This window comes from Solanum dulcamara, chromosome 8, assembly GCF_947179165.1.
Source record: "Solanum dulcamara chromosome 8, daSolDulc1.2, whole genome shotgun sequence".
NCBI classification, from domain to species: domain Eukaryota; kingdom Viridiplantae; phylum Streptophyta; class Magnoliopsida; order Solanales; family Solanaceae; genus Solanum; species Solanum dulcamara.
In genome coordinates this window covers 56,557,637-56,629,725 of record NC_077244.1, presented here as the reverse complement: position 1 = coordinate 56,629,725, position 72,089 = coordinate 56,557,637, and the positions used below count along the sequence as shown (strand labels likewise).

Genomic DNA, 72,089 nt, shown 5'->3' with positions numbered 1-72,089 from the left:
ATTTGTCGTTTGGTTGGTAAGTCCGGAATAACTTATTCCGGAATTAATAATTAATATCGGGATAAGTTATTCGTTCTTTTGGGTGGTATAGTAATCTCGGAATAACTTATCAATAGATAAAATAGAGAAAATGATAAAAAATATCCCTTTATACCCTTTTTATACATAACTTTTCATATTCATGTATATTCACACTATTTTTAATATCATATATAATAACATATACAATTTTCACTACTCCTTATTTTTATATGAATTCTATATAATTTTTTATTAAAAAATTAAACGATACAAATATAATTTTTACTTACTAATTTATTTAACACGATTCCGTTCTGGTGGGATACGTGGAAACAGTGAGCTTGAAGTTTCTGCTCCAAGAGCCCATTTCTCAACACACCCCTTCCAAAGACGCCTTAAAATTAAGCCCTTCACGCCAAATTAGATTTCGAGAGTTTTACTCGCCCAAATGCGATTTCGCGAAGTCGTAAATGTTCCGTATCGCCTTGGCTATCAGCCTGTCCCATTAAATTATAAATTTGACCTCCCATCATTCATGTGATCACCCTATACTTCACCTGACTCAGAATTAGTCCAAGTCTTGCCTATGCTCAAATTTTCTGAAGTTACTACCCGAAGTTTTCTGGCCCGATATTCTTTTCCATTGGCCTATCCCTAACGACGGAAATATTTTTTTACAATGGATACCAATTTACGCATCACTCATCCCCGAGTGACTAACGAGGGAAAACAAAGCTAAAGTAAAGATAGAGTAGTACCTGTTTTGTCGAACTGTTGAGGATACTTATCTTGCATGTCCTTCTCAGTCTCCCAAGTGGTTTTCTTTACCGAACAATGTTTTCATTGTACTTTGACCTTATTGATCTCCTTAGTCCTCAATTTTCGGACGTCACGATCACGAATTGCAACTAGCTCTTCCTCATACTGAAGCTCCTTGTCTAATAACACCGAGTACCATTTAATGATGTAGTACCAATTCTCATGGTACTTTTTTAGCATAGACACATGAAACACCAGGTGTACCCCTGACAAGCTAGGTGGTAAGGTCAAGCTGTACGCCACTGGCCCTACATAATTAAGAATTTCAAAAGGACCACTATAACGAGGGCTGAGCTTGCCCTTCCCTTTAATGGGTGATACTTTTAGAAGTGCTTGCTTACCAACCTTGAATGTTATGTCCCTCACCTTGCGATCAACATACTCCTTCTGCGACTTTGAGCCGCTAGAAGCTTAGCTTAGATGCTTCTTACCTTATCTTGAACATCCCTCACTAAGTCAACCCCTAATGGCTCCACTTCTGTAATGACCTTGAGAGTTATTTTTTAAAAATTTGTGTGAAATTACCATTTTACCCTTATCATTAGTTCCCCCGAGTATTATTTGATTGGTTTGTTTAGTTGAAAGTGTCAAAATCTTAATGGTTTGTAAATTGTGCAAATTCTTGAGTTTTATAAAGTTAAGAGGTGAAAAAATGATTTTTGAGACCAACCAGAGCTATGGGTATCGGAACTGAATTTTGTCAATTCTAGCAACTCCGAAATATGGAAATTGATCTAGGAGAGTTTACGAAATTAGTTTTGGAGTTGTAACGAAGATTTGAGGTCTTGAGTTGGGAATTTAAGGAATTTTAGGCCAAGATTTGACTTTGGTCAACTTTTGGAGTTTCGATACTCGGAATGGAATTCCGACGACTTTGTTAGATTCGGGGGATGGTTTTTGGTCTAAAAGAAGTATTGGCTGAATTTTTTGAGGTCTCGAGCCCATTTTGATATTTTGAAGGCCTAAGTTGGTTTAGTTGCGACTTTTTGAGTTTCGGGTCAAGGAGACCTTGAATTCATATTTTTATGATTCCATCAGCTCCGTAATATCCAAATTAGGCTAGTAGCATTTTTGGCATGACTATCGAGACAATCGATACGAGTTTGGGGTCATTTGGCGCTTTTGACTTTGAAAGTTAGCCTATGGTTGACTTTGGTCAACATTCTTGGAAAACGCACTCGGATGAAAATTCTGATAGCACGGTTAGTTTTGGAATATCTAGTTTGGTCTAGAACGGCCCTTCGTTTTCTTCCCGAAGTTTCCAGTCTAATCTCGAGGCCGATTGTGGAATTTGCCTTAAAATGATACCTTGATGTGAGATTCACTTTTTATTAAAATGATCTCATATGATAATTTTGAATGCGCCATTGAGTCCGTAATATCAAATTTAGTGGGGTAGCATAGCTGGTTTATTTTTATCGGGTTCCGAACAAATTTCGAGGGTCCGTTCGGAGACTTTAAATAATGCAAAACCAGAAAAAAATCTGGTGCAAAAGTGCAGATTTTGCACCAGATTTTTTAGACTTTTCTCTCAACTTTGAACCCTCATTTTTTGAGCATTTCAAGTCCAAATCTAGTGATTCAAGAGTCTATCTTCAAGAAATTTTCGTGAGGAATCCATTGGTGAGTTCGGAATCTTGATTAGAAGCTTCGTTTTAGGTAAGATTTAATGTTTTAGATGCTGCCTTGACCATTTTTGGATTCAGATTTTTGTAAACTTTGGAAGATGATTTCTTGGTCATCTTAGATCCGAATTCAGTGATTCAAAGCTCTAAATTGTGTAGTTTTTCCATAGGAATACAGTGGTGTAATCATAAAGTGATGGAGAAGCTTTTTTTAGGTAAGATTCGCGTTATAGCATCTGCCCTTTTTTATTTTTGGATTATATTTTTGATGAACTTTGAGATTTGATATCTTGAGCATTTTGGGTCCGTTTTCAGTGATTCTTGAGGCTAAATTACTGAGTTCTTCATAAGGATCGTTGTGGTGTGATCATTTTTAGCTGTAGAGGCTTCATTTCTAATAAATCATTGTTCAAAGTTGCTGTCTTTTGCCATTTTCGTAATGAAATTATGGTGGTTTTTAGAAAATTGTATTTTTATGATTTGGAACTCGATTCTTGCTCGATTTTAATGGTAATTTCAGCCACGAATCTTACTCGATGTGTAGAACATAATTTTCAAATAAAATTCCAGATTTGACCCTTTTCAAAAATAAATATTTTTTTGGACAATTTTACCCCCGATTTCGAAACCTATCAATATAGGTGTCATTGGACTCCTTGTGATGTGTATGTTTCATTGTTGATAGTGGATTGTCATTCCGGGCACTGAATTCGAGAGTTACTTATCCGGTGGAGGTATTTGGGTGCGGTTTCGGCAATTGAGGTAGATTTGGCTATCTTTCTTTGAGATTGAGATGGGGTAATTAGTCATTCATATGTTATAGACTTTGGGATGAGGTTGTAGTATGAGTTGTATATATTGTGATGTCCGTGTGGAGGATTATTTATTAATGTGTTGCCATGATGGGGTTTATTTGTATTACATAGCCCGTGTGGGGGTCTTATTTGTTATCTTATTTGCTTTGAGAGTATGTGAATTATGATTTGCCTAAGAGAGAGGCTTGAGTATATTATTTGACTTGTGATGCCGCCTGAGAGATTGAGTTGGGGGTTTTGAGCATACTTAAGTATTGAAATATTGTTGAGAAAGGGGTGAATATTTAAATGAAAGTGTGTTCTTCCCGTTACTATTTATTGAGGGTAAATATCATGTGTAAGTTAAGTTTTGAGAACTTTGAACCTTATACCACATGTGAGTTGATTATTACTTCCATGTATATGTGATTTGATGCATTCATCTTCATTCATCATATCATGAAACATGGGAAGTTAAGAAATATGAAAATTCTTTTTGAGAAAGAAAATAAAACACCTTTAAACCTTTGTATCTTAAGTCTCTGACCGAGGCAGTTTTCCGGTAGGGTAGTGGATGCATTGTGATCCCAACCTTTGTATCTTGAGTCCCTAACCGAGGCAGTTTTCCGACAGGGTAGTGGATGCATTGTGATCCTAACCTTTGTATCTTGAGTCCCTGACCGAGGCAGTTTTCCGGCAGGGTAGTGGATGCATTGTGATCCCTTGACCATGAGGAGGTGGCAAGGATAATGAGATATTGTGATTGAGGTATATGGTCTGCGAGACCCCCATGGGTCCTGCTTGGTAGCACAGCTCGCCAGGTGTATACGACAGGCTGTGCGATAGTCTTGATTCCACCATACCACCACATCATTGCATAATCATATTGCATTGCATTGCATTGATATCTGTGCTGCTTGAATTATCTGATTAATTGTAATTATGAGCTGTTATTATGGGTTTACTTTACTCGCGCCAATATATATATAAACTGGCGGTACCGATGCCGAAGTGGGACTTTTCTGTATGCAGGTGGAAGTGTTCCTTAGTTTATTTCATAGGTTTGATTAATTCCTTATACTCAGTCAGCTAAAACCTACTGAGTACATGTGAATTGTACTCACCCCTACTTTTGTGTCCCTTTTTGATGCAAATACTAGTCGGGGTACCTCATATGACAGTTAATATTCTAGCGGATTGTGTATTCTCAGATTAGTGGTGAGGTTCTAGAATTCGGATCGTCACTAGTCTGTCTTTATTTTTCAGTCTTTTGTATCATTCAGAGACTTATGTTGTATCTTCAGATTCGAACCTTGTATTAGATGCTCTTTATACTTATGACACCAGGTTTTGGGATATTTTCTTCATTGTTTTTCTTTTTACTTAAATCATGACATGATTTTCCCTTTAGGAGTCTCGTATGAGTTTTATTTTTAGGCTTACACATCAGGTTGGATTTTGGGATGTATGCCATCATGACTTTGATTTTTGGGTCGTGACAACTTCCCTATCTTTAAACCACCCAATGGGAGAACCGCATCCCCTACCATACAGGTCTTCGAATGGTGCCATATCAATACTAGCGTGGTAGCTATTGTTGTAGGAGAACTCACACAATGTCCCCCAAAGTCTATCACACATGCCCTCAACATATCTTCCAGCACTTGGATAATCCTTTCTGACTGCCCGTATGTCTGTGGATGGAAAGTTATGTTGAAAGTGAGTTGAGTACCCAACTCTTCATGCAAATTATCCCAAAATTTAGAAGTGAACAGCGTGCCACAGTCTGAAATGATAGAAAAGGGCACCCCATGCAATCTTACTATCTCATTCACATAAATTCTGGCCAATTGTTGTGCATTGTAATCCACTCTAACCGAAATAAAATGTGCTGACTTCGTTAACCTATCAACCAACGCCTAGATAGAGTCATGTTTTCCCAAAGTCTAAGAAAGTCACACTATGAAATCTATGATTATTCTCTTCCACTTTCATTCTATAGTGGGCATTCTTTGCAACAAACGTGCAGGTCTTTGGTGCTCATACTTCACCTATTGGCAGTTCTAACACTTGGCTACATATTCATCTATGTATTTCTTCATACCCAGCCACTAATATAGCCGTTTCAAGTCTTGATATATCTTAGTCACTCCAAGGTGAATAGAGTTTCGTGAGCTATGAGATTCAAACAGGATCTTTTGAATTAGTTTATCCACCCGAGGAACACAAATCTTTTCCCTAAAATGGAGCACCCCTTTTGCATCTAGTGTTGGGTCTGGAGCCTTGCCTACCAACACCTTTTCTCTAATTTCATTTAAGTATACATCCTCAAACTTCTTGGTCTTCATCTCTTCTATGAAAGTGGGCCTTAGATCAACTCCGACCATTATCCCACCTTTTTCTGAGATGCCTAGCCTTATGAATCTGGCCTCTAAGGCCTGAATTTCTCTAGCTAGGGTTTGCCTAAGGGTCCCCAAATAAGCTAAACTGCCCATGCTGATCGGCTTCCGGATCAATGTATCTACTACCATATTAGCCTTGCTTGGATGGTACTTGATAGTGACCTCATAGTCCTTAAGAAACTCCATCCACCTTTGCTGTCTTAAATTCATGTCCTTCTGGGTGAAAATGTGTTGTAAGCTGCAATGATCAGTAAAAACCTTAAACTTGACACCGTACAAATGATGTTTTCAGATTTTTAGTGCAAACACTACCGCTGCTAACTCCAAGTCATGAGTTGGGTAGTTTCTCTTATGCATCTTCAATTGTCACAAAGTATATGCTACAATATTCTTATCCCGCATCAACACAACACCCAAATCAGAATATGAAACATCATAATAAATAATGAAATCTTTACCTTCGACCGACAGAGTCAAAATTGGTGTTGTGTTCAGGAGAATTTTAAGGTTTTGGAAGTTCTCTACACACTTGTCAGTCTACTCGAATGGTACTTCCTTTTTAGTCAACCTGGTCAAGTGAGTAGTAATAGAAACAAAGTTTTTCATGAACCGGCGATAATAACTAGCCAGTCCCACAAAACTTCTAACCTCTACCACAGAACTAGGTGTAGCCCAATTCTTAACTGCCTCAATCTTTTGTGGGTCCACCATTACCCCTTCTTTTGAAACAACATGGCCTAAAAAGGCAACTGACGGCATCCAAAATTCATACTTAGACAAATTCACATACAACCTTTGTCTTCTTAAAACTCCCAACACAATTCGAAGATGATCTGCATGTTCTTATTCACTCTTTGAATACACCAATATATCATCTATAAACACTATCACGAACAAATCAGGAATGATTTAAACACCCCATTCATCAAACTCATAAAAGTTATAGGTGCATTGGTCAACCCAAAGGATATTACTAAAAATTCACAGTGCACATACCTGGTTTAAAAGCTATTTTGGGCACATCCTCAGGTCTAATTCTTAACTGATGATACCCAGAACTAAGATCAATCTTTGAAAAGACTGAAACACCTTATAGTTGGTCAAACAGGTTATGAATACGAGTTAAAAGGTATTTATTTTTAATGATAACCTTATTCAGCTGTCGGTAGTCAATGTACATTCTCATACTACCATCATTTTTCTTGACAAACAACACCGAAGCACCCCAATGGGAAGCACTAGGACAAATGAACCCCTTACCAAGAAGCTCTTGAATCTGAACCTTAAGCTCTCTCAACTCTCCGGAGCCATACAGTAGGGAGAAATGGAAATTGGGCGAGTACCTCACTCTAAATCAATACAGAAGTCTATGTCTCAGTCAGGAGGCATACTGGGCAAGTATGAAGAAGAGATCTATGAAAATTCATATACTACTGGAATGGACTCAATAGAAGGAGACACTATCTCCACGTTATAGATATGGGCCAAATAGGCCAAAAAACCCTGCCCCACCATTTTTCTAGCCTGGAGAAAAGATATGATCTTAGCTGGCTTAGGCTTGTATACCCCTTCCCACTTTAACCTTTTCCTCTTCGGGATCTCTAGAGCCATAGTCCTTGTATTGCAATTAAGTACAATAAATTAGGGGGACAACCAAGTCATGCCTAAGATCACATCAAAATTTATCATGTCTAGGATCATTAAGTCAGCCCAAGTTTGATATCCCATAAACACAATAGAACAAGAACGATACACATAGGTGACTATGACTGACTCTCCAACAGGGGTAGAAATATGAATAGGGGCATCCAATATATCACACAATGCATCAAAAACTAAGCCATATTTTACAGACACATAGGAATAAGTGGAACCCGAATCAAATAAAATAGTAAATATCTGGTCACAAATAAGAAAAGTACTTGTGATAATGACGTCAGATGCTTCTGCCTCAATTTTGCCCAGTAATGCATAAAATTGAGTCCAGTTATCCTGATGGGCCACCTCTCTGCCTGACTGGACTGCTCTTTGACCTGCCCTACTACTGCCTCATCCCCCAAAACCTCTTAGATTTCCTTCTTGCCCACTTTGTGGACGTCCTTTTCCACTGTTCCTTATCGCTGTTGGGACTACTGATCGGGCCTACTGAGGTACTAAAACTATCCCGTGGGGGTGAGGGCACTCCCTCCGTATATGGCCCGACTCTCCGTAGTTAAAAAAAATTATGATTAAAAGATGGGTGGCTACCTGGTAATGATGCTTCCTGATCCTCATGTGCCTGATGCTGTTGTGAAGTACCTGAAAAATTGCCGGTATCAGCAGAAAGTGCTGACTGAATTGGCCGAGCAGCAATCACCGGCCTTCCTGACTCTCTAGAATGGGATCCCTGCACTCTTGGGCCTTTTAGACAAAGGCTTGTCTTGCCCGCCCTTCCTCACACCTTCAACTTTCTTAAAAAAGTCTATGACTTTGTTGAAACTTCTGCCGGACGAAGTCATATAAACAAAAAGTATCTGCAACTCGGGGTCTAGCCCCTTCACAAACAACCTGATTCTCTCCCCCTCGATAGTGACCGATTGAGTAACATACCTGGACAGTGCATGAAATTTATCATCACAAGCAGCCACTGATAACCCTCTTTGCTCAAGGGCCATAAACTCATCCTTCTTCCTTTTCCTTAGGGTGTGGGGCACATACTTCTCTAAAAATAGAGCATGGAACTGAGCCAAAGTGAGTGGGGGCAACACAGGCGAACGACACTCTACATAGGCCCTCCACCACTGCTTGGCCTCTTCCTACAGCTTGAAAGTCACAAACTCTACTCCATGTTGATATACTGTTCCCAACTTATGTAGCCTCTTATAGCAATCAAGGATAAACTCATAGGCATCCTCATTTTCAATACCATAGAAAATTGGAGGTTTGAACTTGAAGAATTTGGTGTGCATGTTATGTTTAATACCAGTTATCACAAGACTCATTAGTGGTCTAAAGCATGCATCTGTGCCTACCACTTCATCTATTGGCTGAACTGCAGCAGCAAACAGACAGTCAACTAGAGCTGGTGCTGAGAGCATGGTGAGAATGACACTAGTGCTAGCTAGCCCACTCAAGAATGTCATGATCTGCTGGGACAAGATTAGATTTAGAAAAGGAATACCAGTAGCCTAAGTCTGGGTATCCTCCTCTTGTTCCGCCCGCTCTTGTTCCTCTCCAGCTTCTACCTCCCCCTCAAACTCATTCTGGGGAGCCAAAGGGGCCTCACCTGCCAGCACCTATTTAATAGGGATCTCTACTCTGGTAGGTGCTTCCCTCCCTATTCCCTTGCCTCTTCTACCTGATATACCCCTCACTTTTATACATTGAAATATGTTTTTTCTAAAAGATTGACATGTGATCCATGTTATCTATGAAGTTCTATGTGATTAGTGATGGCTGGAACTAAGTTTAAAGGGATTGAAAAAGAGTTGGAGGCCAAGTAATGAGTCATGGTAATCGACCTACTTATGCAAGCTACCGACTTGGATGCCTTACATACTTAAGCTATTTGAGTACATACCAAACTTACGTACCAAGGATTACATAGGTTCTTAAAGGAAGATGAGATTATGAACCTATAAAAAAGACAAAGGGATATGTGGCAGTAGGAGAAAAGGCCATGTGGCAGCAGGTGATGCACCTACTTGGACCAAGTAGGTGACGCACCTTCTTAGGATGGACCCCACCCTGCCACGTGGTAGGTAGGGGGAGGACATATGGGTGCGGTGGCCCAATAAGGGCTGGACACATGTCATCCTTAGGGGATAACATATGTCACCCTCTAAGAAAGGGTATATATGCCTATATTGATGACTAAGGATTTATTTCTTCATCAATTTAGACTTGAAATATTAGAGAGAAAACTAGAGAACAAGAGAGGGTAGCTACGGCAGCAACTAGGGTCAAGGTAAGCCCTTCATTTTTTCTCCATAAATTAATTATCTAAGGTTTTCTTCAATAAATAAAGGTTTTTAACAACGTAACTTACTTGTTAGGGTAGAAAAAAAGTGAAGCGAGCAGCCCACCAAAATTTCAGCCGCGTTAAGGAGCTCTCGAGGTCGATTTTCAGCAAGGTAAGGTTCTTCCTTTTGAATTAGAGTTAATGATGTTGTAATGGAAAGATTACGTGTGTTAAATGAAGTTGGAAGTAAGAAAATTACATAATTATTATTGACGTTGTAAACGAACGGAATTGAAGTCATTCTAGTTAAATTAAAGTTGAGTAGTGTTGTTATTAGCATGGTGTTGTATTTGAAGGTAGTTTGTGGTGTTAAAGGGGGATGGAAACATGATGAGAAATAGGTAAGGGTTCTTCTTGTTTTAGCCATATGATACTCCATTCCGTGTGGTTAAGATTTTGTGAAATAAAGATTTAAAACCCTATTTTTGTGTCATGGTTTTGGGTGAGCTTTGGGAGCTTGTATTGTATAATGTTGAAGTGATTTAATTATGCATAGTTGCTGGTTGTTTTTTTTGATATGGATGTACCAATCGAAGTTGTAATTGAAAATTTGTATAGGGCGAGTTATAGGGGAGATACTGCCCGATTTCCGTTAACTTCTTAACTAACTAATAGACTAGTCAAGAAAAGCGCATAAGGAAATGATTCCTATGGATCATTGATTGTAGATATGGAAGATGGAAAGTCAAGGGTTATTAACATTAGCATTACTTTCGTGTTAAATAGGTTCAGAGGGTGACGAAGCAAACGTGGTTACGATTAAGCCATAAGAGGTATGTAAAGCTATATTTCATTTCTCTTGGCATGTCTTAGACATAAGTGGTTCGTATATGAAATGTGGGGGGTAATTCCATTCATAAAACTCCAAGTATGATTCATAATTCTTATCCACTTCTTGATGTTAGAACTCCAGCAATAGTTGAGTTATTGCCTTTAAGGCTTCTATATGATGAAAAGTAGTATACGTAAAGCCTATCTCTTTTTCCTTTGGGATGTCTTAAATGTAAGTGATATGATATATGATATGAGTTTGAAGGTAATTCCATTTATAAGTTTTGGGTATAATTCGTGACTCGTATTCACTTTTGAATGTTAAAGGTCTTAAAGTAGTTGAACTACTACCCTCGAGCCTTCTATGTGTTGAGTAATGATTGGATGTGTAAGCTCCTATTCCTAAGAGCTCTATGATGATAAATGTCTCTGATTGCATAAGTTGTGTGGCATTATCTTGATGCACATCTATTATGCCTGAGGCTCCACTTTATATGATCCCTAGTGACCTTTAGAGGGTACTTAAGACAATTACTCCCCTGATCTTCAAGTGACGGTTCACTTGACTATTTCATGGAGTCTCAGATGATGATTTAGCTTGCATATGGTTACTCACTACTCTACTCATATATGCTATTAATATATCTTCCACCGAGTCTCATAATGGGCTGGGTATGGTAATCGTGCATAGCTTCACTACAATTTCATCGAGTCCCAGGATGGGTATGATATATGTATACGATGATATGAAGATATGATTATTCACTGAGTCCCTAACTAAAGATCCGGGTATGGTATATATATGGATTGGGCCGTACATTCCTCGACATTATTATATGATATATGGATTGAGTCATACATTCCTCGATATTATTTTACTATATAAGGATTGGGCCATACGTTCCTCGGTATTATTTTACTATATAAGGATCGGGCCGTATGTTCCTCGGCACTAACAGATATGATACCAGTATATGACAGATTCACCGAGTCCCATGATGGGCTAGGTACGATATAGATATACACTACTCTCTTCACCGAGTCCCTCACAAAAGAGATAGATATAATATATAGGTATGCATATGAAACTATAGTGATACATGTGCAACATCGAGTCCCACTATGGACCGGGTACGGTATGTGACAATGACGTACATAATTCTGTTTGATAAGATGCAGGTATGATGATTTGTTAATTGTTATACTTGTCCCCTACATCTCTATGTCAGCTGTAATCTCCTTATGATGTTTTATGCTCTACATACTCAGTACATATGTCGTACTGACCCCCTCTTTCTGGGGGAAGGGGGGGCTGCATTTCCACCAGCTTAGGATTTCCAATCAGCGATTGTGGGAAGAGCTCCATTGTATCGGAGCCTGGCTAGTTGGCACTAATATTTTGGTGTATATGTTTGGTTATTCAGGGGTATAGCGGGGGCCCTGTCCCACCATATGATACCGTTGATACTCTTAGAGGTTTGTAGACATATGTGTGTGGGTTGTATATGTAAGTTCTGTTCAGTTTTGTCTACATGATGTATTGTAAATGTTAATATGCTATGGCAACCTTATCGGCTTGCACGCCCTTTCATGATATGTTTAGTAGTAGCTCCTCAGGAAATAAATGAAAGAGGCTATATGTATATGAAGACATTATCACCTAGTGTGGTTCATATGTATAGTTCTTATATCTATTGTTACATTTGATAGTCATGTATACGGGGGTCCAAGTTGGACCCTAGTCACGGCCTACGGAGTTGGATCGTGACACTACCTCTCCTGCCTTTTCCTCTGTCATGCCCTCGAACGGTTGGCTCCTCCCTAGGCTCAACTAGAGCTACTGGCCTGACAACATTATAACGCATGTTAACCATCTGCGAACAAGAGAGTAAAAATGATTATATACCAATTTGGATCACTAGATACCAATTGGAATCAAGTTATAGCATGAAAAAAGAAAGAAAATAAAACTTTTCCTAAAGTCCTATAGCCTTTCGAAGAAAAGTACAGACGTCTTCATACCGTTTCGCAAGACTCTACTAGACTCATTTTTGTATGAAGAGATCAACGAACCTAGGCTCTAATTCCAACTTTATCATGACCCCAACTCGCGTGTCTGACACCCACAATACTTATTCCACTAGGAGAACCATTCTAATAGCCCAATAATAATAATAGCAATATGTACATAAGCCTAAAGATGCGGAAGCAGATTTAAATCAAAGATGAGTGTCGAGTTCCTGTAAACTCAGAAAACTAACTAGTTATAACCTCAAAGGTATGGAATTAAACACACCTAGGAACTGAAAATCATCATACCAAAACTCTAATCTAACAAGTCTAGAATAGGAGTACAACTCTAAATAGAAACTAGTAAATAAATAGAAACACTGTCTAAATATCTAAGTCCCAAAAGAAGGACTGAGATTAATGGAAAAGTCCATGGCAGCATGACACAATAGCTCACCTTTGTACCTTGAACAAACTTTTATTCTTCCAACCGAGTTCTCTCTGCAATTGGCTGAATATGCCCTGTACTCAATAAAAAGGCAGAGCAAGAGTACTATCTGTACACAAAAACAATGGTGTACTGGTAGGATCATGCCGTTAGCCAGTAAGTGGATAATAGATAAGTGAATTTCAACATAATAGGCATATACATATACAGAATAAGTCAACCATCTTTCAATATCACAGCTCATTGTCTTTCACATGCTATAATTTCACACAAGGGTCATCTCAAGAGAGTCTTGGAGGAGGACTTAGCCGCAGTTCGGAGGCGACTAGGAGGGTCTCCTCTCGGATACCAAAGAGGCAAAGGGATGATGGAGCCGAGAGCAGTTGGGCAGCAGTAGAGGAGGAGGACGAGGATGAGGATGTTGCCCTTTCCACTCAATCAAATCCATCAGTTGACCCTCGCTTAGAGGAGGACTTAGCCACAGTTCGGAGGCAACTAGGAGGCCACTTTGCTCATACCCCTGCTCTAGTGCTACTAGCTACTGTCATGGAGGTGGAGATGCTTCGTCTTCAGCTGCAGTGGGAAAGAAGAAAGAGCATAGAGGAGACCTCCTCATGATGAGAATGTAGAAGACCATCAAGACTATATTCTTTTGTGTCACTCCCAAATGGAATTGCCCAGGTTGGAATTCGATGATTTTCATGAGTTCCCCTTCCTGAACGAGGCCTGGGCAGGAGAGTACCCCCCAAAGGACCTAGATTCAGATGTCGACACTCCTCCTCGCCCCCGTTAGACCTTTGTTGCTTGATTGGGTTGCCCTGTTTAGGCAAGAGGCAAACAATTTATTGCTTTACTTTACTATTTCTCTTATTTTTGTAAACATTGGATGCTTTTAATCTCTTTGCATCACCGTAAATACTAATGCCATCATTTTTAAGGTTATTCAGTCCTTGTCGTTCATTATATTAATATTAGAGGTAGCCAAAAGTGCCTTGGAGTTCATTGCAAAAAAAGAGGAAAAATAGGGGACCCTTTTTTGAGGTCTCTGTCTCGCGAGATCTTGCCTGACGGGATAATTCCTGCTCTAGCGGGATATTTCCGCAAGCACGAGATTCATCGAGATAGTAACCTCAGAGAATTTCCTTGGGAATTTATCCTTCCCTATACTCCCTTTAGACTTCTAAGATTAAACTTAAACCTTTTTGACTTCTTTTTCCACAAGAATCTCTATATGGACTATCCCAGAGTCAAACCCAACACTATACATAAGGAATTATCGCTCCCCTTAAAACTAAGGACATCAAGATAAAAAGTCATCATTTAAACTAACTAGTGACATCACATTCTTATTACTCAAGCCAATGGTTCAATCCATTATATCAAATGTACACAATTCAACGACACCTTGTTTTAGCCTAGTTATGAAATATGCTGAGGATCTTCCATGACCACTATTAGACCAGTGCACAACACTAGATCCTTTTTTTTACCTGATTTCAAACCAAACTTTGACCGTCCCAAAACCAGAGTTTCTCCACAGTCCCCGTTGGTTAAATTTCCTTACCAATTAGCATAAATGGTAAGTTTATGCACCATTTACAGGCTGCATTCCCTCACATGAGTATATCATTCAACACATTATGACTCATTTCTTAATAATCTTAGGTCTCACATAGTTCAAGCACATAAGGCAGTTATGACTGCTCCCTGATATCTAGTTCATAGAACTTATTAGTAAAACATACACCACACAAATTCAACACACAAGCAAGGGTATTTCACACTTTAATTCAGGAGTCACTGTGGACATAAACAAATTTTTAGCTATAACACATAAGCAAGTCAATTTATATAATTAGTTCGCTTCATGGATGAAATTTAACTGATCATCCTTGCACTTACACAACCTATAAGACCAGATACCAATTGTAACCTTCTCAGTTTTAATTCCTCTTGCTTGTGTCCTTTCAATCACGAAAATGGCATCATATTTACTTCATTGAGATACCAATTGGAATACGAAGATACCAATTGGATTGAACTTATACCACAAGCAACAAACCACACAAAAGGAGAGAAGAAATAAAACCACTTCCTAAAATGCTTCATAGCTTCCCGAAGATTAGATGTGGATGTCAACACACCAATCCGCAGGAGTCTATTCCATACTTTTTCTTGTACTGAGAGACCGGTAACCTAGGATCTAATACCAAATTTTCACGACATAATCCATCGGTCCATGTGGGCACCCACTATACACCCTAAGTAAGAGAACCCTTATATAAGGACAGTTGAGAAATTTAAAACAACTTGGAAAATCAACCAAAATTTCTAGAGAAAACTGTATTAAAGATCAGTTTATTCAATTATACAAAACCCCATGGATACTAGTCTAAACATGTATAAGAGCTACTAAGAGTAGAAATAAAATAAAAGATCAATGACCCAGCTTCCACCAAGATAAAGAAAAAATAGAACCTGTTGGAGGATCGCCTTCGCCTTCACCTATGAAACAGAAATAACCCTGCAACCAGACTATGCCAAGTGGAATAGCAAGAGTAGTATCATTACAAACAACACGTACTGGTAGGCATCATAGTTCAATCTGATACCCACTGCATAATATATGAACAGAAAAGTAATAGATATCATAGTACTTAGACTTTCTCAATTAGTCACCCCAGTCAATTAAGTATACTCTTTATTCTCAACCTTAGGGCATTCACCACCCTTAACCATACGGTTCTATTACTTTCCTAGTCACGACTTAAAAACTGTGGGTTAAGGGCCCACCTCACTATTATTCTATCACCCCATAGTCCCCACCTAGCAACCTTAACCATTCCACAATTTTGCCCAACCCTCACTAGTTGACCTAATTGTCTCACAATATAAAGCATATCCATCTCACAACCACACTCTCCTCCTCACTTGAGTTCTAGATATTGTCCGTACTTCAGTCATTCATGGGGATCACAATGGTGGCACTCTCTAGCAACTAAAAACCTCAACTTCTAAATGTATAAATACAGAACATGATTATACCATATAGATCACATCCAGGCCTAACAAGGCCCATCCTCTTATCCACCCATAAGTGTATTTATGATTTTAATCCTTTATGTTTAGCACACCTCAACTCAAGAATTCATATATAGTTCTCAATCTATGGCTCATCTACTACTAACCTTATTATCACATGAAAATACGTATATCATCAGGTCCTCTAATGAGACCATTCACACACACATACTTGGCCCTCTGAGGGGACCCAATCCAGTCATATTTATGTCAAAACGTGACACCCAATTTAAGAATGTGTCAAAATGTGACACCCGATCCAAATACGTATTGGAGCATGATATTCGATCCAAATATACCGTGTCGGAATGTGACACCCAATCCAAACATACCACAATCACAAGAACATTCAATGTTTACAACATTTATACCACCAAGAACAGGTTCATCACAAAATAGGCCAGCACTTTCTCATTTTTATAAGAACTGACCTGTCACCCTTATATGTACACGTTTAGGCATATAATAACGCAATTACACATTTAAGACAATTCCAGAAATGATCAACGTCTCCACTACAAACCTTACAAGTCTAACCTCAAAATCTACTAGTTTTATTTTTCTATACAAGATTTTGAGAATGAGTCATCTCTCTTCCATAAAATATTCTCTCCAAAAAATAAAATAAAATAAAAATAATTAAATTATAAATTTAGACTATTTGATAATTTATAGTTATTTAATTGAGGGGTGAATTTAGACCACTTATTCCATATTTATTTAAAACCAGTTAGTGGGATTGTAATCTTTAATACCTAATTAATAAAAAAAAAGAGAACAAGAGGAGAGAGACTTCACTGCGGCGGCGGAAACAAAAATGAAGAGAAAGTCAAGTGAGCCAGGTAAGGTAATTCTGTGCTAGTTTTATATAGGAGCATAGGGTACTATTGCTATCAATGTATAATGGAAAGATTGATAAATGAATAAAATATATATATAATGTCATCATGTGTTAAACAGAAAGAGAATGGAGGAGGAAAATTGAATTGGAAGATGCTATTCACGTGGGTCCTTGTCCATTTTAATTTTGTCTTTCCTTGACGGCTTCATAATTTGTCTTACTTTTTTTATTATTGTTACATTAAATTTAAGTTGGTATATTAAGATAGAAAATTAAATATTAGGTGTAATTTATTATATGATTATCACCATATATATGGTATTGAAGGGATTTAAAGTTGACCCTAGGCTTGAGATTTAAGTAATTAATTAATTACAGATTTTAGGATGAGTTTTTGGGTCTAGGCTAGACATATAGTGATATGAATGTTGTTAATTTCAAAATCTTATGATGATTATTTATTTGATTAGATTACATTGATTTGGAAACCTAGCGAAAGGGGAAGGCTCAGGTCTCAGAGTAATTGCTTGATCATTTGAGGCAAGTGAATTTCTAAACCTCAGTTTAAGCTTGTAGATGCTTGTATTTTCGTATTATGTGTATTGGGGAGTAATGAGAATTAGACTAGGTTACTGACTGTATGGTTGGCCTTAAAAATGGAGGTGAGGGGTATAAAATGGTGATCTAATGACATGTATTGATGAAATTGTTATGTTGTGATTATGGGTTTATTTTGGACATGTGAAATGACTATGTTGATGTGAGATAGAAAAAAATTATTATTGTTGTTATGTTATTATCGTGAATTATATGATCATGAATTGATTGCATTGGTTCTGACGTATTATGTGAGACTGAAAATGATACGAAACAAAAGGGATCGGGCCACACACTTCGTGGTAGGTATTATGAAATAAAGGGGTCGGGCCACACGCTCTGTGGCAAGATATATATGTTGAGGGGATGGGCCAAATGTTCCGTGGCAGGTTAGATAGATAGAAATGTCCCCCATGGGTTTCAGACCGTGATTCAGTGGATGTGTACCAATAGGACAGACATGCATCATTTCATTGCATTGCATTGCACCTTACTAATATTTGTGAATTTGTGTTTACCCCTATATTGCTCTGTATATGCTGACTTGACTTGATATGATTCATTGATGAGACTATTGATGAGTATTTGTGGATAATATTACTTTTATTATCATAAAATGTAGAGTTGGGTTGGTTTTATACAGGTTGTAGTTACGGAGGTTCGGTTGGGAGGACAAGAGTACTTGTCTCTATTAAGCTTTGCTTAGTTTTAGTTATCCACTTGCTGAGTACCGTGTTGTTTGGTACTCAGCCCTTGCTTCTACACTTGGTAAGGGTGTGAGCACAGGTCTGCTTGATCTCATATGGTTTACTACCGCTTCTGAGGCTATTATCTCGAGTGTTGATGTAGCTATTATATCCATCTAGCAGACACCTCTTACTCTTTTAATATGCTTTAGTCCTATTCTAGAGACAAAGACATTGTGACTGTATTTTCTTTCATATTTCGGTAATGTATTAGTGGCTTGTACACATGACAACCAATCTTGGGGGAGTTTAAGTTTGTTTTACTTATTTAGGTTAAATTAAATTTGGATTTATTTCTTTTTCTTCCGCATCTATTTTCCATTGGGTATTAGGCTAACTTGTCTCGGTAAGTTGAAATGAGTGCCATCACACCCGTATTTGGGTCATGATAAAATGGTAGTAGAGCTCCAGGTTAATAGGTCTCACGTGTATACAAGCCGAGTATAAGTAGAGTCTTGAGGATCGCTACGGAGACATCTGTACTTATCTTTGAGAGGCTATGAGGACTTTTAGAAAATTTTCCCTTTGTTCTTTCACTTTGTATCGTGTGTGTTGTATTGGTACTAAATTTTCGTGTGTCCCTTCTGACAGATGGCTAGGACCAGGACTATGGCCAGAGGTAGAGGAAGGAATGCACTTCTTGAGGTTGATGTTGGGAGCCCAACTAGGGGTAGAGATAGAGTCGAAACTAGAGGCTGTGGTCAGGGTGCGGCAGCAGGCAGAGGTCGTGGCCGAGGAATGGCGCCAGCTAGAGGTCGTGCTAGAGAGACTTCTCTTGAGCCAAAGATTGATGCTAGAGAGGAATAGGTCCCTCTAGAGCCTGCTATTACACCACTGCTTCAGGCCACCTTGATGCAAGTATTGGATGCGCTCGAAAGATTTAATCAGAGTATGAGGGTGAATGGTACACCCGAGGGTTCTCAGACTAGAGAAGGAGCTCAGACACTAGGGCAACATCAGATTCTAGTTGTTTAGGATCTAGTAGGCCAGCTACCTACTAGCTTTAGAGTAGATGAGGGTGGAGTACAGGTAAGGGGAACTCAGGGTGCACCTGTAGTCATGTTGACTGATGACGAGCAACGCCGATATGAGAGATTTCAAAAAATAGACCCCCCATAATTTCAGGGTGGGAAGACTGAGGATGCACATGAGTTCTTGACCATGTGCCGAGAGTTATTGGAGGTAGTAGGGTTAGCTGAGACTCACGGAGTTTGTTGTACTACGCTACAATTATGTGGACCAGCAAGAGAGTGGTGGAGAGTGTATACGAGTTCCAGGCCAATTGGGTCACCCTAGATAACTTGGGATGAGTTTGGTAGTGCCTTGTATGACCATTTTATCCCCTGGAGTGTGAAGGAAGAGAGCCGATTATGGTTTGAGAATTTGAGGTAGGAAGGACTTACAGTTGCTGAGTATGAGACTCATTTCTACTAGTTGTCCATATATGCCATGGCTGTCCTTCTTGATGAGACAGAGCAGATTCGCAGATTTGTATAGGGACTGAACTATACCATTCGTACAATAGTTTTTCAACCCATCCGTGAGAGTGATTCCTTTTAGTCTATCGTGGGTGCCGCCAAGGAGGTGGAGTTGATAGAGAGAGAGGAGTTTGGGTACCCTAAGAGGACCCATACTTCTGGTCAGTTTTTGGGTACCTCATCTGGAGGTAGAGGGTCCTATAGAGGAGGTGGTTCCTTTTAGCATAGAGGACAAGTTCATGCATCTATGCCGGCTTCTAAGGATGGTCAGACACCTCATGGGTCCTACAGCACAGGTCAAAGTTACCAGGAGTCACAATAGAGGCCGGTTAGCCGGGGTGGTTATACAAGTTTTTCAGGTTCATCGCAGAGGTTCTCACACAGGAGAGCATGTTATACTTGTGGTGATCCAGATCATCTTTCATGGTAGTGTATATCTCAGGGTCGATGAGGAACCCAACCTAGTTCTTCAGTTTCAGTTAAAGGACCAGCACCGCCGATTAAAGGTCGAGGTAGAGCCTAGACTAGTAGAGATGGTCGCACTCTTAGTAGGGGTGCTGGTGGTGCTTTAGTCCCTCAGGTCGGAGGTGGTAGGTGAGCTCAGTACTATGCTTTTCCAGGGAGACCCGAGGTTGAGGCTTCCAACGCAGTTATCACAGGTATTGTCCCAGTTTGCCATTGACTTGCATTTGTATTATTTGATCCAGGGTCTATATTTTCCTTTGTGTTTACCTATTTTGCATCTAACTTTGATTTGATATATAATCGTATGTCCGTGCCCGTTCATGTTTCTACACTCGTGGGTGAGCCCTTAGTGGTGGATCAAGTATATCGATCTTGTCTCGTTTCCTTGGCCGAGTATGATACTTGGGTAGATATAATTATTCTGGGGATGATAGATTTTGATGTGATATTGGGTATGGATTGGCTTTCTCCCCATCGTGCTATTCTCAATTGTTATGCTAAAACTATTACCTTAGCGATACCTGATGCCCTGAGGATTGAGTGTAAGGGTACTAGTGGCTCCTATCCCAGTAAGGTTATCTCATATATTCATGCTCAGAGGTTGATTGATAGAGGGTGTATGTCTTATTTGGCCTTTATTCGAGATACCAGTATTGAGTCGCTTCCTATAAAGACTGTTCCAGTGGTTAAGGAGTTTTCTGATCTATTTCCTACTGATCTTCCTGGTGTACCTCTGGATAGGGACATTGATTTTGCTATTGACTTAGAGCCTGGCACTAAACCCATTTCTATTCGTCCATATCGCATGGCTCCAGTTGAATTGAAGGAGTTGAAGGGTCATTTGCAAGACTTGTTGAGTAAGGGGTTTATTCGCCCTAGTGTGTCTCCTTGGGGTGCACTGGTTCTGTTTGTAAAAGAGAAAGATTGTACTATAAGGATGTGTATCGATTACAGGCAGTTGAACAAGGTAGTTGTTAAAAATAAGTATCCTCTCCCCCGTATTGATGATTTATTTGATTAGCTATAGGGAGCGACATTGTTTTCCAAAATAGACTTGAGGTCCGGTTATCATCAGTTAAAGATTAGGGCGTCAGATATCCCTAAGATAACTTTTTGGACTCGTTATGGTCACTACGAGTTTTTGGTGATGTCATTTGGGTTGACGAATGCCCCGCAACATTCATGGAGTTGATGAATAGAGTGTTTTGCCCGTACTTAGATTCTTTTATGATAGTATTCATTGATGACATCTTGGTGTATTCCAAGACTGAGGCAGATCATGTCCACCATTTGAGGTTGGTACTTCAGAAGTTGAGGGAAGAAAAGTTGTATGAAATATTCTCCAAGTGTGAATTTTGGCTTGATTCTGTTACATTCTTAGGACACGTGGTGTCTAAAGAGGGGATTAGAGTGGATCCAGCTAAGATTGAGGCAGTTAGAGGTTGGAAAAGGCCTACTTCTCCTACTGAGATTTGTAGTTTTGTGGGGTTAGCCGGTTATTACAGACGGTTTGTGTGGGGCTTCTCTACTATTGCAGCTCCACTAACTAGATTGACTCAAAAGGTCATGGATTTTTATTGATCCAACGAGTGTGAAGCGAGCTTCCAAAAGCTCAAGACTTTATTGACGTTACCCGAGAAAGGTATGGGATTTACTATATACTGTGATGCTTCTGGTGTTGGTTTAGCTAGTGTGTTGATGCAGAAGGGGAGACTGATTTCCTATGCCTCGAGACAGTTGAAGGCCCATGATAAAAACTATCATACTCATGATTTGGAGTTAGCGACTGTGGTTTTCGTGCTTAAGTTATAGCGTCATTACCTATATGGTGTGCATTATGAGGTCTTCACCGATCATAGGAGTCTTCAGTATATATTCAGTCAGAGGGATCTGAACTTGAGGCAACGTAGATGGCTTGAGTTGCTGAAGGACTACAACATGACTATTTTGTATTACCCAGGAAAAGCCAATGTGGTAACGGATGCCTTGAGTAGGAAGTCCTCTAGTATGGAGAGTCTTGCTGCGATCCGAGTTGAGGAGCGACCATTGGCTAGAGATGTTCAGAGGCTGGCTAATAGCCTAGTCCGGTTATAGATTTCTGAGGATGGTGGTGTTCTTACCTTTATGGAGGCACGTTCTTCCTTGGTTGAGCAGATTTAGGAGAGAAAGTTTGAGGATGAGAAGTTATGTATCATTTGAGATAAGATATTAAGGGGTGAAGCTGAGAAGGCGGTACTTGATTCGAAAGATGTATTGAGGAATGGCGGCAAAATCTGTGTGCCTAAGGTGGGTGACCTGACTAGACTTATTTTAGAAGAGGCTCATTATTCAAGGTATTCCATCCATCCAGGAGTGGTCAAGATGTATCATGATCTATGCCAACACTATTGGTGATGTGGGATGAAGAAGGACATCGCAGAGTTTGTGTCTAAGTGTTTGACTTGCCAGCAGGTAAAGTGTGAGCACCAACGGCCTGGGGGTGTGAGTCATAGGATGCCTATTCCCACTTGGAAGTGGGAAATGATCACCATGGACTTCGTTGTGGGTTTACCTCCCACCGTGGGTGGCTACGACTCTATATGGGTGGTGGTTGACAGACTAACCAAGTTCGCCCATTTTATTCCAATTAAGGTAAGGTACACAGCGGATAAACTAGCCCAATTGTATATTAGTCAAATTATTCGGCTTTATGGTGTCCCAGTATTTATCATTTTAGATCGAGGTTTAGTATTCACTTCGCACTTTTGGCAGGCATTACAGCATGGTTTGGGAACTAGACTTGATATAAGTACTGCTTTTTACCCACAGACTGATGGTCAGTCTGAGCGGACGATCCAAGTGTTGGAGGACATGCTCTAAGCTTGTGTTATTGATTTTGGTGCTAGATGGGATCAGCACTTTCCCCTAGCAGAGTTTGCCTACAACAACAATTATCACTCTAGTATTCAGATGGCTCCATTTGAGGCTCTGTATGGTAGGCAGTGTTGATCTCCTATTGGCTGGTTTGACTTAGCTGAGATGGACTCCTTAGACACAGACTTGCTTAGAGATGCTATAGAGCAAGTTCATAGAATTCAGGGTAGACTCTTGATAGCCCAGAGTAGGCAAAAGAGTTATGCATATCGAAGAGTTCGACCATTGGAGTTCATGGTAGACGATAACATTTGGCTTCGAGTGTCTCCCATGAAGGGCATGATGCGGTTCGGGAGAAAGGGCAAGCTCAGCCCTCGATTCATTGGCCCATTTGAGATTTTGGTGCGGGTTGAAGATGTGGCTTATAGATTGGCCTTACCACCTAGATTATCGGCTGTGCATAATGTGTTTCATGTTTCTATGCTTCAGAAGTATGTTCCGGATGAGTCCCATGTGTTATCACTCGATTCAGTGGAGTTGGGTCCAGACCTAACATTTGAGAAGGAGCCTATAGTTATTCTAGATAGTTAGGTTCGTAATCTTAGAACCAAGGAGATAGCTTCAGTGAAGGTACAATGGAAGCACCGTTCAGTCGGAGAGGCGACTTGGGAAACAGAGGCTGATATGCGCGCTAGATATCCCCAACTTTTCGAAGCTTCAGATACTTTCTTTTACTTTATGTTCGAGGACGAACATGAGTTTTAGTGGTGGATAATGTAATGACTCGTTTGGTCATTTTGAGAATAAGTCATCTCTCTTCCATAAAATATTCTCTCCAAAAAATAAAATAAAATAAAAATAATTAAATTATAAATTTGGACTATTCGATAAATATAGTTATTTAATTGAGGGGTGAATTTAGATAACTTTATTAATTAATGGACTAAAATGGTAATATATTTAATGCTTTATACCACTTATTCCATATTTATTTAAAATCAGTTAGTGGGATTGTAATCTTTAATACCTAATTAATAAGAAAAAGAGAACAAGAGGAGAGAGACTTCACTGCGGCGTCGGAAACAAAAACGAAGAGAAAGTCAAGTGAGCCAGGTAAGATAATTCTGTGCTAGTTTTATATAGGAGCATAGGGTACTATTGCTATCAATGTATAATGGAAAGATTGATAAATGAATAAAATATATATATAATGTCATCATGTATTGAACAGAAAGAGAATGGAGGAGAAAAATTGAATTGGAAGATGCTATTCACGTGGGTCCTTGTCCATTTTGATTTTGTCTTTCCTTGACGGCTTCATAATTTGTCTTACTTTTCTTATTATTGTTACATTATGATTTGAGTTGGTATATTAAGATAAAAAATTAAATATTAGGTGTAATTTATTATATGATTATCACCATATCTATGGTATTGAAGGGATTTAGAGTTAACCCTAGGCTTGAGATTTAGGTAATTAATTAATTATAGATTTTAGGATGAGTTTTTGGGTCTAGGCTAGACATATAGTGATATGAATGTTGTTAATTTCAAAATCTTATGATGATTATTTATTTGATTAGATTACATTGATTTGGAAACCTAGCGAAAGGGGAAGGCTCAGGTCTCAGAGTAATTGCTTGATCATTTGAGGCAAGTGAATTTCTAAACCTCAGTTTAAGCTTGTAGATGCTTGTATTTCCGTATTATGTGTATTGGGGAGTAATGAGAATTAGACTAGGTTACTGACTGTATGGTTGGCCTTAAAAATGGAGGTGAGGGGTATAAAATGGTGATCTAATGACATGTATTGATGAAATTGTTATGTTGTGATTATGGGTTTATTTTGGACATGTGAAATGACTATGTTGATGTGAGATAGAAAAAAATTATTATTGTTGTTATGTTATTGACTGTATGGTTGGCCTTAAAATGGAGATGAGGGGTATAAAATGGTGATTTAATGACATGTATTGATGGAATTGTTATGTTGTGATTATGGATTTATTTTGGATATGTGAAATGACTATGTTGATGTAAGATAGAAAAAAATTCTTATTGTTGTCATGTTATTATCGTGAATTATATGATCATGAATTGATTGCATTGGTTCTGACATATTATGTGAGACTGAAAATGATACGAAATAAAAGAGGTCAGGCCACACGCTCCGTGGCAGGTATTATGAAACAAAGGGGTCGGGCCACACGCTCCGTGGTAGGTATTATGAAATAAAGGGGTCGGGCCACACGCTCCGTGACAAGATATATATGTTGAGGGGATGGGCCACACATTCCGTGGCAGGTTACATGGACAGAAATGTCCCCCATGGGTTCCGGACTGTGATTCAGCGGATGTGTACCAATAGGACAGACATGCATCATTTCATTGCATTGCATTGCACCTTTCTGATATTTGTGAATTTGTGTTTACCCCTATATTGCTCTGTATATGCTGACTTGACTTGATATGATTCATTGATGAGACTATTGATGAGTATTTGTGGACTATATTACTGTTGTTATCGTAAAATATAGAGTTGGGTTGGTTTTATACAGGTTGTAGTTACGGAGGTTCGATTGGGAGAACAGGAGTACTTGTCTCTATTAAGCTTTGCTTAGTTTTAGTTATCCACTTGTTGAGTACCGTGTTGTTTGGTACTCACCCCTTGCTTCTACACTTTTGTAGGTTGTGAGCACAGGCCTGCTTAATCTCCTACGGTTTACTACCGCTTCTGAGGCTATTATCTCTAGTGTTGAGGTAGCTGTTATATCCATCTAGCAAACACCTCTTACTCTTTTAATATGCTTTAGTCCTATTCTAGAGACAAAGACATTGTGACTGTATTTTCTTTCATATTTCGGTAATGTATTAGTGGCTTGTACACATGACAACCAATCTTGGGGGAGTTTAAGTTTGTTTTACTTATTTAGGTTAAATTAAATTTGGATTTCTTTTCTTCCGCATCTATTTTCCATTAGGTATTAGGCTGACTTGTCTCGGTAAGTTGAAATGAGTGCCATCACACTCGTATTTGGATCGTGACACTTTGATCGATGTAAATTAACCAGCTGCCCACAAAATATCACACTCAATATTTTCTCAATTTACTGCAGCATCTTTCTACCCAGGTCACATTCTAAATTGACCCCATCACAATCGGATCTCCACCCGTAACCCATGACCCGCAGCTTAGTATATGAATTCTCATTAATTTTTCCTTTTATATTACAAAGTAGGTATAGATTTACTACTCAGAAAAGAGAAGCTTAGCCTACCCGGGTACCGATCATTCGCAAAGAGATAACACTGCTGATATCGTTGGTTCCAGATGCTCCACAGGCAAGAACAGGTTGAATTCCACAGGTTGAAGCCTTCCAAAAGCTGAGATTCCTTTCCCTCCTCTTGTTCATTCAAGAACAGTCTTTTTGGAGGGTTTTGCAGAAACCCTCGCCTCTAACCTCCACTTGGAGAAGTGGAGGAAATAAGAAAATTCACGACTTAATTTCTGTCCCACAATTTTCTGCTATGGCGGCCTTATTCCCGCTCTGGCGGTGCCTCCACAGTGGGACCATCCCGCTCTGGCGGGGTGGTGGGAATCAGTCAAGCCAAATTCTTGTGATTTCTTTTTAATCCAAATTAACAACAGTTCGGGTCATTACAATAATAAGAATTATTGAATATTGAAGGGAAAAAATCAATAAATTTAGATAAGTGAAGAAGAAAGAAAAAAATGTTTTACAATTTAATGTATAATTTTTGGGGTAATGTTTTAGTATTACTGTTGTTTAAAAGTTATCTTTTTAATTTAGAGTTGTGCTATGATAAAATTCAATCGGGATTTTAACAAAAAAATAATAATTATTATTTTATTTTTATATTACTATTATTTAAGATTATGAATTTTAATCAGATTATTGTTATTAATAAATAAAGGAGGTATAGATTTGAAGAAGAAAAAATAAATAATAAAAAATAGCAAATGAGAAGTAATGTAAAATGGCACCTGAATCATATTTTGGCCTATTTTTAACCTCCCATAATACTATGAAGAGAGGTCACTATTCATGCCACTTAGAATTGAACAAGATTTTAAATATCAAATATTATAATTCGGGATTAACTACACCACCATATAATCTAAGTATTGAACTAAAAAACATGAATAGTTTAAAAGATTTTGAAGTATTAAACTTTTTTCCTACAAGGTGTATGTGTTAGATATTTTATATAAAATTCTTATATGGAACATGATAATAGGTATAATTGTTTGAGTCCTGCCGTATTGTAGGTCTTTTTTAGGGGCGAACAAAATCAAATTAAATCGTAAATTGAGTCCAAAAAAAATCGACTAGTAATTTAATTTGATTTGATTTGCTATTGAGAAAAAGAAACTTGACTATATTTGGATTGGGTTGGTTTCGATCAATTTGTCACGATTGATTGCTCACACACAATTAGGTTAGCAAGTTTAGAAAGGTGATTTGAATCACATCGATACAATGCGAGATTGATTTGTTGACCGTAATAAACTTGACTCTGCCCTAAAAAGAGAAGAAAGACCTTTGACCTGGGCTGGGAGGAATTGGGTTCGCTTTTCTTTAGGACTTTACTTCGTATTAAGGATCGAAGACCTCCAATTGGATTTGAAATGGATCAGATAGGCTATTCGCTTACGACGTGGCTGAAATTAACAGGTTTTTCTATATAGTAAAACTTAGGCATCAATGGGAGTATATGGAGAAAACCAGCCTGCAGTAATTTAAATTGCTCCTTCGAATCACTAAGTAAAATCTTGACTCACACGTACCGCGATGTATTATTGTCAATTCACATGGTCGCACCTACCATAAACAAGACGACTTATTTTAGCATGATTTAGTACTTTTAAATTTTGATCATTTTCATTATGACTTATTAATTTGTAATATTTGTTTTATGTGATTGTATTATTTTTGTCGTTGAATATTTTAGTGTCATTACTCATCTCATATTTTGTGTTATTTTTTTAAGAAACATCTTAGATAATTTTATTTTGATAGAACTAAGAAAATATTTGAATCTCAAATTAATTATATGTTTGTACAAATACTTTATCGAAAAGACCCGAAAATTTGAGAAATCCAAAAAAAACTAAGGTCGAAAAACCCAAATTTTATTAATTTGATTTGGTTTATTAATTTAAAAATCAGACATAAATAATTTAATTTATTATTTTAAAAAACCCGAATTAACCTGATCGATATACACTCTGATTTCTCTCTCTCTCTCTCTTCATCAACATTGCTGTCACTATTGTGTATAATTCTGTTGGATTCAAAGTTCTTTCCGTATGCTGTTAGTGTCTTGATATATACATTTTGTATTCAAGTGAAAAATGGTCTCTTGATATATACAAATCATACATACCACCAAAGTGCCTAAATGATAACGACGGCAACTTGGCAACTCGTAAAACTTTAAAAAAAAAATTAAAGTACCATGATGGGACAACTCTCTAATGTTCTTTATTCTATATAAATTTATTATAATAAATTTTCATTCATTTACTTTTAATATTATTGAGTATTCCCAAAGGGACTCCTCAATACTTATTTACTCATACCAAAATAATAATTAATTATGAAAAAGATATAATTGTATATAGCATTATATAAAAGAAAACGGGAAAGAGCTAAGCGACGGTGATATGTATGATAATAATATAAAGTGTTGGATAGAGTATAATAAGTATAAAATATATCTTGTTTTAAATAATTATAACATCGTCTCACAAAGTTCGCTTCATACTATAATACCACATGTCATATCCTACTATTTTTCGGACGATTTGCTATTGTATAATTACAATTTATTACTGTCTCGATATTTTAATTTGTTTATCTTATTTTAAATTTTAATTTGTTTTTTATAAAATATCTTTTTTAAAATATCTTTTTAATTTTAATTTTTTATGATATGTATAAAATTATACAATTAAATAATATTTTTATATATTTTTAATTTAAAATTATTAAATTTTAAAAATATTTATTATTTTTTAAACTCCATACTAAATCAAAACAAAACGATCAAATTAAAATGGAGGAAATGCTTTTTCCATATTACTCCTATTTATAATGTGCTTCCACTTCCATGATTCTCATATTTTTTAATTGTTGAATGGAGTATGGAATCATTTTTGTCGCTTTTCCATCTTGTACTTTTGTTCGATCAATCATGGATAAGAATCATTAGTTCTATTTTGGCCAAATATATAGAGAACTTCTTTACTTTGCAATTAATATTTATTTTGACACTATCTCAGTTTTATTTTATTTGTTTTCACTTTCTAATTTTGTTTTTAAAAACAAATTTCCTTCTTAATTTTAAATAATAATTAAAATTTTCTTTTATTTTAATTAAAATTTTAAAATGTCTATTATATCTTTTTATTATCAACTTTTTTTTTACTTTTAAAAATATTATTTTAAAATTGTTTTATATAACAAATTTTTCATAAACGTATAAATATTATCTTTTGGACGAAAAAAGTGAATATTTTATAATGAAGTAAATTAGCATAATGAGAAACTTAATTTTATTAATAATAATCAAAACTCTAATATGTATTTATACAAGTGAAAATAACATAGAATAATAACTATACAAATATATTTTGATGCAGGAAATATAAAATTATTAATTAAATTAAGGTAGACCTTTTAAAGATTGTATTTATTAGATTTTAAATTATTTTAAACTATAATTTATGTAATGATTCATCAATGTTAATCAAAACTTTTTTATTTATATGGACAATAGAGTATACCCTCGCCGTTTATATTACTTGACGCTCATTCTAAAAATAATTATTTTAATTTAGTTGTCTAATTTATTAAATTAAAAAATAATATATTTTTATTTTTATCCTTAGTATTAAATAACTGCATAAAGTAATAGTAATCAAATTTAAAGTTTCAAAGTATTATTAATAATGTTAGTTAGTTAGAAGGGACAGTGGCAAAGAACGGAATGGAGACCTACACTAGTAGAAGGAAAATGACAATAGGGGTGAAGGTAAAACACAACAAACAACTGAAGGAAGCGGAGAATTATCAGAGATCAACATAACAAAAGATCAAAGGGATGGCAGACTATAAGATACATATCAGCAAGACAAGGCTCATTGTAGTTAATAGGGACACAAGTAGTAAATGATGCAACTAGAACTGGAAGAGCATATGAAGTTGGGAAACACAGTGGAGTAGCAGAGGAAGGGAGCACTAAAATACCACCTGAACTCCCTCTCTCCCCCCCCCCCATAAAGGATGTTAGTAACATGAAATGTAAGGGGCTTCAACCAGGAGATAAAGCAAAAAGAATTGAGGTTGTTCATCAGAAGGAATAAAGTTTACCTCATAGAATTGTGTGAACATAGAGTTAGAGAGAATACAACTAGTATAATTATAAAAAAAAATAATGTCAAGATGGAAATGGAGTACTAATGCAACAAATACTGTTAGAGGCAGAATTTGGGTGGTCTGGAATCCAAGTATAGTAAAATTCAACAAAACGGGGACATCAGAACAATATATACATCGCTTGGTAGATATGCATCAAAGTGATACCACATTTAAATTCACAGCAATGTATGGACCACATACTATAGCTGCTAGAATTCCATTGTGGACAGCATTACAGTTCTTGAGCACTCAGATCACAGAACCGTGGCTGATAATGGGAGATTTTAACTCCATCTTGTCATCAGAAGATAAACCCATTGAGAGCCAAGCATAAGGGGTAGTGTAACGCCCTATCCCTATTATTAGGAATAGGTCAATGGAGAAGGATTTTGGGCCAAATACTTCGGGTAGTAACTTCAGAAAAACTTAGCCTAGGCCAGACTTGGACGAATTCTGAGTCAGGTGAAGTCTAGGATAATCACGTGAATTATGGGAGGTCAAACCTCTAATTTGATTGGATAGGCTGATATCCAGAATGATACGGATCATGTACGGCTTCACGGAATCACATTCGGGCGAGCAAAACTCCCAAAATTGAAATTGGTGTGAAGGTTATAATTTAATACATCTTTGGAAGGGGATGTGTTGTGAAATGGGGGCTTGGATCATAAACTCCAATCTCTCTATCTCCGCCTATCCCGTCAGAGCGGGATTACTGCCGCCAGAGCGAATTCTATCAATTTTCCATGGATTTTCACGCTTACGATAAAGATTTTACTCTCTAAATTCATGATTTTACTCTCTAAATTCATACTTTAATTTTGAGAACCTAGAAAGTATGGTTCGTAGTCATTGGGGGAGGGTTTGAACTGAAAACTAATAAAGAAAAATAGCTCTAGGGTGAGGTTAGGATCATGGGTTTGGCCTAGGGTGTGAATTGTACTAGATTTCATGATAGTTAGGCCATTGTGTTGATCCTTTATATGTATTTACTATTTTCTTGACTAAGAACGAGAAGAACGAACCTGAAAAGGGAAGGTTCTTGCATTGTAAGGTTGTTGAAGCTTGAAATTGAGTAGGTAATGGTCTAGTTTTCCGTATGAGTTTCATATACTTGTTAAATTGCTTCACGATATGCATGCATGTATATGAATAGGGGAACATGCTAGAATATGAGTGAAATGATCACTTGTTGGCCTGTTTTGTGATAAACCTATTCTTGGGGATATAAATAATGTAAATACTGAATGTAATTGTGATTGTGGTATGTTTGGATCGGGTGTCATATTTCAACATATAATTGAATCGGGTGTCACATTCTGACACATAATTAAATCGGGTGTCATATTCCAACACAAAGTTGATTATTTGTAGGTCCCCTGAGAGGACTCTTGTGTGAAGTTATAGTATGTGGAAGGTGTTGAGTTGTGATGTTGCTGAATATGAGTGAACTTGAGATTAGTTGACTTGTTTTGTATATGTATATGCCTATTGTGTTGAATTTACTTGCTTATGATCTCCTTACTGGATAACCGCGTGATCTTACCAGTACACCATTATTTTTGTGTACTAATACTACTCTTTCTCTGCCATTTTATTGAGTATAGGGCATATTCAGTCGGTTGCGGAGAAACCTCGGTTAGAAGAGTAAAAGCTTATTCGAAGTCCAAGGGTGAGCTATTCTGGCATGCTGCTGTGGACTTCCTCATTAGTCTCAGTCCTTCTTTCGGGACTTAGATGTTTGGATTTTATTTAGTATTTTGACTTCTTTTGAAAGTGTTTCCCTTTTCTTACATTGACATTTGTTAGAATTTTGGTATGGACGACTTTCAGTTCCTAGGATGTATTTACTTCTGCATATTTTGGGTTGATAACTAGGCATTTTCTGAGTTTATAGGAACTCAAAATTTATTCTTGATTTAAACTTGCTTTCACATCTTTAATATTGTGTATACTTTGCGATTGTGGTTATTGGTCTATTTAAGATGGTTCTCCCAACGGAGAGTTAGAGTGGGTGCTAGTTATGGTGGGTAGGGGTTGTGAGAAAGTTGGTATTAGAGCTTAGGTACGTTGATCTCGTCTCTTGCGAAATGGTATAGAGACGTCTATACCTTTCTTAGAGAGGCTATAGGATTTTTGGAAAAGTTTTATTGTCTTTTTTCCTTCGTGCTATAACTTGATTCCAATTGGTTTCTAAAAATCCAAATTGGTATCTAACCTCTTTCAATCTCTTATCCGCAGATGGTCAACACTCTCTATAACGGTTTTAGGACCATAACTCTAGTAGAGCCAGAATAAGAGTCAGTCGTTCGAGGGCGTGGAAGAGGAAGAAACAGAAGAGGGAGGCGAGGCAGGGGTAAAGAGAGAGCAGCACCTTCTAGAATGGTGTTCCCCATTAAGAAGGTGTTGGTAGATGAAGCCCCTCCTACTCTCCAGAATAAGTTTGAAGGAGAGGTAAAAGTTGGATAAGAGAAAGAGCATGCTGAATAGGAGGAGAAAACCCAAATTGGGGTTGTTGGTATTCCCTCTCTAGATCTAATATTAGCAGAGTAGATTATGGCCTTTCTGAGTAGAATGGCTACTGGTGCCATCCCCACCATGCCTGCATCTCCTGCTCTTGTTACTTGTCTGTTTGTTGTTGCAGCTCAGCCAGTAGATGAAGTGGAAGGCACAAATGCATTTTTAGGCCACTAATGGGTCCTGTGATGACTGGTACTGAGCATGAGATGCTTACCAAGTTCCTCAAGCTCAAACCGCCAGTATTTCATGGTACTGAAAATAAAGATGCCTATGAATTTATTCTTGATTGCTATGAGATAGTTCACAAGATGGGTATAGTGCATTAGTATGGAATGGAGTTTGTGACTATTCAGTTGCAGAGTGAGGCCAAGAAGTGGTGGAGGGATTATGTTGAGTGTCGCTCGTCTATGTTGCCCCTACTCAGTTGGATTCAGTTCCATGCTCTGTTTCTAGAAAAGTACGTGCCCCATACTCTGAGGGATGAAAGAAGGATTAGTTTATGGCCCTTGAGCAGGAAGGGTTATTAGTGGTTTCTTATGAAGCCAAGTTTCATGCATTGTCTAGGTACGCTACCCAGCTGGTCACTATAAAGGAGAAAGGGATCAGGTTATTTGTAAAGGGGTTGAACATTGAGTTGTAGATACTTTCTGTCCATATAACTTCGTCTGGCAGAAGTTTTAATGAAGTCACAGACTTTGTTAAGAAGGTCAAGGTGTGAGAAAAGATGGGCAAGCCAAAACATTGGCTAAGAAGTCCAAGAATGTAGGTAACTTCTAGGGATCCTATTCTAGAGGGTCAGGCAGTCCGGTGATTGCTGCTCGGCTAATTCAGTCAGCACTGTCCGCTTCTACTGACAGTTTTTCAGGTACTCCACAACAAAATCAGGCCCATGAGGGTCAGGGAGCATCATTCCTAGGTAGCTACCTATCCTTTGATTGCGATTATTTTAATTATGGAGAGATGGGCCATATACGGAGGGAGTGACCTCACTCTTGCAGAACAGTTTCAGCACCCTAGTAAGCCAGAGTAGTGGTCCCAATAAATGGATGGAATAATGGTAAAAGACGTCTACAAGGTGGACAAGGAGGAAATCTGAGAGGCCATGGGGGCCGAGGTAATGGTAGTGCCGATCGAGGAACAGCTCAGTCGGGCAGATAGGTAGACCATTAGGATTATTAGGCCTAGTGTTATGCATTTCCAGGCAAGATCGAGGCGGAGGCATCTGACGTAGTTATCACAGGTACTATTCTTATCTGTGACTGGATGGCTACTATTTTATTTGATATGGGTTCCACTTATTCCTATATGTCTATAAAATATGCCTTGGGTTTTGATGCACCATGTGATATATTGGATTCCCCTGTACATGTTTCTACCCCTGTTGGAGAGTCAGTCATAGTCACCTATGTGTATTGTGGTTGTTTTGTTGTGTTTATGGGATACCAGACTTGGGTTGATTTAGTGATCTTAGACATGACATATTTTGATGTGATCTTAGGCATGATTTGGTTGTCCTCCTGCTTTGTTGTACTTAATTGCAATGCAAAAACGGTGGCTCTAGAGATCCTAGAGAGGTAAAGGTTAGAGTGGAAAGCCTATGCTAGCTAAGGTTATATCCTTTTTCCAGTAGTGAGTGAATTTCTGGAAGTACTCCCATCAGAATTGCTTGGTATGCCTCTTGACCACGATATAGATTTCTACATTGACTTAGAGTCGGGTACTCATCCAATTTCCATTCCTCCCTAACGTATAGCTCCAACAAAGTTAAGAGATCTTAAGGCTCAGATTCAGGAACTTCTTGACAAGGGTTCATTTGTCTTAGTGCTTCCCCTTGAGGTGTTCCGGTGTTGTTTGTCAAGAAAAAAGATAGTAGTATGAGAATGTGAATTGACTACCAACAACTGAATAAAGTCACCATCAGAAATAAATACCTTTGCATCGTATGGATAACCTTTTTGACCAATTGCAAGGTGCTTCAGTCTTCTCAAAGATTGTTATCAGGTCTGGGTATCATCAATTAAAAATTAGGCCTAAGGATGTAGCCAAAACAACTTTTAGGATCGGGTAAAGGCACTATGAAATTTTAGTAATGTCCTTTGCATTGACCAATGCACCTGTAGCCTTTATGAGTTTGATGATGGGGTGTTCAAGCCGTTCCTGGATTTGTTCGTGAGAGTGTTTATAAATGATATATTGGTGTATTCAAAGAGCAAGCAGGAACATACAAATCATCTTTGAATTGTGTTAGGTGTTTTCGGAAGATAAAAGTTGTATGCAAAATTATCTAAGTGTGAATTCTGGCTGCCTTTAGTATCCTTTTTAGGACATGTTGTTTCAAAAGAAGGGGTAATGATGGACCCATAAAATATTGAGGCAGTTAAGAATTGGGCTAGATCTAGTTTTGTGCCCGAGATTAGAAGTTTTGTGGGGCTGGCCAGTTACTATAACCGGTTCATGAAAAACTTTACTTCTATTGCTACTCACTTAACCAGGCTGACTAAAAAAGAGGTGCCATTCGAGTGGACTGACAAGTGTGAAGAGAGCTTACAAAAGCTCAAGACTCTTATGACCACAACACCAATTCTCACCCTGTCGGTCGAAGTTAAAGACTTCATTTTTTATCATAATGCTTCACCTCCTAGTTTGGGTACTGTGTTGATGCAGGATAAGAATGTTGTAGAATATGCTTCTCGTCAATTAAAGGTGCATTCTACTCAACTCATGACTTAGAGGTGGCAGCAGTAGTATTTGCACTAAAAATCTAAAGACATTATTTGTATGGTGCCAAGTGTGAGTGTTTACTTATCATAGCAACTTATAACACGTGTTCTCCTAGAAGGACTTGAATTTGAGACATCAAAGGTGGATAGAGTTTCTTAAAGACTATGATGTCACTATTAGTACTATCTAGGTAAGCCTAATGTGTTAGTGGATGCATTGATCCTGAAACCGATGAGCATGGGCAGTTTAGCCTATTTTGGGACTCTTAAGCAGCCCCTCGCTAGAGAAATCCAGGCCTTGGAGGCCAGGTTTATGAGGCTAAGCATCTCATATAAAGGTGGGATAATGGCCGGAGTTGATCTAAGGCCCACTTTCATAGAAGAGATCAAGACCAAGCAATTTGGGGATGTGAACTTAAATGAAATTAGAGGAAAAGTATTGATGGAAAAGGCCCAAGACTCAACATTTGATGTAGGTGGGGTACTTCACTTCAAGGAAAAGATTTGTGTTCCCTAGGTAAATGGACTAATTTAGAATATTATGTCTGAATCTCATAGTTCATGATACTTTATTCACCCGGGAGTGACTAAGATATATCAAAACGTGAAACAGTTGTATTGGTAGCCTGGTATGAAGAAAGACATAGTTGACTATGTATCCAAGTGTCAGAACTGCTAACAGGAGAAATGTGAACACCAAAGACATACAGGTTTGCTTCAAAGAATGTCCATTCCTGAAACGAAGTGGGAGAGAATATCCATGGATTTCGTCGTGGGACTTCCCAAGACCTTGGGAAAGTGTGACTCCATTTGGGTGGTGGTTGACAGGTTAACAAATTCAGCATACTTTATTTCGATTGGAGTGGACTTTAATGCACAATAATTGGCCAGGATTTATGTGAATGAGATAATAAGGCTGTACGGGGTGCCTTTTTCTATAATTTTAGACCGTGGTACACAGTTCACTTCTAAATTTTGGGGTAAGTTGTATGAAAAGTTGGGTACTCAACTTACTTTCAACACAAATTTCCATCCACAGATAGACAGACAGTCAAAAAGGACTATCCAAGTGCTGGAAGATATGTTGAGGGCATGCGTGATAGACTTTGGGGGACATTGGGACAAGTTTTGCCCTTGTGTGAGTTCTCCTATAACAATAGCTACCACTCCATTATTGATATGGTACCATTTGAATCCCTGTATGGGAGGGGATGCAGGTCTCCTATAGGGTGGTTTGAAGCTGGAGAAGTAGAGCCATTAGGGGTTGACTTAGTGAGGGATGCTCAGGATATGGTAAAAAGCATCCAAGCTAAGCTTATAGCGGCTCAAAGTCATCAGAAGGAGTATGTTGACCTAAAATTAAGGAATATGGCATTTGAGGCTGGTGAACAAGTACTTCTAAAAGTGTCGCCCATTAAAGGGGAGATGAGATTTGGCAAGAAGGGAAAACTCAGCCCTCGCTATATTTAAAATTCTTGACTGTTTAAGGCCAGTGGCGTACAAATTGGATTTACCACCTAGCTTATCCGGGGTACACCCAGTGTTCTATATGTCTATTCTAAAAAAGTACCATGGGGATGGAGACTACATCATTAAATGAGACTCAGTGTTATTAGACAAGGAACTTCAATATAAGGAGGAGCCAATTGTAATTCTTGATCGTAATGTCTGAAAGTTGAGGACTAAGGATATCAATATGGTTAAAGTGAAATGAAAACATCATTTGGTAGAGAAAGCTACTTGGGAGACTGAGAAAGACAAGCGAGATAAGTATCTTCAACTGTTCGACGAAATAGGCAGTACTCTATCATTAGTTTAGCCCTGTTTTTCCTAGTTAGTCACTCAAGGACGAGTGTTGGATAAATTGTTATTTATTGTAATGACATATCCCCTTCATTAGGAATAGACCAATGGGAAAGAATTTTGGACCAAAAAACTTCAGTTAGTAACTTCGGAAAAACTTAGCCTAGGCCAGACTTGCATGAATTCCGAGTCAAGTAAAGTCTAGGGTAATCACATGAATGATGGAAGGTCAAACCTCTAATTTTATTATATAAACTGATATCTAGGATGATACGGAGCATGTACGACTTTGCATAATCACATTTGGGCGAGTAAAACACCCGAAATTGAAATTAGCATGAAAGGTATAATTTAATACGTCTTTTGAAGAGGTTGTGTTGTGAAATGGGGGCTTGGATCACAAACTCTGAGCTCTTTTTCTCTGCCTATCCTGCCAAAGCGAAATTACTGCCACCAGAGGGGGGCCTCCAGAGTGGGACAGTAGCGACTTAAGTCGTGTAAACCCCCACAAATGGTCTTTTTCTACAAAATCGGTTTCTAAATCTTCAATAGGCAACCTAGGGTGAATTCTACCAATTTTCCATGGATTTTCATGCTTCAGGTAAGAATTTTACTCCCTAAATTCATACTTTGATTCCTAAAACCTAGAAAGTATGGTTGGTAGTCATTGGGGGGGTTGAACTGAAAACTAATTGTTGAAAATAGCTCTAGGGTGAGGTTAGGATCATGGGTTTGTCCTAGGGTATGAATTATACTATATTTCATAATAGTTTGACTAATGTGTTGATCCTTTATATGCATTTACTGTTTTCTAGACCAAGAACAAGAAGAACGAAACTGAAAAGAGAAGGTTCTTGCATTGAAAGGTTGTTGAAGCTTGAAATTGAGTAGGTGATGGTCTAGTTTGCCATATGTGCTTTATGTACTTGTTAAATTGCTTTATGATATGCATGCGTGTATATGAATAGTGGAACATGCTAGAATATAGGTAAAATGATCACTTATTGGCCTGTTTTATGATGAACCTGTTCTTGGTGATATAAATAATGTAAATATTGAATGTAATTGTAATTGTGGTATGTTTGGATTTGGTGTCACGTTCTGACACATAATTTGATCGGGTATCACGTTCTGACACATAATTGATTGGGTGTCATATTTCGATACAAAATGGATATTTGTAGGTCCCCTGAGAGGACCCTTGAGTGAATTTATAGCATGTGGAAGGTATTGAGTTGTGATGTTGCTGAATATGAGTGAACTTGAGATTAGTTGACTTATTCTGTATATGTATATGTCTATTATATTAAATTTACTTATCTATGATCCGCTTATTGTCTAACTGCGTTGTCCTACTTGAACACTGTTATTTTTGTGTACTGATACTACTCTTGCTCTGCCATTTTATTGAGTATAGGCATATTCAACTGATTGCGGAGAGACTTTAGTTAGAAGAGTAAAAGCTTCTTCAAAGTCCAAGGGTGAGCTATTTTTTCATACTGTCGTGGACTTCCTCATTAGTCTCAGTCCTTTTTTTGGGACTCAGATGTTCAGACTTTGTTTAGTATTTTGACTTCTTTTGAAAGTGTTTCCCTTTTCTTACATTGACATTTGTTAGAGTTTTGATACAGACGACTTTCAATTCCTAGGATGTATTTACTTCCGTATATTTTGGGTTAATAACTAGATGTTTTCTAAGTTTATGGGAACTCAACATTTATTCTTAATTTAAACCTGCTTCTGAATCTTTAAGATTGTGTATACTTTGCAATTGTGTTTGTTGGGCTATTTAGGATGGTCCTCCTATGGAGAGTTAAAGTGAGTGTCAGTCACTGCGGGTCAAGATCATGATAGGTAGAAACAAAGGACTTCAAAGAGTGTATGAATAATTGTCACCTTGCTAAATTACCTACAATTTGGAGATAATTCAATTGGACAAATAGACATATTTATAGAAGGATTGATAGGGCCCTAGTGAATGCATATTGGGTAGTTAATATGCCACTAGTGCAAGTGATGATGATATATCCTCTTTTTTCAAATCCCCCCCATTGAGCATATCAGTGGAGAAACAAAGAGATACAAGCAAGAAACCATTTAAGTTCTATAACTGCATATCTCAACACCCTGAGTTTAAGAATAAAAGCCAAAACAGTTGGAGGATACAAGGAAAAGGAATAAAAGGGGTATGGCAAAATCTAAAAGAAACAAGGAAATAAATGCAGAAATTGAATCAGAAGGAGTATGTAGGGGTCATAGAAAAGGTCCAACAACTTAGAAGAGACCTTGCACTCAAGCAAAGCCAATGAGAAACTGTCCTATACCACAAAATATAATTGATGAGGAGAAGGAGATAAGGGCTCAGTTGAATAGGTGGAGCTTGATAGAAGAGGCAATTTATAAACAAAAGTCTAGAATACAATGACTCAAGTTAGGTGACTCTAATACAACATACGTCTTTGCAAGTATGAAGGGAAGAAAATCTCAAAATCAAATTACCATGCTCACCAAAGAAGATGGAAGTGTTATAAGGGATCCAGATGCAATAGCTAGGGAATTTGTGGGATTCTATCAAAATCTCCTAGGACAATCAACTTCCCCTATGCCAACCACTCAACCAGAAGTATTCAAGAAAGGACCAGTTATCACAAGGGCACAACAATTGTCATTAGTACAATCTTTCACAAAAGAGGATGTGTTAATGGCACTTAAGGAGATTGACGACAACAAAGCACCAGGGGGAGATGGATTCAATGTATATTTTTTCAAGCAGGCTTTGCCAATCATAGGTGATGAGGTAACTGATGTTGTACTACAGTTTTTCCAATCAAATGATATGTATCTTTCTATCAATAAAGTATCTGTTATACTTATTCCAAAGGTTCAACATCCCAATTCAATAAGAAAATATAAAACTATATCCTATTGCACTATTATATACAAGATAATCTCTAAAATGCTAACACACGGGCTTCAAAGTGTTATGGATTTCACAGTGGATCTTAGTCAAGCTGCTTTTGTTCTTGGGAGAGTACTAACTGATAATGTGTTTCTCTGTCATGAATTAGTCAGAGGATTTGGAAGGAAATGGATGTCACCTAGATGCATGTTTAAAATTGATATACAATAGGCTTATGACTCTATGGAGTGGCATTTTCTTGAGGAGGTACTAATTGAAATACAGATACCTGCAAGGTTTGTAATATGGATTATGAAGTGTGTTAAGACAGTATCATATTTTATCTTGATAAATGGAATTCCTAGCCAACCATTTCAGGCAAAAAGAGGGGTGAAACAAGGATATTCTTTATCTCCCTATCTCTTTGTTCTAGTTATGGATTATCTTATCAGGCTGTTAAAAACTCTGGGAGGTAAAAGTGAGTTTAAGTTCCATCCAAGATGCAAAAAAATAGATGAAATACAGATAGCTGCAATTAAGTTTTGCAAATGACTTGCTCTTATTCTGTAGAGGTGACATGCCATCAACTACTTTACTATATGAGTGCATTCAGAAATTCTCCCAAGTGTCAGGTCTTATAGCAAATCAATCCAAAAGTTGCCTTTATTTTGGAGGAGTACCAAAAGTAATTCAACAATTGATACGGCAGCACACAGATTTCACAAAAGGATGTTTACCATTCAGATATCTTGGAGTTCCACTTAGCTCTAAAAAATTATCCATAAGTTAGTGTCAACCATTGCTAGATAAGATGTTGGGCAGGATTAATTCTTAGACTGTAAGATTTCTTTCATATGCAGGCAGGCTCCAATTGGTGCAAAGTGTCTTTAGTTCTATACAAGCTTTTATAACTCAGATTTTTATCCTTCCAAAAAAAGTGTTGCAAAAAGTAGAAATAATATGCAAGAGGTTCTTGTGGACCGGTAATCCCCAGAGTAAAGGAAAAACACTCATAGCTTGGGAGACATTATGCAGACCAAAGGTGGCAGGAGGTCTAATATAATAGATGTATATGTATGGAATAAAGCAGTTATACTTAAGCACCTATGGAACCTGGCTCAGAAAAAAGACAAGCTATGGATTGTTTGAGTTCATACTTACTATTTGAAAGGCAAATCTCCGTAGGAAGTGTTAGCTAATCAAGCTTCCTGGATTGTGAGAAAAGTTATACAAGCAGGGCATTGGATATCTGAAGCTAGGATACAATAGACAGAGATAATGAAAGAAGAAACTTTCAAAATAAAATATATCTACAAGAAGCTGAGAGGAGAGTACATCAAAGTGCCATAGAGACGTTTGATATGTAACAACAAGGGCAATCCAAAATGAAAGTTTATAATATACTTAGCTATACAAAGGAGATTATCTACCAAAGATAGATAAAGAAGTGGGGGACACTCACAAATTCAGTGTGCTCGTTGTGTAACTCTGAACCTGAAACACATCGACATCTATTTTTTAAGTGTGATATATCTAGTGCGATCTGACAAAAATTGCTGAATTGGTTATCCATACCAAGAGCCAATATAGGGTGGGAGGAGGAGATAAATTGGGCCTCAGTATATGCTAGCAGGAAGACACCACAAGATGAAATATATTGAATGAAAGTAACAGCAGCAGTGTATTATGTATGGCAAGAAAGAAATTGCAGAATTTTTCAAAACAAGAGGAGTATAGAGACAATCACAAGGCAGATCATTCAAGAGATACATAGCAGAAGTAGTATGCTTCCTAGACTGGCAAAGTATATGCATGAGTTAAATTTCTATCCATAATATAGTTTGAAAGCATAGTAGTAGACATAGCATAGTTATTGAGCTCTGAGACTGAGAATGTGTCCATGCCCCGAGTTTCAAATATGTACATAATGATATATCTGGTAATAAAGCTACAGTAACCAAAAACAAATGTTAGTTAGTTAAATACACCACTAATTAAATATTTTAAGGGGTGTCATATCAAGAAGGGCCAAGTAAAATGAAATGCATGAAGTAAGAGAGCGGAGAAAGACAAAATATTTTTATAATTTAATTATATTTTTATATATTATTTAAACACAAAAAATATGATTTGGTGTAAATTATTCAGCATATGCTGATAAATATAAAAAAGGTATGAAATATTTAATTGACTAATATCACATGTTTTATTTTTACATGTCTTTTGAGTTTAACCTAAATACCCGTTTTCTAATTTTTAACTCAACAGCAATATGGATAAAAAGAATTCATCTTCAATATGAATAATAAAAATATAATCCTTTAATTATATTTTTATATATTATTTAAATAAAAAAATATTATTTAATGTAAATTATTCAGTGTATGTTGATAAATATAAAAAGGGTGTGAAATATTTAATTAACTAATATCACATATTTTATTTTTTTACATGTCTTTTCAGTTAAACCTAAATACCCGCTTTCTAATTTTTAACTCAACAACAATATGGTTAAAAACAACCTATATTCAATACGGGTAATAAAGAGACTTGATTCATTGCTAATAATACTATCGAAAAATTCTAAAACTCAACGGAGTCCATTGAATTGTCAATGATTTATCAAAAATAAAATCGACGTATTTTTGCGGATTATTTTTCATGCAAAATGTGCAAAAACTATAAAAAGAAGATTCTTATTATCTAAGAAAAAATCGATGAACGTTCATTGATTTATTATTTTTACAAAAAATAATGAAAGTTCATCAACTTTTAAAGTGTAAATATGTAATTGAAGAGTATAAGCATAAAAATTAGTATTATGTATCTAATTGGTTGCGTAAAAAATGAAATTAAAAAGTTGAAAATGAAACAAGATGAAGATGGAGTGCCAAAATGAAAAATGGGGCAAGTTGAGGAATTGTCTATGTATTTGACCTTTTATTTTCTTTTTCATTTTAGCATGGCAAAGAAATTATGATTATTTTTTAAAAAAACATGTGTGTTTGGAAAAGGTAAACTCAATGATAATAGATGTTTAATTGGGATCAGGCTCCCTTCCACTTCTTTTTTCTCCATTTTTTCCAAGTTCTTGCTTAGATTAAGGACATGTGACATAGGTTAAAATCAATGGGTATGATTTAATTGATTACACCAAAATACTAAACATGTAGTCTTGCTGTACACGAAAAATGTTATCGTAAATTTTTTAAAAAGGAATGGAAAAACTTGTAACTAAAAATTTAAAAAGTAATTAATGATCTAAACCTTGGTTAGTGTTTTGATTTAGTCAATTGGATCTTACCCATTAATTATAACTTATGTCATGTGTCTCCAATCCAAGCAACTTGGGAAAAATGGAGAGAAGGGAAATGAAGAGGAGCCCCATCCGTATAATTAGTGCATAATAAATAAATAATTCATGCATAATAAATACACATTGATTATGAACAAATTATGCATAATTATCCATCAATTATACACCGCATATAAATTGAATTTTACTTCTATATATTATACACTGTAAATTCGATTTATAATTAGTACATATATTTTCGAATCTTAAGTTGTTTGGGATTCAGACCAAATTTAGAAGTTGAAAAATTATAAAGGTATTTTTTATTAATAAACATTTACGGCCAGTCACAAAAATAATAAAAAATTTAAGCCACTGACTACCCCATTTTAGGGCAATTTTTTTTATAAACTTATTTTTAGGGTTATCAAAAATTATAACGATCTAGCCCGTCGTTATTAAATATATCTGCGATAAGGATATACGAATTTCTTTCGTCATAAGATTAGGATCAATTCATTGGTATGCGAGTGCATTAGTTATGAATTAAGGTTGTACTATGCTCCTATTTCAAAGTTGAGTTGAAAGTGTCTTTCTGATTTAGTTTTGGACTTGAGTTCAAACTAGGGCCAACTTCAAACGACCATTTCTCTCAGCCTATAATGAATTAGGTGTACCATAACCTATCGAATTAAAGGTCTATGAGTCTTCTTTCCAATACCATCAAATTTGTCTCATTCGGAGTTCGGAATAAAAATTTATGCCCATTTTATCGAGAACTATCCATGCTGGGCTGCCAAAGCGGGATTTGACGGGACAAAAGTTAATAAGGGCATATTTTTATTATCTCATTTTCTCCTAAGTGCCCAAATAGATGAAGGTTACCCTAAAAACCCTCCAAGAGGTTGTTCTAGGCTTGGAGAGAAGGGAAAAAGAGATTTCTAGCGCGAGGAAGGCTACAACCATGGATTTCAGGCCCGTCTCCATAGTTTCTCCCTACGGAAGTCAGGGATCGTACTATAATCCTTCTACAACTTCTTGGCACCCAGGTTTGCTAGATTTTCTCAATTGTGTATTTATAAATCTGTTTCCATTGCTTAATATAATGTAGATTGACGGGAGATTTCATGCCTAGGCCTTCGGGAACAGAGTCTAGTTGGTTAAATGATTGTTAATTGATGTTTAGAGTGGAATGTATGCAGTGGATCATGATTATTATGTGACTAGTGATAAGGGTCCAATCTTTGAGTGTTAACCTTGGTGAAAACTGGTTAGAAGGCCATTGAACCTTGTGAAATTAAATGTAGACTATTGCTGGGTTGTTTGGAGATCTTGAGACCTATACGTTATGAGTTATTGATGTAGATAAAGAGATGTGATTATACCGATAATTGTGTGTGTTTATGCTGATTATTCCTTGTGAATTACTTGAGTAATGCGAATCATGAAATAAAAGGGTAAATGTGAATGATTTTGTGTTGATAGATCTCACGCCATGAACCTATTTGATTACCTATGGCTGTAGGTTATGGTTTAGTCTATATCATAGAGAGACCCTTAATAGTGACTGAGTAATGCTGTGATTTTTATCATGCATTTAATTGTTGTGGTTGGATGATTGATATATTGTTGTGATGGGTCTACAATTCCAAGACTGTGAAATCCATAATCTTGAACTTGCTCAACCCAAAAGTGATGCCTTAAATAAAGAATGCTTGACGAAATATTATTAATGAAGGGATAGATAGAATGAAACTAATGAAATGACTATTTATGAATAATTACATGCAATGAACCAGATTACTTGATTGTGCAAGTATGGGAACTATTAGTTGTGGATTGTGTTTGTGCATTGTGATTGTAATATTGAATCGGGTGTCGCATTCCGATACATATATTGGATTGGGTGTCACGCTCCGATACATATATTGTATTGGGTGTCACACCGACACACTAGAAGTTTGAGTATGGGTTCCATGAGAGAACCATTATGTGGCTATCATTTGTGAATTGATCTTGACTATATGTGTGATGATAGAGAAACTGACTCGATTATAATTGAGCATATCCATCTTGTGTAATCATTGATATGAAAGGATCGAAAAAGTGTTACCATGTTGACTGTTGTATCTGAGATTTACATTGTGAAACTGTATATTGCTCTGAAATGATAAATTGATAATATGTTCATTTATATGCCCTTTCGAATTATGTTATGGTTGCTAGACCTATTTGCATCGTAGGCATGAGGTCGTGGGTAAATAAGTAGAGAGAAATCGATGCACTGTTAAGTGAAATTAGTGACTTAAAGTCAGATATTTTTTTATGTTCCGTGGGCACATATGTTAAAGGGGGATTTAAAAAGAATTCAGAGCTTCTGCCTTCAGACAGACCACTTTGGCGGAAGGAATTCTGTTGTGGCGTAGGCCGCCAGAGTGGGATAGGTCCAGCCACAACGGATTAGTGCAGTTAGAATATTAGCCTTAGCCCACCTAAATGTTTCCCTCTTTCGAGTGAGATGCTAATTATTCTGGGGCTAGGTGTTGGTGTAAAAACTTCAAAAACTCATCTATGTGATAAAAGGGTTAGGCCTTGATCTATATTAGAATTGGCAGTGGACCAACTAGAAGGGATTAGAGTTAAGCTTGAACCACTTTAATGAGGTTAATGGAAATGACAAAAGTTTGTGTATAAAGGTTGCCGAGTGTATTTTCTTAGGAGCATGCTTCTTCTTGTTGATTTTTTTATATTATGCGGTGGGTATTGAGTTGATCGATGATTCCTATCAGTACATGTTGTTTGTGCTGATACTACTCTTGCTATGCCACTTGGCATAGTCTGGTTGCAGGGTCAGTGATGTTTCATAGGTGAAGACGAAGATGAGTCTCTAACAGCTTCTACTCTTCATTCCTTATGGTGGGAGTTGTGTCTTATTTTTATTTATACTCTGTATCATTAGAAGCTCTTGTACCTGTTTAGACTAGTATTCTTGGGGGTGTTAGAATTTTTCTTGTAATAAACCTTAGAGTTTAATACTTAATTATGGTATATTCTTGACTTTTCAGGCTATTATTTTGGTAATTGTTAAACTTCCGCATGATATTTTGTAAAGGTTCTCCTATCTAGGTGTTTGAGTAGGTGACCGCACGGCCCGGTGGGTTGGTTCGTGACACATTCTGAGTTCATGCTTTTTTCCCCTAAAAAGAAAACGCTTTTAGTGCCCTTTTGGTTTGGCTTATTTTACGTGGTTTTAAATCAAAATAGCTTTTAAGCAAATTTGAAATGTTTAGGTAAAGTTCAAAAGTGCTTATAAACATTTATTTTAAAGTCAAAATAACAAAAATAAGTCAAAAACCATAAGTTATTATAAATCATAAGCCAAAAGTCAATTCAAATAGGCTCTTGACAAAGATTTTGTTGTGAAATAATCATTAATTAACATTTATTGTGCATACATGTTTGTATACATTTTAATGTCACGACATATTATAATGTCCAAAATTATTGAAGAAACATGTAAAAGAAAAAATTAAAATTACAAAATTATATATAGCGCACTAATAGTACGCAATATGTAGTTTTTTATATTTAACTTTTAAATTCGATTGAAGTATCTATATATATAATAAAGCTAGATATAGATAACGTGATGTGACACCTCTCTATGATCTCTATTTCTATTTATCTTTGTTCTCCTTTTGTTTGAGCATTTGTTAGTTTTTCTCCTCATTTTAATGTAGTTATTATTTATATAATTGTTGAATAATTAATATTTTATTGTAAATATATTATATTAATGTTGATGTCCATAACTTCAAGGTATAATTCTATTATTATGTGTAATAATACCCACACCTCCATCACCTCCTCATTTATTTTCTATATACACCCTTTGATCTCCCCCAAATTCTCAAAGATTAATGCCATGTTTATTGTTATCTCTTTGTATGCCTCTATGTAACATTATAAATAGAGGTCTTGAAGAATTTGTTATACACTTAAAGATTTGGAAAACACTTGAATATACTTGGAAGAATAAGAAAAATCTCCTCTCTTGTCTCTCTTCATTTTTTGTATACTTGTATTACCATTTGATATATTTTTCATAGCTATTGATATTGTTAATATTTTTTACTTTTGGTTTAAAGTTTCAATATGTATTTGTACTTTTGTAATAACTTTGAGTTGTGATTGTTTTCTATGTTGAATTGAGACTCTGATGTATGCATATTTTCATCATACATTTATCGTTTTTGTATAGAATTTTTTTTTATATGCTCTTCCTTTGTCTTTATTTTTTTCTTAAATAATTTCTTTGTAATTTTTCATGGTTATAATTATTTTCTATCAACTCTTCTAAATTTATAAATTTTTCATCAAATAAGTGAGGTAAATTTATAATATATTAATCTCAGAACGTTTTTTTCCTCAAAATTCTTAGTTTATTTCCATCTTTTCATTCATACTACTTAACAATTTATTTTTTTAATTAAAAAAAAAACTTACGTCTTTTCATTTGATTTTCAAAAAGAGGAAGGAAGAAACTTGACAATACAAAAAAGATCAAAAAGCAGATGTGTTTAGGGAGAAAAATCAAGACAGAAATAATGACAATTCCATCACCATCCAGATCACCATCTTCTTAAAACTTGACTTGTATTAGAAAAGTTATTCCAACGCATTCCTATTCAATAAGCTAAATATATGCATTAACAATTTCTCTAGATATTTTTAAGTTGATGCATAATCTTATATAGATATGCATAGATAAGATGATATGATAGCTCTCTATAAATTAAAATATCATTACACCCTCCGTCCACTTAACACTATGATTATGAAACAAAATGGTACTTAATATTTATAATAGAAGGTTTGATTCAATTTATTTTATTAATATGTCATAAAATTGTTCACCTAATTTGGGTTAATAGCTTATATACCGAGTTAATGAAGCATGTACATCTTGTCCACTGCCTTTTCTAAAATTTCTCAAATAGATTGAACATATTATTTTCGTTATAGTATTACTTTGTGCATTTATGAATCTTTAAAACTTAAAAAAACTTCATAACTTGATCAAAAATATTGAACACCACTATATTTACACCTACTCACTAAATGAATATCCACATTTAATGAAACATCTTCATTTAATCTATTTATGTCATGAATTCATCATATTAGACTGGTGAGTATGAGTAGAAAACTAAGTTTGTTGTGTTTATATTTTTTTTGGGTGATACAATGAGGTGTGTTTTTTGAAAACTTTTTTTATATCATGTTTTCATTCAATTATTTCATGAGTAGCAAATACTAAATAAACAGACAACTTCGATGGACAAATATATAGTCAAAGATTTTCCAACAAGTTTTATACATATTATTTCATATTTTCTTAATATATATATAAACTATTGGTTTAATATTTGTAAACTTAAATTTAAAAAAAAAACGTTTCGTGGATGCTATAATTTCTTCTATTTAGATAACACGTTTGAAAGAAATATTTAAAATAAATTAATTCTAATAAAAATAACCTTTTTGATAATTTTAATATTCGAGTATTAGAAGAAAAAAATAGATCGTGAATTTGATGGGCATTTATCCAAATATAATTAGAAATCAAATACTTTTCACTTTATCAAAAAATTTTAAAATTGGAGTTGTGTTTTATTATACTTTTTCACAAATGATAGAAAATAGAATTTTATTTGAAATTCTAAATTTGGAGTAGTTTAGAAGTTTTTTAAATTAATATTTCAACTTTAAGTTTAATTTGAAATTTTTCATGATCAAAATTAATTTTCAAATAAAATAAAAATTATTCCAAAAAGAAAATTAATTTATAATTTTTTTATTATCAAATGGGTGACGTAGTTCTTTTACTTTGCGCAAAGCGCGTATAAATTCACTAATTTATCTCTAAAAAAAACCTTCTTATTCAATGTCTCACATATCTATATTCAAAATGTATGTTTGTTTGTTTGTCTCTTTTTTCGAGATAGTGTGTGATTAATCTTTTTAATTTTTTCTAAAGAAAAATCAAAATCACCACTGCCAAAGTGCGATTTTTTAAAATTGTTATTTGTTTTATTAATTGTTACTACTTTATTCACTTGTCTTAATTTAGTAATTGTTGTTAACTTCTACGCTCTATCCCAATTTATATGACTCACTTTTTTTTTTAGTCAGTTTCAAAAAGAATGACACATTTCTATATTTAGTAATAATTCAACTTTGAAATGTTTATTTTACCCTTAATGAAATGATTTACAACCATACAAACATATATCACTTATTTTAGACCACAAATTTTAAATTTTTTTAAAACTTCATATCAAATTAAACTAACTCATATAAAATAAGACTAAAGGAGTAATGAATTGCAGCGTATTCGTTTCTTCATGTGTCATCAACTAAATCGACCATAAGGACCATTTTTGCACTATACTGACATACATGGTAAACAAAAAAATATCATTACGTTTTGTAATATTGATTCCTACTTTGTATATATAGAAATAAAATTTAATTTTTCATGATATATTTTAGGCCATAAATTTTAGGGATAATTTCAGAGACCTCCATCTAAGTTTTGATAGTGCAAAATTTTAATAATAACAATTGTATATTTTGCAGGAAAATCAATTACCAAAAAGGAAAAAATCAATCAAATACTCAATCAAAGATTGATCAAAGATGGCATTATATGTGGAATCATATTCACTAAATAGCAGCATTAGCGGTAATTGAAAATCATATTGCCCCTAATTTGAGAAGATGATTGAGGATCAGATTTGGAGTAGAAATCACAACAAGAAAATTGCCTCTAAATTGTGAAGATGATTGAAGATCAAATTTGGAGCAACAACTAAAAAGGAACGATAATAGTAAAGCAATGAGATTGCCTCAAAATAGTGAAGCTGATTGAAGATCAATTTCAAAGACTCATCAGATCCAACAATATCAAAGGAGATATACGAAATCAAGAAAAGAGATTCTTGTCAAGTTTAAGTCCTCACCTTATTCTTGAAAAAAAGATCCATCTTTGCCTTTTTTCAAGGATCAATTCTCTTGGGTTGCCTTTTCTTCTAAAAGGAAATTTTAGACTTCGTTAGTTTAAAAACAAGTGATGCAAAAGAAAATCATTTGTACAAAAAGTTTGAATCATCTCACCTTCTTTGCTCTACTTTTTGTCAAACATTGTATTACTGAGTAGAAATTCTACTGTGTAATAAAAAACAGGAGAGAAAACATTGTTGGTGAAGCTTTGTATCGAAATGAAAAAGAGAAACATCTAAGTGTAGACATAGGAGCAACTAGATCTCTTCTCTATGGCGGGAGGTTTCTTTCGTATCAAGAGTGTGTTAGGGAGGCCAATCAACATTATACTCACACCAAAACTTCAAAGGGCTAGAAGAGAACATCCTTGCAACCCAAGGGGACTAGAGTAAGATCCATTTTGGATCCCAACCAATATAAAACATTTTGGGTAAGATTTTATCTTCTGTACTTTCATTATTATCTTCATAAATCTGTCAACAACAGTCGACCACTAAGTTTTACTAGTTGACTACTGTTCAGAAAACAAAAAAGAACAATTCACCCCCCTCTCTTGCACTTTCAATTGATATCAGAGTTTCGTCTCATAAATAATTATTTAATAATAGGTAAGAAAATATCATGGCTCGACAAGGCATGGGTACTAGACCACCATACTTCAATGGCAAATATTTTTCTCATTGGAAGATAAGAATGAAAACCTTCATCAAATCATATGATGTAAAAGTTTGGAGAGCATCAAGCTCATGGATATTCGTATTCCTATCTCAAAGAAATTTGATGACAATCAAGCTTCCACAATTTCAAGCCTGGAGAACTATACAGATGAACAAATGGAGATAATCCAAATAAACTCCAAAGAAAAAAATATTCTCTATAATGCTATCAGTGGCAAAGAATATGAAAAGATATCGTGTTGTGAAACTGCTAAGAAAATGTGGGACAAACTAGAGGTCACATATGAAGGAACTGACAAAGTGAAGGAAATCATTATGAGTTTGTTGGTATATGAATAAAAGCTATTTCAAATGAAGGAAGTAGAATCCATTGAAAGCATGTTTTCACGTCTCAGGAAAATTATTGGGGAACTAAAAGCTTCTGAAAAAATCTATCCTCAGATTGAGCACATAAGAAGAGTTCTTAGAAGCTTACCACATCAATGGCATGCTAAGGATATGTGAAAGCATGAAATTAAACACTCTAACCTATGATGAGGTAAGAAGAGCTCTTATAGCTTTTGAAAAGATCCATTTAAACAAACGAGGTCAAGAAGATAATAATAAGAAAACAATAGCTTTCAAAGTTGTTGAAGAAGACAAAGAAAAAGAGGAAATTGGAGAAGATGAAGTTGCTCTCATCACTCGATCATTCATGAAATCCTTCAGAAGATCCAAAAAAGGTAGAAGAGGGAGAGATTTCTCAAAAGGTAAGTATATCACTGATCAAAGAAATGGTAGAAAATTTTATGAATGTGAAAAATATGGACACATAGCCAGTGAATGTCCAAAAGCAAAAAAAAAATTACTCCAGAGGAATTTAGAAAAATAGAGCTCCGAGCAGTTAGAGTGATGAAGACAATTGAGAGAATGAAAATGAAGAAATTGAAAATATGTGTTTCCTGGCAATCGAAGATTCAAATACTGAGATATCTTTTAATTGGAATGAATTTTAAAAAATAAATTAGATCGCACTACTTCTAACCTAAATCGTATGTTCGCTGATTTTAGAAATATTCAAACTGAAAAGAAAAATTTGAAAATCAAACTGGAAGTCTGTGAAGTCGAGAAGGATCTTCTCTATAAGAAAGTGAATGATTTAAAATCTATGTTAAACAGTTTTCAGAATAACTCTAGTTCTTCAAAATCAAATCATTTTCAACTTACAGAAAATTTTTATCAAAAATCCAGCTTTGGTTCAAATGGTAACTAGTTTAGTTGTTATCACTCTATTGTGTCATATAAGTCCACTGATTCCAAATCAAATAGTAATAAATCTATTCTAGATGAAACCATTTCTAAAAATTGCTATTACTATGAAAAATTAGGTCATATATCATACGATTGTAGGTTTTAAAATTATGATATCTCAAAATGGATTTGGAGACTTAAGAATTACTATAACCTTAACCCCAAAGGATCTAAGAAAGCTTGGGTACCTAAAAAAATAATCATCTTTTTGTGCTGGAACACCACAGAAAATCAAAAAAAAAAAATTGGATAGCGCGTGTTCAAATCATATGACAGAAAATAAATATTTATTCAAATGTGTCGCAAAGTATAAAGGTGGAAGCATTCATTTTGGTGATAACTCAAAAGGAACTGTTATTGGCATTGACACCATATCGTTTAATGAATCTTGTAGTATTACTAATGTCTACCTTGTAAAAGGCTTAAAGTATAATCTCTTAAGCATTAGTCAAATGTGCGACTCAGATTTGGAGATAAGATTTAGAAAGACTGGATACTTGATAAAAAACTCTATTGGCAAAAATCTACTATAAGGAAGCAGAGAGAAAAATATCAATATTCTAGATTCTATAAAGAATTCAGGAGAACATCTATGTCTTGAGATTCATGGATATGACAAAAGAAATTGAGACATGCGAGCATACGATTAATTGAGAAACTAGCAAAGAAAAAATTGGTTATTGATTTACTGAAGATGGATTATACCAAAAATGATATCTGTGATGCGTGTCACATGGGTAAAAAAACTAGAAATTCTTTTCCTACAAATAATGTTAGAACTACTAGAAAGCCATTACAACTTCTACACATGGATCTATTTGGTCCAACAAAAACTGCTAGCATCGGAGGAAAAGATACATTTTTTTATTGTTGATGATTATTATCATTTTACTTGGGTTATGTTTCTTTCTCACAATGACGATCTATTCAAACAAATTGAGTTCTTTTGTGAAAAAGTTCAAAGAGATAAAGGATATTATATCACATCTATAAAAAGTGATCATAGAGGGAAATTTGAAAACAAATCCTTTGAAAATTTCTGCAACGAGAAAGGATATTCTCACAATATTTTTTGTAACGATCCGAATTATCGTTAATAAAGATTAAAAAGAAATTGCAAGAAATTTATTCAACCGAGTCCCATCATTCCGCTAGAGTGGGTTGGTCCCGCCTCAGCAACGCCGCCAGAGCGGGAATATGGCCGCCAGAGCGGGAAGACGTGGTTTAGAAACTTAAGTCGCAATTTTCTTATATTTTCCACTTCTCCTAAAATTATAGGCGAGGGTCACTACAAAAAACCTCCAAAAGGCTGCTCTTGACTTGAGAAGAAGAGGGGAGGGAATCTCAGCATTGAAAGGCTTTTAACTGGTGGAATTCACTTCGGTCATGCCCATAGAAAATCTGGAACCCAGGATTTCAGTAGCATTATTTCTCCACAGTTTCTCGGTGCCCAGGTAGGCTAGACTTCTCTTTTCTGAGTAGTATACTTATTGTGTAGTATAGAAGAGAATTTAATAAAAGATTATATAACTAAGTTATGAGTCATAAGTCACCGGTAGAAATGTGGTTGTGCTAGGGTGTAATTTGAATGTGACCTGAGAAAAAGGGCATTGTAATGATTGGAAAAATTTATTGTTTATGATATTATTGCATAAAGGTGGGTAAATTTATAACGAGCATAGTATGGTGTACAGAAATATAAAATAAGTGGATATTGAAGATAAACCTAGAACTTGGTAGTGTAGGCGATGATTTGGTTTCCAGATATGTCTTATGTACTTGTTGAGTTACGTATGATATGCATAGGTGTGTGTGATTAAGGGAAACATGTTAGACCTAATGCTATGATCATTTGTTGGCTTGTTTTGTGATAATCCTGTTCTTAGTGTTATAATATGGTTTATTGATGATAATTGTGGTTGTTTGCATGATTGAGATCGGGTGTCATGTTTCAACACAAATCTTGGATTGGGTGTCATGTTCCGACCCAAATCTTAGATCGGGTGTCACATTCCGATATAATTATGACTGAATTGGGTCCCTTGAGAGTGCCAAGTATGTGTGTGAATGGTCTCCTGAGAGGACCTGATGATATCTGTATTTTCATGTAATAATAAGATAAGTGGTAAATAAGCCAAGGATTAAGGATCTATAAAGAAAACCTGGAGTTGGGGTGTGTTAGTTATAAAGAGATGCGAGCAGGTACAAACTTATTATGGAAGAGGCTGGGCCATATTTTGCTTGGTGTAACATATGTGTTATATGAAGTATTCTATATCCATAGGCTTAGAGGTGGAGGTTTCTTGTTCATAAATAGTTTTATTATTGAAGTGTTTACGAGTAACTGTGGTAGTAGTAGTGTTACTTATGACCAGGTTAGTATGGAAGTGTGGTTATGGAATGGCTAGGCCCCATGTTGTGAGACAATTGAACCAGGACTAGAGGTGGTTAGGTGGAATTATTGAGTGGTTAAGGTTGTTAGGTGGGGGTTGTTAGAGTGAATAACCAGTAGTATGGTGGGTCCATAACCCACAGGTCTTAAGTTGTAACTAGAGTGGGTAGTTGAACGCTGGAGCGTAGAGTGGTGAAGACCTTAAAAGTGAGAGTAAGGAGTGTACTTATTTGGTAGGGGTGGGCAAGTTGATACAGTTTAATTATTATAATCTCTCTTATTTTTCTATTCATATACTATGCGGTGGGTATCATACTGAATGATGATGTCTATCACTACGTGTTGTTTGTATTGATACTACTCTTGCTATGCCGTTTGGCATAGTCTGGTTGCAGGGTTAGTTATGTCTCATAGGTGAAGACGAAGGCGATTCTTCAACAACTTCTATTTTTCCTTCCTTATGGTCGAAGCTGGGTCATTATTCCTTTATTTTATTACTACTCTTAAAAGATCTTGTACCTGTCTTAGACTAGTATCAATGGGGGATTTATGTGTTATTTTGTACAAATGTGTTATTATAGATTTCTATAAATATTTGGTTCAATGACTCAAGTTTTGGGCTTAAATTCCGCAATGCTTTTATATAAGAGGTTAAGGGCTTTCTTACTTAGGATGTAGAGTAGGTGCCCGCACATCTCAGTGGGTTGGGTCGTGACATTTTCAGCACCTCGCTCTCCTCAACAAAATGGAGTAGTAGAACGCAAAAATAGAACTCTTCAAGATATGGCAAGAATAATGATTGTTGAACACTCTTTTCCACATAAGTTTTGGGCTGAAATAGTAAATATTGCTTGTCATATACTACATCGTTGTCTAATCGACCAATTTTAAAAAAAACTCCACACGAACTATGGAATGAAAAGAAGCCAAATATTGAATACTTTTATCCTTTTGGATGCAAGTGTTTTGTTCAGAACAATGGAAAAGACAATATTGGTAAGTTTGATGCTCGTAGCGATGAAGGTATATTTCTTGGTTACTCTAATTCTAGTAGATCATATAGAATCTCTAATAAAAGAATTCTGAATATTGAAGAATCTGTTCATGTTGTATTTGATGATATTAACAATTCTGTTGAGAAAAGATTTAGTACAAATGAAGATGAAAGTCAACTAACGACCAAAGCTCATAATGAAATAGTTTCAATTATTGATGCAACAAATGAAAAATTAACCACTGAAGTTGTTCCAAATGAATGGAGAAGTGAACCAAATTACCCAAATAAATTTATCATTGGAAATCCAAATGAAGAAATGAAAACTTGAGCAACAAGAAAAAATGAATCAAATATTGCTCTCATCTCTCAATTTGAACCAAAAAGAATTGATGAAGTTCTTACTGACGACTATTGAATAAAAGCAATGAAAAAAGAACTTGACCAATTTGAGAAAAATCAGGTATCGACTCTTGTTCCCAAACCTGATAAGAAATCTATCATTGCAACAAAGTGGATTTTCAAATATAAACTCTATGAGAGTGAAAAAGTGGTTATCAACAAGGCCCGACTAGTTGCACAAGGTTATTCTCAAGAAGAATGGGTCGACTACGATGAAACTTTCACACCTGTAACAAGGTTAGAATCAATTCTCTTATTACTTGCTTATGCTGCCCATAAAGGTTTTAAACTTTTTCAAATGGATGTTAAAAGTGCTTTCTTAAATAGTTTTATAGAAGAAGAAGTTTTTGATAAACAACCCCCTGGATTTGAAAATACTAAATCTCCTTATCATGTTTTTAAACTCTCTAAAGCATCATATGGTCTCAAACAGGCACCTCGTGCTCGATATTATCGTTTGAGTACCTTTTTTATCAATCACAATTTTTCAAGAGAAAAAATTGATACTACCTTGTCTATCAAAAAATCTGGTTCTGAAAATCTTATAATTCAAATTTATGTTGATGATATAATTTTTGAAAGTACTAATATCTTTTTGTGTGAAGAATTCTCTACTTTTATGTAAAGTGAATTCGAAATAAGTATGATGGGAGAATTAACCTTCTTCCTTGGACTACAAATTCATCAATCAAATAAAGTTATATTTCTATGTCAAATTAAATATTTCAAGGAATTAATTTATAAATTTGGGATGACAAATTCAAAATCTCTAGGAACACCTATGAGTTCCACATGCTTGTTGGATAAGGATGAAGGTGGTAAGAATGTTGATGAAACTAAATATCGAGGTATGATTGGTTCTTTATCTTACTGTTAGTGAGGATGAAGGTGGTAAGAACGTTATTAAAACTAAATATCAAAGTATGATTGGTTCTTTATCTTACTGCTAGTCGACTAGACATTATGTTTAGTGTGTGCAGGTGTGCAAGATTCTAGTCAGCTCCTAAGTAGTCACACTTAACTGTTGTAAAAAAATTATTAGATACTTGGTTGGCACAAATTCATTTGGCTTATGGTATCCAAAAGAAAATACTTTTTCTCTTAAAAGTTTTTCAGATGCTGACTATGCAAGTGACAAAGATGATAGAAAAAGCACCAGCGAAACATGGTTAAATTTTAGAAAATTCTTTAATTTTCTAAAATGGTAAGAAACAAGGATCTATAATCCTTGTCCACTATTCAGGCGGAATATATTGCTATTGGCCAATATTCTGCTCAAATGTTATGGATAGTTTATCAATTTAGTGATTATGGGTAAAATTTTAAACCTGTTAAAATTATGTGTGATAATTCAAGTGTTATTTGCTTATCAAAAAAATTTCGTGCATCATTCTCTCATGCTAAGCATATTGAAATTAAATATAATTTTATTTGAAATTATGTTTTAAATGGTGTCACGATCTGATTTTTCAGGTCATGACGGTGCCTACTATGACCCTTCAGTAGGCAAGCCGATCCATATTCCAAAACTGTGAGTAATGAGATGTCAGGGTAGAAGACCAACAATACAATTAAAAACCATAATGAAATAATAGAACATAACTGAATGGCAGAAGCTAAACGAAATATATACAAATAAAAAGATTCTTCCCAAAACCTGAAAGTCACATGTACAGAGCTACTACCAAAAAAAGTACAAGTCCCAAAAGTGGACCACAGAAATAAGGCTGTCTCAAAAAGCAAAAGACAGACAAAATATATGTACAGAGGGAGACGGGTAACTCCAGAACGCTATGTGCTCATCCTCGCCTCCGATTAAGACAGCAACTGGCTCAAATCAACATCATTAGCTAGTACTCGGACCTGTATCATGAAAATAGATGCAGAGTATAGTATGAGTACCAAAATAAAAGGTACCCAGTAGGTATCAAAGGCCGACAGAGCAAGATAAGCAAAAGTACACTGAAATGCGAGACAATAATCACAATCAAAGACAGGGCAAGAAGTAAATGTAGGTATGTACATGAGCATACTCAACACACAAAAAGACAGAACTAGCTAAATCTGTCGGACTTTCATAAACCCGATGAGTACGCCCATGTACAAATCTGAGGGTAACAACCTGAACGGATCCCATAGGCCCGATAGGAGAAAATATAGTTGAAGTAATAAGAGCGAATTCAATAAAGTTCCAACAATGCCACCAATTTTCTGGACTTGAACCAAAAATTTATCAGAGAAGCAGAAACCTGAACCAAGATTTAAAAATAACCACGGACTTGAACCGAGTGATAGATAATCGTGGATTTGAACCATGTGTAAGCTAGACTATGTACTTAATCCGGGTAACAACAACCAAGGAGTGACAGACTTGAACCGAGGTTGTATAAAGGCAGTGGCCTCGAACCACAACTAAATGAAAAGAGATTGACTTGAATTGAGGCAATGATAAAGGCGATGGGATCGAACCACGGCTAAATAAGGAGTGACGGACTTGAATTGATGCTACAATAATAAGGTAGGGCTTAAACCTCATCGGTGGAGTGGAATGGGGACTTGAATCACGAATAGAGGTGAGTCGGTTTTAATTAGGATCAGCGGCCAACTGAGCATCACGGGGAGTACCCTAAAACCGAGTGCCATCGATGAATTTCTCCAGCCTAAACCACATCCAACTAGAATCTTCGAAAATACTTCTAGAATTATGAACCAAATAATACAGGACCGATAGGAGAATAGGGCTTTATGGAGGTAAGGTCCCAAAGTTGTGTTACTGCCTATATAAAGCTCAAACTATTAGATTCAATCTGCTATACCAGTCTACAAGGAGCTAAGTTGTTCGAATGGCCCAAAACTCGTACCGATTGCCTCATTACTCATGCTAACCATGCTACTAGCCTAATTTGGCCATTTCAGAGCTGATGGAACCATAAGAATTCTGTTCTGAGGTCATTTTTCTGAAGTTATGATCGAAGTTAACTTTTTAGGTTATAAAAGCTTCAAAACACAGAAATGGAACTAAAATCCAAACAAACGACCAGGCGATCAAATAGTCAGTGCCAGAAAGTAATAAATGACTTGGGGTCGCTACAGGAATTCTCTAAATGATGAAATGAATGGTTTAATTCAAAAATGACCTGATGATTCATTACAACATCAACTACTAAAAGAACTTTCGTCCTTAAAAGTAAGAGTCAAGAAGCACTATAAGCCGAGAAACTGTGCCAGCATCTTATGCTCAATCTCCTAGGTATCCTCCTCAACTGGATGATGCCTCTAATGGACCTTAACCATAGGAATGGCTCTGAATCGCAACTGCTTGACATATCTATCCAAAATAGCAATTGCCTCCTCAATATAGCTCAAATGATCATCTAAGTCAACTGTGTCATACGAAAGCACATGGACTCGTACAGAATATACTGGCGCAACATTAAAACATAAAAGACCGCATGAATAACTGAATAGGGTGGAGGCAAAGCTAACTCATATGTAACCTCGCTAACTGTCCTCAATATCTCAAAAGGACAATATACCTAGGGCTAAGTTTGCCCCACCTCCCGAATCTCATCACGCTCTTCATGGGCAATACATAGAGGAACACCTTATCACTGATGATAAATCTCAATGGTCGACACCTATGATCCGCATAGCTCTGGTATCTACTCTGAGTTGTCCTAAGCCAATACTGAACTACCTTTGCATGATCTAAGGACTCCTTTATCAAGTCTGTACCACACGGCCTAGGCTCCGTAGACTCAAACCAACCAATCAGAGAATGACAATGCCTACCATATAAGGCCTTGAATGGGACCATCTGAATACTGGAGTGGTAGCTGTTATTGTATGCAAACTCCACCAAGGGCAAAAACTAATCCCACTGACCCCCAAAATACATAACACAAGTCCGCAACATATCCTCAAAAACTTAAATAGTGCGCTCTCATTGACTATCAGTCTACGGGTAGAGAGTTGTGCTAAGGTCGACACGGGTACTTAGCTCCTTCTGAAAAAGTCCTCCAAAACCTAGACAAAATATACATATAGAAGGAGGATCACCCTCGCCTCCGATCAAGACAACAGCTGGCTCGAATCAATGCCGGTAGCTAGTACTCGGACCTGCATCATGAAAACAGATGAAGAGTGTAGTATGAGTACCAAAACAACAGGTACCCAGTAGGCATCAATGGCCGACTAACCAAGATAAGCAAAAGTAAACAAAAATACGAGAGAGTAATCACAAGCAAAAATAGGGGAAAGAAGTAAATGTAGGTATGTACACGAGCGTACTCAACACACAAAAAGACATAACTAGCTAAATCCATCAGGCTTCCGTAAATTCAATGGGTACGCTTGTGCACATGTCTGAGGGTAACAACCTGAACGGACCCCCATAAGCCTGACAAGAGCAAAGATAGTTGAAGTAACAAGAGCAAATCCGATAAAGTTCCAATAATACCACTAATTTTCTAGACTTGAACCGAAGATTCATCAGAGAATTAGGAACCTGAACTGAGATTTGTAAATAACCACAGACTTGAACTGAGTGATAGACAATCATGGATTTGAACCACGTGTAAGCTAGACCACATACTTGAACTGGGTAACAATAGCCAAAGAGTCAAACCAAAGTGAGTAAAGAGCAATAGACTTGAACCGAGGTTGTATAAAGGTAGTGGCCTCAAACCACGGCTAAGTAAAGAGCGATGAACTTGAACCGAGGCAATGATAAAGGTGGTGGGATCAAACCATGACTAAATAAGGAGTGATATACTTGAACTGAGTCTACAATAATAAGGCAGGGGCTTGAACCCCACCGGTGGAGTAAAACAGGAACTTGAACCAAGAACAAAGGTGAGTCAGTTTGAGTTAGGATCATCGGCCAATCAAGCATCATGGGGAGTACCCCCAAACCGAGCGCCATTGATTAATCACTCCAATCTGAACCATATCCAACCAAAATCATTAAAAAACTTCCAGAATTTAAAACCAAACGATACAGGACAAATAGGAGAATGGGGCTTTATGGAGGTAAGGTCCCAAAGCTGTGTTACTACTTAGCTAAATCTCAGACTATTAGAGTCAATCTTCTATACCAGTCTACAGGAAGCTAAGTTGTCTAAAACTACGTTAGAGAAGTTCTAAGGCCCAACGACACCAAAATTGTGCAAGTCTAAGGAAATACTAGTCTAAGCCTAGACTAAGGCTAAACATACTTCCAAATATATAACCAAAGGCACGGTACATACCACAAGGTAGGGATAACCACAACAACAGGAGTCATGTTTTAATAGTCCGACAAATTCTTGAAAAAAATACCTAGGACATGAATTCTAGGAATTTAGCATGGTCGACGCCCAAACCCCTCTAAGCTCACCCAATTCAATATAGAATTTTCTTTCTTAAGTCGTTTTCTTGAAGTTATGACCGAAGTTAACTTTTCAAGTTATAAAAGATCCAAAATAGGAAAATGGGCCTAAAACTCAAACGAACGACTAGATGATCGAACAGTCAGTGCTTGCAAGTCATAAATGACTTAGGGTCACTACAGGAATGCTCTAAACAATAAAATGAATGCTTCAATTCAAAAATATGCTGAATGCTCATTACAAATGGAGATATTGAATTTTTGTTTATTAGTACTGATTTTCAATTAGCTGATATTTTTACTAAACCTCTTTTGGAAGAAAGATTTTGTACACTTTAAAATTCATTAAATATCATTGCAAATCCCTTGAAATTTCAATAGACCATATTTGTATTAATTATTTTCCTTTCTTCGAAGAGGCCATCTCACATATCGAATATTATGTGCACTATTAATTTCTTGTCTTATTTGTGGTTGTGTTTTAGTCGCCTCTTTCTCCAAAAAGGCCATCATTACTAAGTCGTCGTTTCATAAGTTAGATCAATGCTCTTGTCAAAAACTCTTCACCCTCTTCATTCATTGAAATTATATCTAACATTCTCTGTCTTTCTTCTTTTATTGCCTTCTCTCCACTCTTTCTCATCTTCTCTCATAGTTAAGTGTAAAAAATGATCTCTTCCTGCTACTAGAAAAAGTACTCATAATAAAGAGAAGGAAAAGGTCTCATCTCCTATTTTTGTTGACTCTGATTTCTATAATGAAATCGTCCCTCAAATGTCCTCTGCATCGTCTCTTGAAAAGTTTCCATGCAAATTTGGTGATTGTGGCTCCTCAAAGAAGAAGTTTAAGTTTGATCTGGATAGCTCGCTTGATGAGAAGGTAGCTTTTTGGAACTCATCTCATGAAAAATTGTTTCACTCTTTCAAATCCAAAATCCTTGTATATGGAAGGGTTGTTGATTTTGACCTAATCTCTTCTCTAAACTATCACATTAAGCATATTTTTGAATTTCAAGGCTGGGCAAACATCTTTTCTACTACTAGGGTGTGAACCCCTTGTTCGTCTCTTTTTTTGCAAATATGCGTTCTCCCCAATCCTGGTGAAGTTGAATCTTTGGTTCTTGGTAATCATATCTTCCTAAACTATGAAAAACTTGATTCCATCTTTCAAATTTCTTATTTTGGTCTCATGTCTCCCTTTAAGAACGGTTGGGCTTCTGAGTTCGAAGTGTCTTTTGAACAAGCCAAGCGATATCTCTCTCTTGACCCCTCCCCATCGCCCCCATCTCAACTAGGTCCTAAGGACCTATCATTTGAATCTCGAATAATAGCTCACATTGTTGCAACTACTCTCCTTCTTAGCACTATTTCTCACTCTTCTCTCACTCAATGTTATACTCTGTTAACCTACTGTCTTGTCTTTCAGAAAAAAATCCATCTATCATCCTTTATTCTCTCAGTCATGGCAGAAGTATTCTCATAACCCTCTAGTCTTCCTTTTAATCTGCTTATCACTTACATATTAGAAGATAATAATATCTTTTTGGATGATTTTCCCCTTTCTTCGTTATGCAGTATTACAATGCTCGTGCCTTTATTATCATGGGTTATTCTCACACTGAATCCTCTTGGGTGATTAAGAATGAAGTTGATGATCCTGTTGGTGAGTCTCTCAAAGGGAAACTCTCCTCATCCACCTTCGTATCTTCTGAGAAATTGAATGCTGCTCTTGAGAAGATTGTAGACATGGACGTCAAGCTGGAAGCTCTTACCATATCTGTTACTCAGCTAAGTGATATTCTCACTCGTATCATTGACATAGATGAAAAGTTTGATAATTTCAAAGACAAGGCATACGATTGAGGGATAGCAAATGAATAGTCGACTTTGTCAAAAACTATTAGGGAAGTACCATTACTGGCAATTGTTATTATCAAAAAGAGGAAGATTGATAGTGCAATATTTTAGTGATAATCAATTTTATATTTTGCAGGAAAATCAATCACCAAAAATAAAACAAATCGATCAAATACTCAATCAAAGATTGATCGAAGATGGTGTTATAAATAGAATCATATTCAATGAATAGCGGCATCAACGATGATTGAAGATGATTGAAGATCGGATTGCCCCTAATTTGAGAAGATGATTGAGGATTAGATTTGAAGTAGAAATCACAACAAGAAAACTGCTTTTAAATTGTGAAGATGATTGAAGATCAAATTTGGAGTAACAACTGAAAAAGAAAGATGACAATATAGCATGGAGATTGTCTCAAAATAGTGAAGCTAATTGAAGATCAATTTCAAAGTCAGATTGCCTCAAAATTGTGAAGCTGATTGATGATAAATTTCAAAGAGTCATCAGATCTGACAATATCAAAGGAGATATATGAAATCAAGAAAAGAGATTCTTGTCAAGTTTAAGCCCTCACTTTTTTCTTGGAAAAATGATCCATCATTGCTTTTTTCCAAGGATCAATTCTCTTGGGTTTCCTTCTCTTCTAAAAGAAAATTTCAGACTTCTTCGGTATAAAAACAAGTGTTGCAAAAGAAGACCATTTGTGCAACAAATCTGAGTCATATCACCTTCTTTGCTCTACTTTTTATTAAACATTATATCACTGAGTGTTCTACTGTGTAATAAAAAAAAGGATAGAAAATATTGTTGGTAAGGCTTTGTATCAAAAAAAAAAAGAGAAAAATCTAAGTGTAGACATAAGAACTACTCTCAACATTGTACTTACACTAAAACTTCAAAGGGCTAGAAGAGAACACCGTTGCAATCCAACGGGACTGGAGTAAGATCCATTTTGAATCTCAACCATTATAAAATATCTTGTGTCAACTTTTATCTTTTGCACTTTCATTATTGCCTTCATAAATCTATCAACAACAATCGACCACTAAGTCTTATTAGTTGACTACTGTTCAGAAAATGAAAAAGAGCAATTCACCTCCCCTCTTGCACTTTCAGATTTGACTTCGTTTCACTGATCTTTTTTGTGGTCTATGATATTATGCTTACGTTCTTTATTTTAATTTATTCATAACAATTACATTAACATATTTCTCTTTTCTTTTCAATTTTTTACTGAATATCAATGTAATTTTTGAGAATTTTCATTTGGCTTTAATTTCCCATTGAAAACGTTGATGTATGTTGATGCTCTTGATCTCTATAGCATAAATAGAAAAGTCTAGCGTCTAATGGATTTCTTTAAAATGATTAATCTATGAATCTATAAAATTTAATGGAAGAGGAAACAATATATCATTGTGACGGAATGTAACAGATTGTTTACAATTAATTAAGTAATAAAGTATATTGGAGAGGGGTAAATTAGTCACATCATATTTTCTTATATTAATAATAAATATGTTAATAGAATGGGTAGAGAGATAAATTAAACTATCGGATGTAAGTGTAATAACATAAACCTCGAAGGAGGGTCAATGAAACGAAGTCAAAACTTAAGAGCGGTTTCTAAATTTTAAATTTTGACCTTTTAAAAATAATTATTTGATCCACTTTTTTATTTAAAAAAATTTAATAATTTTTAATTTCAACTTTTCATGTGACATATTTAATATCATATATTTTTAAATTTAAATCACAAAACTTAAATTTTCTTTTTCCTTTCTTAAATTCGATTTGAAATCAAATCGATGAAACAAAATATGTATTTATTATCAGGCAAAAGTGTAAACCTTAATCCAAAGGGTGGAGCCCATCCCAGGCCCCAAAAGTAGCGAAATCCTAACACATCCGTAATCGGCAGACGTTCCACGTCGGCATTTCAACAAACAAACCGTACTTTAATTCCTCCATAGCCCCAAAAACCATTTTGGAATTATATATACGTCCCAAATATTTTATCCGTTCAATAATATTTGTTCACGGTTAACTTCGCATAATTTTTAACAAATTATAAATAAAAAAATATTTTTACTATATCATATTTTAAATATAATAAATATTATGTCTTAAAAAATATAATCAAAAAATGACCAATAAAAGTGAATTAAAAACTAAATATAAATTATCTTTTAATTTTATAAATTAAAACATGTATTATTGAATATTTATTTTTAATATAGTGAATAAATAAAATTAAACGGAGAAGTACTATTATTATTATAATTATTTTCAAGTTGGGGTTAAAGAACAGGCTAAATGGGGGAAGAAATTATAAAATGAGAAACAGAATTCTTATCAATAAAATAAAAATGGAGAAAAACAACCATTAGGAATAACAAATTATTATTACATTCATTCTGTCTATCTTTTTGGGTTGGTGTCAGGCTGCCATCTCCTCTCTTTTTTAAGAATTGACAGATATCTAATAGTAGTACTTTAGTGTACAACCACATTGCAATGAAAATTTATGCACTAATCACAACATCTTTTTACTAGGTACTAATTTTTTTTAAAAAATAAAATAAAATACTTTTATTCGTGGGATAACAAGTTTAACACCAAGCAGAAGCAACGGTGAGGTTTTTTCCCATCCATCCAAAGTAAATAACCCCACTTTGTTCATTTACATTGAATCCCGGGTTGCCACGTGGACCCGAATTAAGCCTCTTAAGCAGTGAGTCAGCAATTTGTTGACTCATGGGCCTTGGCCCGAACCCAGCCATAGTCATCCGGGCCCGCCATTTACCAAATACCTCGCATCTCTCTACACGATCCCTCCCTTCACACGCTACCGAGTTCGCCAATTTACGACTCAGCCCTTCTTCGATCTTGACCCGACCCATTTCATCCCTTGATACAGTTGCGTCCAGTGAATCCAACAGTGCTCCGTAATACCCACACGCCTCGTTTACACGCGCCACAAACGCCGCCGTGTTCCCGTTCAACTCTTGCTCTACTAATGTAACCACCTTTGGTGATAACCCCTTCACTCGCCGGAGCAATTCATCTCTTAGATTCTCCGTTGTTACGCTCTCGTCAGGTAATCTGTATAGTCTGTATGCAAAACTCACTGCTAAAGCTTCGTCGTGTTCAATCCCTAATTTTTCCCTACTCAAATCAGTAATTGTACACGAAATCACGTTGAAAATCAAGGAAATCCCGATTTTGTTTGCTAGAGTTTTCAGATCATCTTCAATGGATTTAACTGTCTCGTCACTTCTGCCCATGAATTCTGTTGTGATCGCCGTGATTTTTAAGCTGGCGGGGTTACCTGTTTTCTTGGTAGCTAGCGCGTGGAGTAAATGCAAGTATTGCCCACCTTGTCCTATGTCGAAATCAATGACATGAATCTTGTTTGAGGTATGGTCAGCTACAGCTTCAACAATGGCGAAATTAGCTGCCATGAATCCTAGCTTGAAACACGGGGATATCTCGTAGAGATTTTGGGCTGAAATTGCGTGCTCTTTGCTATGCAGCTCCAACACCGGCGGTGGGTACTCTGTGGAGTTCACGCGCGATCGAAGTGCTGAAACCATGTACGCCGTCAACCGCTGTACGGAAGAACCTCTAACATCAGCGACCTGTGCGAGGCGCGTGAGGATCTGTACTGCAACGTTGGTTTTCCCGTCGGTTATTGCGGTAGCAGCCTCGATAATAGACTGCTTCGGAGAAGATACTGGCGCAGATTCCATAGAAGAAGAACACGAAGACGTAGATGATGCCGGAGATAGGTGGTTACCAGTCGGAGTAATCAGATTCTTTATTGTTTCTGACCACTCGTCGTTGTTGGTCACAACAGAGACAGTATCGTCTTCGTCCTCATTGTTGTCTTCTAGGAGTTGTTTCTCCAACTCATGCAGTCGATTCATCATTTTTTCCTCTGATTCCTTGCACAAACTGTTCTGTACCTGATTTAGGTAAGAAGCAACTGCAGAACAATCCGGGTTAGTGTTGGCCGTGGAAATGACGGGCTGTGAACGGAGGGTTTGAAGAATTGGAAGGGTAAGACCTGTATTCATCGCGGAAATAGTCGAAATCGGAGAAAATTCAGATGAAATCGACGAGGAGGAAGAAGCAGAGAAATCTAGAGGAGAAATTGGAGATGCCTGCTGGTAACTTCTAGGCTTTACGTTACGAAGATAAAATCCCAAACCTTGCTGCTGGTGTTGTTGCTGTTGTAGAAACTGAAACTGCTGCTGCTGTTGAAACTCGGTGAGTGATCGTTTGCCGATGAAAGTGGGTCTCCCGTGGATGTTCTGAACAGCGCCCTCAGGGAGAATCCCGGAAAGCGGTGAACGATGAGGGAATTGAATTTGTGACTGGGCGTTGTTCATCGGAATCATGTTGGATCTTCCGGTGTTGATCCCGCCGTAAAAGTCTGGAACTCCGCCAGAGAAATCCGAGGACATTTTTTTTTTTTTTGCTTTTGCAGGAAATTGAATTTTTCAATTCACAACTGATACCTCAACTACTGCAAAAAGATTGGATTTTTATAAAAAAAATAAAATTCTTTCATTACAAAAAGTGGGTTTTGATTCTCCAGTTTTGAGGTGGACTATTTATTCTGAGCAGATTTGACTTTTAACCGTTGGATTTGCCGTGTAATGATATTTAACAACACTTTATATTTAAATGGACGGTTGGATGTTGAAGCTGAGGAACAAGTTGGATTCTTAAACAGTTTAAAGCTGGCAGACACACCAAACACGCGCCGTAATCACGCGCATTGTCACTACTAGTATGTACTCTTCCGTTTTAAAAAAATGATCACTTTTCTTATTAAGCAAAATTTTAATTTTCGTTTTTCACGTATTATGTATTTTGATATTTTAATTTAAAATTTTATATCAAGTCTAATTGGGCCATTTTTTAATTTTTTTTTAAAACTAAGGGAGTATTAAAAATGGGGAATGATGTAAAGGTGTCAGTATAACAGACAAAGTTGTTAATTCGTCATGTCTAAGGTTCCAACAAAATTTAGCAAACCTCTATAAAATCGCTAATACAAATATCTATAGCTATACTTTTTTAAAAAATTTAATTTATATTATTTATTTTTTGGTACTTTCTGCTATATTTAGTTGGCATATGATCATAATAAGTGATATTTTAAATTTCGAATGTTGATTTGAAATTAGTATTCATTTATTGTAAAATTTAATTATGATTTTAAATTTTAAAAAATAAAATTTCAATTATTTTTAAAATATAAATTCAACTTGTAATTTTATATTTTAAAAAATTTATTATTGAAATTTTGTAAAATTAGAGACTCATAATTGATGTGAGTAGATATTATATCATGTAAAAGAAATATATTTAAAAATAACTAATTACTATTACTATTGATCCTTTGAACAAGTGAATTCTGTAAAATTATTTTGAATATAAAATCGTGCAATAGCATGTTTTCATAAGAGTTGTATAACAGTTGAATTTTTTTTTTATAGTTCGCAAAGATTGTATATGAGAAAATTATAACGTAAAAAAATTATATTGCATGATCAAAGAAAATTTATAATTCAAATCAATTTAATTTGAAATCATATTCAAGCGGTATTCAATGTGGTCGGCTAAGACTTAAAGAGTATGAAAATCAAATTCTTTAATTTTGTGTGAATTCAGTCACTGAGTTTTCAAAAAAAATAAAAAAATATATATTTAAAAATTGCACATAAAGAATTGAACTATATACTGTAACTCATACTAGTTAAATTCTTTTTAAAATATTTGAAAAAATTATGACGAAAGAAATACATAAAAATTATTTTCCACACATTAAAAGAAGAGTAAACCAAGTGGAACAATATTATATGAAAAATAAGTGAGATTCAAATTGGTGATTAAGAGCCCGTTTGGATTGACTTAAAAAAAATAATTTTTATGTATGAAGTGCTTTTAGAACGTTGAAGTGCTTAAAGTTATTTTTATAAATAAGCAGTTGAGTGTTTGGATAAAAATGCTTATGATGTGAATTTTAGGGTTAAAAGAATAAAAAAAAGGTAGTTTGAAAATTTAGTTAAAATATAAGGGATATAAAAGTAATTTTCATGGTCAAAGAAAATGACTTTAAGCACTTTGGAAAAAAAAAGTTAGGAATCCTAACTTTTCATTTTTGACTGACTTTAAGAACTTTATGGCTTAAAGTCAGCATTAGGCAAACACGTCCAAAAGTTAAAAAGGGACTTTAAGTTGATTTTGACCAACTTAAAGCCAATCCAAACGGGCTCCAAATATGATTGAAATTGCCTTTTATTGGTTCTCATGGCTTATAATATAATCGATTTTCCATTTTTCTAAAGATTCTTAAAACTAATTCATTTAAATTTTTGTACACATGGATGACTCTCTACGATTCTCATCTAACCAAAGTAGCAACACTTCAAAACTAAAACACTTTCAGAATCTAACTTTTTAAACTTTATTTAAACAATTAGACAAACATATTGTTTATTTTATTGTATTCTTTTTTTTTAAAAAAAAATAGAGTTAAAAATTTCACTTCATAAAAAAAGAAAATATATGCGGACACGTGTTGACAGCTAGCTTGTTTTGCGTGTCTGAACTAAAAAAACTGGGGAGGCTTCTAGCGTGGCGTTTCCTCCAACCATTTAGAATATACCACTCAATCCTTTCAGTTTGTTATTTTGGTTTGATCTTAAATTAAAAATATATAATTAATATAATATATTAAAATATTATTTAATTTATGATCTTAAATGTGTAATATGATAAATTAAAATTAAAAAAAATTAAAATAAGAAATAATTTTTTAAAGAATGAACTGAAAAAATAAAAATTGAAACGGGCAGGTGTGTTTGGCATGGAGGAAAACATTTTTGGAATAATGTTTTCTTATTTTTCAGTATTTGATTACACGTTATAATTTAATATGTATGTAATTTTATAAATTGTTTAAAAATATAAATAATCATAAAATCACATATATATCAACAAATAATACATTCAATTGAAATCGCAAACGTCATGTGGTCATATATTTGCTTTTTCAATATGTAAATATTAAACAACTCATATTTAAATATTATATTAATTTGTATTGGATTTATTTAGCAGCAAACATCTCTCTCTAAATAATAAAATTTGTGAGGTAATTTATTTAAACACATTTACTGGTAGAACTATAAAACATAAAACCAAGAAAATAAACAAAATGGTTAAAAGGATTCAGAAATATTTTTGTCTTTACATATATTAATCTCATGGATTTGCTTTAAAAAGTACCTTTTAAGTGAAACATAAATGATTTTTAAGTCAAAAAATAAAAAGTAGGGGGGGGGTCTACCTTTGGTTTTTAACTTATTTTAAATCATTTTAAACTTATTTCAAGTTATTTTATATTTGTCAAACATTTTCAGAAGTCAAAAACTGACTTAAAAGTAGATTTGACCAACTTAAAAGTCAATCCAAATAGCTCTAAATCTTATGTATTATTAATACCACCAAATGAAAGGTATTAATTATACACCCTATGATATCAAATATGATGTATAACTAATACATGCACTAATTATACATAACTTCAAAATTCCTATCAAACATATTACTAAATAATACTATACATAATACATATACTATTTCTCCTAATACTCTCTACCAAACGACCACATAGTGTTTTGTTAAATTGCCTACAAATACTTCTAAAATAATATTATTTTACTTATTCATCAAAAATAATAAATAAAATTTATTTTCCACAAAAAATATTCTTCTTTCATACCAAACACCTCCAAAAGGAGTAGTATTTTATTAGTTCGTTGCATGTAAAAAGAAAGAGAGCAAATTGCGACTTGTCTTCCGTGTTTCATTTGTGTTTTGTGTGTTTAAGGTCAACTACATGCCTTAATGTGGTGTCAATTGACAATATTAGTACGTACTTACTACGGCAGGATGTTCACAATTTAGTTAAAATCGGATTCAAATCGAAAAATTAAATTAAATTAATTAAGTAAATCAATTTTTTATATGATTTAGTTTTATATTTTTAAATACCGATAATATTTGATTTGATTTTGGTTTTGTTCAAAAAAATCAAAGAAATAATCGAACCGAACAGATAAATTATATACATATTTTTTTATAATTATATATACATAATATATTATTTTTATGAACACTTTTTTATGCTAAAAATACAGCACACTAATTTAAAATAGTAAGGCATGATACGTCTTTTATTTGTACAACCATATCATTAGCTTATACATTATTCAGTAAGTTTATGTTGTTTAGTACGTTGGATTAACTAACAATATAAGTAGAAAGTTAAACATAATTAAAATTTTGGTGTAAGAATTATAAGATCTAAAATGACACGAAGACAATTTA

At 35.5% G+C, this 72,089-nt stretch overlaps 2 protein-coding genes and 1 long non-coding RNA gene across 3 annotated transcripts; 1 reads left to right on the top strand and 2 right to left on the bottom strand.

The window, feature by feature from the left end:
- Positions 1-42,240: 42,240 nt before the first annotated feature.
- LOC129899062 (uncharacterized) lies at positions 42,241-51,034 on the bottom strand. Its single transcript, XR_008769467.1, has 3 exons — positions 50,813-51,034; positions 50,659-50,727; positions 42,241-42,286 (listed from the first exon to the last, which is right to left on the bottom strand). It is a non-coding gene; the product is annotated as an uncharacterized LOC129899062 (long non-coding RNA).
- Positions 51,035-62,338: 11,304 nt separating this feature from the next.
- LOC129900520 (uncharacterized) lies at positions 62,339-64,375 on the top strand. The gene is made up of 2 exons (XM_055975515.1): positions 62,339-62,700; positions 63,396-64,375. The coding sequence occupies exons 1-2, from the start codon at positions 62,596-62,598 to the stop codon at positions 63,681-63,683; spliced, it is 393 nt and encodes a 130-aa protein (XP_055831490.1). The 5' UTR covers positions 62,339-62,595; the 3' UTR covers positions 63,684-64,375.
- Positions 64,376-66,009: 1,634 nt separating this feature from the next.
- Positions 66,010-68,276, bottom strand: LOC129899737 (scarecrow-like protein 8). Its single transcript, XM_055974769.1, has one exon. It carries the CDS (start codon positions 68,147-68,149, stop codon positions 66,293-66,295), a length of 1,857 nt encoding a protein of 618 aa, XP_055830744.1. The 5' UTR covers positions 68,150-68,276; the 3' UTR covers positions 66,010-66,292.
- Between the last annotated feature and the right edge of the window lie 3,813 nt (positions 68,277-72,089).

Excerpts from the sequence above, each read along its gene's own strand:
- LOC129899737 (XM_055974769.1), bottom strand. The coding sequence starts at position 68,149 with ATGTCCTCGGATTTCTCTGGCGGAGTTCCAGACTTTTACGGCGGGATC.
- LOC129900520 (XM_055975515.1), top strand. The coding sequence starts at position 62,596 with ATGTCCTCTGCATCGTCTCTTGAAAAGTTTCCATGCAAATTTGGTGAT. Across the intron at positions 62,701-63,395 it reads ATAGCTCGCTTGATGAGAAG|TATTACAATGCTCGTGCCTT; the intron begins GTAGCTTTTTGG and ends TTCGTTATGCAG.